This window comes from Cicer arietinum, chromosome 3 (assembly GCF_000331145.2).
Source record: "Cicer arietinum cultivar CDC Frontier isolate Library 1 chromosome 3, Cicar.CDCFrontier_v2.0, whole genome shotgun sequence".
Taxonomy (NCBI): Eukaryota; Viridiplantae; Streptophyta; class Magnoliopsida; order Fabales; family Fabaceae; genus Cicer; species Cicer arietinum.
Window position 1 is genome coordinate 61,343,639 of NC_021162.2, and position 72,089 is coordinate 61,415,727.

The following is a 72,089-nucleotide window of genomic DNA, read 5'->3' on the forward strand; positions in this document are numbered from 1 at the left end:
AATATTGAGAGAAAAGGGGCATACCAATGTCAAAATAAAGAGTGGAGGAGAGAATAGTTCCAAGATAATCCTATGGGGACCTTTGGTTTGGCACAAACTATTCTCCAAACTTGCCAAATACTTTTTAGTATTTATATTTAGCCCAAACCCTATTATTTTTCTTTACTTCTCTCTAGGTTAAAAGAAAGGATGAGAGAATTTGAAGAGTTTTAAAATTGTGATGGGAGGAATGGAACTATTAGGATTGAGGAATGAGAAAGAAAAAAAAAAATCACTCCTTATATTATGGTGTGATTGCATTAAGGATGGTTAACTAACTATGGTTAGTATTTGACTATGGATGGGGTGGTTGAGTTAAGTTTTTTGGATAGATTTTTTAGGAAATCATGAAAACAAATTGGAATATAAATTTGTAAGGAAAAGGGGAAGGGACTCATGGTAGTGATTCATCATCACATCACATGTAAGTATTATTGACAATGATGTATCTCATAAAATCATTTGTGATTTAGGAAATATTGATAAGGTTAATTAATTATAATTTTTTTTTATTTCATTTAAATGTATTAATGTAGAAGATCTATTTTGAGATACAACTTTTAATTCTTAAGATTTTATTGGATTTAGTACACACAATAATCAATTATTTAACTATAAACAATTTTTTTCATATTTAATTACATTTTAAATAAAATTTAAATTATATTATCAATGGAATTGGATTTAACGAAAAGGGCTAAACTTTCACAATATAATGAATTCGAATTCTTGTTTGGAAAAATGTCCTCATTTAGTGTCTGACGCGTCTTGTATAAGATTATCCCTCGTAGTAGAAATATAAGAGAAAAACAAATTATATTATAAATTTAATTTGATTCAAGAGTATTAGTATTCATCTTTTCTCACGGATACATAAGAATCCTCGTTTATATATATTTGATATTTTTCATAGAGGTTTGATTTTTAAAAAAAATAAAAATTTCAGACAATATTATCGCTTTTAATATATTTATCGAATTTGAATTATTGAGAATCCATTAGAATTTTTGGAGGCAAAAGATCTTTTATTTAAATATAAAAGGGGTGTACAAAGGATTGGTTAGATCAGATTTGATGTGTTCTTTACTCAGTCCCAATATTTGATCGGGCTAATAAGGTAGTGCAGTGTAATCCATAATAAGGTAAAATACAAAATAAAATACAAAATTTGTCTTTCATGTATTTTGAAACGTGATAGATAACCCGGAGGGTGACCTGAACCCGATCCTTTTTTACCTTGTTCGAATGTGAAATAACATAGTGAAAGTATGTTAGTTAACAAATAAATTCTCTTAAGTAACCTTAGGAAACATGGTTATACTAAATAAGGACAATCTATTATAATATATTAAAATAACATTTCAAATTATTTCGTTAATAAATTAGTGTTTTGTATGTCACACAATGTTATTTATGCCATCTCATTTTTTCCTAGGTGTCACCTCCTAGAATTGTTTCCTTGACTTTTTCTTCTACGTCTTTTGTTTAGCACACATATTATAATAGTTATGTTTGATCAGTTACAGAGCATTAAATCAGTCTCATTATACAATAATCTTTTTTTGTTTCCTTTGATTTTGATCAGTTACAAAACATTTAATTAGTCTCATTATATTAGAATCTTTTGTTGTTTCCTTTGTTGACTCATAAGTTACCCACTGCAATTTTTTGTTTATTATTTCTCACCCACATATACATTTCATGGAGTGTTCTATAATTTTCTATTGTGGCTAAAAATTGGGGTGCATCATTTTGGTAATAGTTGTATTGTAGCAGATCCATTATTCATTTAAACATCAGCAAGTCATGCACTTTTTTTATGAAAAATATATATAGAACAATCTAGTCTTGCTTAATAGCAATATGACGGCAATGAATGAGATTTGTCCATAGTCATCATCCCCTTAGTTTATAACACTTCATACTTTTACCTTCAATTTATATCAGTATTATACTTTTTAAATAATCAGTAGTTAAATCTTTAAGTCGATTCTTCTCTTCAACATATTTTATAATTCTTTTAAAAAATATATCTTATTTTAGCAGATCCATATTACATTTAAACATCAGTAAGTCATGCACTCTTCTTATGAAAAATATATACAGAATGATTCGACCTTGCTTAAGAGATGCACAACAATTAATGGGAGTTGCTCATGGTCATGGTCCTCTTAGTGTATAGCACTTCGTACTTTTATCCTTAATTTATATCAATGTTTTATTTTTTAAATAATCAGTAGTTAAATATTTCAATCGGTTCTTCTCTTCAACATGTTTTATAATTCCTTTTAAAAAAATATATCTTATAATTGTTTGATGTCATTGTCCGACTTTTTATTTTTAAACGTTTTTGAGATAAGCTATACTAAAAGCAGTTATAATGTTTTCTTTGTTTGTTTCTTATTAAGCCTTTACCAAATTGACAAATGTAAAAAAATTGAACATCTTATTCTAAAACTAAATTTTATTTACATCATGTCCACATGAATTTTCAATATTTATTATGCCTATGTTTTGCCTTCATGCTTTCTCAATTATCACCTCCGATTATCAATGAAAATGTGAGATTCTATAACTTATTCGATGACTTCTTCAACTGGATCAAAGTTTATGTTCAGATTATTTTCTTTCTCCACATAATTTTTTTTCTTCCTATTTCCTTTTTTTTTTATCTATGTCTTTTAGTGTGGTGCTTTTTAACTTTTGGATACAAATCATTTTATTTTCTTTAACTAATATTCTTTTAAATCAATTGAACACTTTCAAATTTTTAAACTACAAAAATTTTCTTATCTAATCTTTAACATTTTCAATTCATTTATTCTTTTAGATTTTTAGGTCAACTATATATAATAGACATAGACAAACACTACAATTTATTTTAGCCAAAAGTTTATAATGTCAATTAATAATAGCAAATTTATTCTACCAACCGTTTGACCATAATCACTAATCCAGTGGCATATCGGAACATGACTTCACACAATTTCGTTCACAATTCACACCAATTGCTTATTTGGACAACCAATAGTATTTATCATATAGAATGTCAATTTTAATCAATATTTTTTTGGTTGTAATGAATGAATAAAAAATAATAAATAAATTTAAAAAGTAGTGAGGACAAGGCAATGTCTCAACAAAAAACAAGAAGAAGAAAATACAATATCTTTAAACAAAATGCTATGATTAAAAAACTAAAAGTATACTCACTCTATTTTTTTTATTATATCATTTATTTACATATTTTTATGATTGAAAAACCAACAATAAAAGGTAATTCATTATATATAAATATATCATAATATTTTAATTATTAAAATGTAACAACCACCATAAATGACGACAAAATATATAAAAATGTAATCATCACAACTTAAAAACCAAAAATCAATTATAAATAGACAATCTAATTAAGTTTAAATCAAATTAAATAAGTAGATATTGAAGTACAAATATTTTAATAAATGTTAGCAATATAGTTGATAAAACATTCAAATACTTTTAAATATTTATTTAGACATTAAAAATAGTCAATATACAACTTTTGTATTTTTTTTATTATTGTGTTGTCTCGTATACTTACCATAACAATTGATCAATCTAATCAAAAAAATTGTGTTTTATTTCTCTTATTAGTTATCAATGCATATATTTACCGTGAACATTATTTTAAAACATTTTAAAGTGTGTAGAAAAAAAGTTAAATTTTTTTTAAAAAAAAATACATAACTAGCATACATTAATAAAAATAGAGTTTACGATCATCAATTATATAATTTATCATTTAAATAATGGTTAATATTTTATGTCAATGGACCATGAATTGTCAGCTAAATGATACAAATTTGATATTGTAAACAGAGTTCAAATCTAACTCAAAACGGTTGCAAAATTGTTAATTTTTTATGATTAAACTTTTACAAAACATTATTTTTATCAGTTTTTTAGAAGTAAAAATATTTATTAATTTCTTTTATCTAATTTATTTTTCTTATAACTATAAAAATTTACAAGATTAATATATATATATATATATATATATATATATAGCCTTCTAATTAAAATTAAAATTAAAACTAAAGCGATGATCATATTGTAATTTGTGAATAAAACGGATTGCAAGTTTCGAGGAGTTTTTACAAGGCGCCATCACGAGATTTATGATATATTTGCGGTTGAGTTTGAGATTTATCATCCATAGACTAGTGATCAACCTAAGTAGATAATTCAGGTATTTATATATATTCAAGGGGTTATGAAATTGGCTTACCTTGGAAGTACGAGACTGATTTGTTTATCACTCTAAGGGATATATTCTACTCACAATTGGGAATTGAATGTGATTTTTTCGCAATAAATATTTAGAGGCATTACATGTTTGGAGCTCGCTTTGTTGGATGCAATAATTGTAAAAGTCAAAATGCATGAAGTTGAATGCGAGCAATAAAGAAGGATGGAGAAATTCAAAGACTTAAGTTGGGTTTACGTTTCCCGTAAAGCTATTTTAAGAAAGCTTTTGGTCTTAAGGTATTTTCTTGAATTGGTATTGGAAGGACAATTGTTGAATACGCGTTACAAAATTTGAGAAAAGAAATAATTTTAGTTATAAATCAAAGTGGTATATGGAAGAAATTGTACTGAGAATGTCTTAGTCCCACTGACCGGCATTGTATTCTCGATTTTCTCGTCTCTCTTTGCCCTAATAGCTCAATTGATAATGAGAATGAATGAATTTTGACTTAATCCCTAGGTTCCGAATTGGATTCTATACGATAGGCAAAATATTGCACCAATGGTGGGAAAGGAAGCAATAAGATCATGATAGAAATTTTATATTTTATTGTTATTTGTGAAGAGAATTTCTAAAATATATTTGAAATTCTCTAATAGATATATTAATGTAGCAAAATTAAATAATTTAATGTATCACTCGATCAAAACCTTTTCAAAAGTTGTTTTCTTTCACCAATTGGTATGAATTTATCTATAAATAGAGACACTTTAGAGGCAGAAAAAGATGATTTTAGTGTTTACATGAATCAAATTTCAGCCAAAAACATTTCCGAGTTATTTTTTATTTTCTCTAATGCACAAGAGTAAATAAAAAAAAACTTTATTTTGTAAGTTATTATTGATTCATAGGCTTGATGTGAATATACAATTCACTTAAAGAATTCTAAAGTATCTTGAAAAGGATTCATCGGTTAACTCGTTTGTATACAATATACATAGATTGGTGGGGACGAATCAAACTTGAAGATTGTTGTATCTTTTATTTTGTGTGTGTGTGTTTATGTTAGATTTAATACGTGGAGTTAGATCACCACATGCACGTCTAAAATAAAAATTGTTGATTCGTACAAAAAATTATTATATGTATAATTGATAATTTGATATTATATATGCATGATAGCATGAAACTAATTGTTTCTTGTTTATCTTGACATTAAAAAATAATTTGGGTATATATTTTAAAATTATTGTAAGCTGACAAATGTTTATGAAAGAAAATAATAGAAGATCTTAATGATTTTATTCATTATTTATTTTCTATTGTGATACTTATTTGGATTTACCATAGAACATTTTAAATATGAAACTTGAATTAACAAATAGAATTCAGGATGCATGTATTAGTTATAATATAACTATGAAGAAATTGTTGGAAAAACCTTAATAACGTTGTGCTCAACAATCCATGTCAATTACATGATGAATAGCCAAAGGCGGAAGCGTACATGTGGGAATTGCCATTGATGAAATCCTGAGATGATGATGATAGAGCCAATGGGTTGGGTGATCTTCCTTAGCAAAACACCCTGAAGACTTTGCTCTCTTGATGGGGATAGAGAGAACCAGAGAATTTTCTCCTTTAGGGTTTTGAAACTGAATAGTCTTGTTGTGTTTGCCTTGGGGACCATTACCCCTATATATAACTATTATTAGTTATATCTCAAATTGCAGTATTTCCAATTCAGCCCCTCATTAAATTAGAAACTGTCTGGTATCTACACTATTAATTTTCATAACTATTATGCTCTTTAGCCATAAACTATTATATATTATTTGACCCCTAGTTTATTGGCTAATTATACAATGACCCTAACACACTTTATTAATTAATTACATATGTGACCCATAAATCTTACAATCTCCCACTGGTCACACATGTATCCTTAGGAGTGTGTTAGACTTTATGACGTCAAAAATGTCATTATAATTACCTTGAGTATAATCCAAATTGTCCCGTCCATTAATCATATCAGCACATGGAACCAAGGAGGCTTTCGTCATAATAGGCATAACTATTTTCAAACACGTTAAAAATATGGATTCCATAATATATATATCAAAATTCCCAAATTCCCAAATTACAAACCCTAATTTTTCAAACACGTTAAAAATATGGATTCCATAATATATATATCAAAATTCCCAAATTCCCAAATTACAAACCCTAATTTTTCAAACACGTTAAAAATATGGATTCCATAATATATATATCAAAATTCCCAAATTCCCAAATTACAAACCCTAATTTTTCAAACACGTTAAAAATATGGATTCCATAATATATATATCAAAATTCCCAAATTCCCAAATTACAAACCCTAATTTTTCAAACACGTTAAAAATATGGATTCCATAATATATATATCAAAATTCCCAAATTCCCAAATTACAAACCCTAATTTTTCAAACACGTTAAAAATATGGATTCCATAATATATATATCAAAATTCCCAAATTCCCAAATTACAAACCCTAATTTTTCAAACACGTTAAAAATATGGATTCCATAATATATATATCAAAATTCCCAAATTCCCAAATTACAAACCCTAATTTTTCAAACACGTTAAAAATATGGATTCCATAATATATATATCAAAATTCCCAAATTCCCAAATTACAAACCCTAATTTTTCAAACACGTTAAAAATATGGATTCCATAATATATATATCAAAATTCCCAAATTCCCAAATTACAAACCCTAATTTTTCAAACACGTTAAAAATATGGATTCCATAATATATATATCAAAATTCCCAAATTCCCAAATTACAAACCCTAATTTTTCAAACACGTTAAAAATATGGATTCCATAATATATATATCAAAATTCCCAAATTCCCAAATTACAAACCCTAATTTTTCAAACACGTTAAAAATATGGATTCCATAATATATATATCAAAATTCCCAAATTCCCAAATTACAAACCCTAATTTTTCAAACACGTTAAAAATATGGATTCCATAATATATATATCAAAATTCCCAAATTCCCAAATTACAAACCCTAATTTTTCAAACACGTTAAAAATATGGATTCCATAATATATATATCAAAATTCCCAAATTCCCAAATTACAAACCCTAATTTTTCAAACACGTTAAAAATATGGATTCCATAATATATATATCAAAATTCCCAAATTCCCAAATTACAAACCCTAATTTTTCAAACACGTTAAAAATATGGATTCCATAATATATATATCAAAATTCCCAAATTCCCAAATTACAAACCCTAATTTTTCAAACACGTTAAAAATATGGATTCCATAATATATATATCAAAATTCCCAAATTCCCAAATTACAAACCCTAATTTTTCAAACACGTTAAAAATATGGATTCCATAATATATATATCAAAATTCCCAAATTCCCAAATTACAAACCCTAATTTTTCAAACACGTTAAAAATATGGATTCCATAATATATATATCAAAATTCCCAAATTCCCAAATTACAAACCCTAATTTTTCAAACACGTTAAAAATATGGATTCCATAATATATATATCAAAATTCCCAAATTCCCAAATTACAAACCCTAATTTTTCAAACACGTTAAAAATATGGATTCCATAATATATATATCAAAATTCCCAAATTCCCAAATTACAAACCCTAATTTTTCAAACACGTTAAAAATATGGATTCCATAATATATATATCAAAATTCCCAAATTCCCAAATTACAAACCCTAATTTTTCAAACACGTTAAAAATATGGATTCCATAATATATATATCAAAATTCCCAAATTCCCAAATTACAAACCCTAATTTTTCAAACACGTTAAAAATATGGATTCCATAATATATATATCAAAATTCCCAAATTCCCAAATTACAAACCCTAATTTTTCAAACACGTTAAAAATATGGATTCCATAATATATATATCAAAATTCCCAAATTCCCAAATTACAAACCCTAATTTTTCAAACACGTTAAAAATATGGATTCCATAATATATATATCAAAATTCCCAAATTCCCAAATTACAAACCCTAATTTTTCAAACACGTTAAAAATATGGATTCCATAATATATATATCAAAATTCCCAAATTCCCAAATTACAAACCCTAATTTTTCAAACACGTTAAAAATATGGATTCCATAATATATATATCAAAATTCCCAAATTCCCAAATTACAAACCCTAATTTTTCAAACACGTTAAAAATATGGATTCCATAATATATATATCAAAATTCCCAAATTCCCAAATTACAAACCCTAATTTTTCAAACACGTTAAAAATATGGATTCCATAATATATATATCAAAATTCCCAAATTCCCAAATTACAAACCCTAATTTTTCAAACACGTTAAAAATATGGATTCCATAATATATATATCAAAATTCCCAAATTCCCAAATTACAAACCCTAATTTTTCAAACACGTTAAAAATATGGATTCCATAATATATATATCAAAATTCCCAAATTCCCAAATTACAAACCCTAATTTTTCAAACACGTTAAAAATATGGATTCCATAATATATATATCAAAATTCCCAAATTCCCAAATTACAAACCCTAATTTTTCAAACACGTTAAAAATATGGATTCCATAATATATATATCAAAATTCCCAAATTCCCAAATTACAAACCCTAATTTTTCAAACACGTTAAAAATATGGATTCCATAATATATATATCAAAATTCCCAAATTCCCAAATTACAAACCCTAATTTTTCAAACACGTTAAAAATATGGATTCCATAATATATATATCAAAATTCCCAAATTCCCAAATTACAAACCCTAATTTTTCAAACACGTTAAAAATATGGATTCCATAATATATATATCAAAATTCCCAAATTCCCAAATTACAAACCCTAATTTTTCAAACACGTTAAAAATATGGATTCCATAATATATATATCAAAATTCCCAAATTCCCAAATTACAAACCCTAATTTTTCAAACACGTTAAAAATATGGATTCCATAATATATATATCAAAATTCCCAAATTCCCAAATTACAAACCCTAATTTTTCAAACACGTTAAAAATATGGATTCCATAATATATATATCAAAATTCCCAAATTCCCAAATTACAAACCCTAATTTTTCAAACACGTTAAAAATATGGATTCCATAATATATATATCAAAATTCCCAAATTCCCAAATTACAAACCCTAATTTTTCAAACACGTTAAAAATATGGATTCCATAATATATATATCAAAATTCCCAAATTCCCAAATTACAAACCCTAATTTTTCAAACACGTTAAAAATATGGATTCCATAATATATATATCAAAATTCCCAAATTCCCAAATTACAAACCCTAATTTTTCAAACACGTTAAAAATATGGATTCCATAATATATATATCAAAATTCCCAAATTCCCAAATTACAAACCCTAATTTTTCAAACACGTTAAAAATATGGATTCCATAATATATATATCAAAATTCCCAAATTCCCAAATTACAAACCCTAATTTTTCAAACACGTTAAAAATATGGATTCCATAATATATATATCAAAATTCCCAAATTCCCAAATTACAAACCCTAATTTTTCAAACACGTTAAAAATATGGATTCCATAATATATATATCAAAATTCCCAAATTCCCAAATTACAAACCCTAATTTTTCAAACACGTTAAAAATATGGATTCCATAATATATATATCAAAATTCCCAAATTCCCAAATTACAAACCCTAATTTTTCAAACACGTTAAAAATATGGATTCCATAATATATATATCAAAATTCCCAAATTCCCAAATTACAAACCCTAATTTTTCAAACACGTTAAAAATATGGATTCCATAATATATATATCAAAATTCCCAAATTCCCAAATTACAAACCCTAATTTTTCAAACACGTTAAAAATATGGATTCCATAATATATATATCAAAATTCCCAAATTCCCAAATTACAAACCCTAATTTTTCAAACACGTTAAAAATATGGATTCCATAATATATATATCAAAATTCCCAAATTCCCAAATTACAAACCCTAATTTTTCAAACACGTTAAAAATATGGATTCCATAATATATATATCAAAATTCCCAAATTCCCAAATTACAAACCCTAATTTTTCAAACACGTTAAAAATATGGATTCCATAATATATATATCAAAATTCCCAAATTCCCAAATTACAAACCCTAATTTTTCAAACACGTTAAAAATATGGATTCCATAATATATATATCAAAATTCCCAAATTCCCAAATTACAAACCCTAATTTTTCAAACACGTTAAAAATATGGATTCCATAATATATATATCAAAATTCCCAAATTCCCAAATTACAAACCCTAATTTTTCAAACACGTTAAAAATATGGATTCCATAATATATATATCAAAATTCCCAAATTCCCAAATTACAAACCCTAATTTTTCAAACACGTTAAAAATATGGATTCCATAATATATATATCAAAATTCCCAAATTCCCAAATTACAAACCCTAATTTTTCAAACACGTTAAAAATATGGATTCCATAATATATATATCAAAATTCCCAAATTCCCAAATTACAAACCCTAATTTTTCAAACACGTTAAAAATATGGATTCCATAATATATATATCAAAATTCCCAAATTCCCAAATTACAAACCCTAATTTTTCAAACACGTTAAAAATATGGATTCCATAATATATATATCAAAATTCCCAAATTCCCAAATTACAAACCCTAATTTTTCAAACACGTTAAAAATATGGATTCCATAATATATATATCAAAATTCCCAAATTCCCAAATTACAAACCCTAATTTTTCAAACACGTTAAAAATATGGATTCCATAATATATATATCAAAATTCCCAAATTCCCAAATTAAAACAAAGACAATAACCGAATTTCATCATGAATTAAACATGGTAGGCTCTGATACCAATTGTTGGAAAAACCTTAATAACGTTGTGCTCAACAATCCATGTCAATTACATGATGAATAGCCAAAGGCGGAAGCGTACCTGTGGGAATTGCCATTGATGAAATCCTGAGATGATGATAGAGCCAATGGGTTGGGTGATCTTCCTTAGCAAAACACCCTGAAGACCTTGCTCTCTTGATGGGGATAGAGAGAACCAGAGAATTTTCTCCTTTAGGGTTTTGAAACTGAATAGTCTTGTTGTGTTTGCCTTGGGGACCATTACCCCTATATATAACTATTATTAGTTATATCCCAAATTGCAGTATTTCCAATTCAGCCCCTCATTAAATTAGAAACTGTCTGGTATCTACACTATTAATTTTCATAACTATTATGCTCTTTAGCCATAAACTATTATATATTATTTGACCCCTAGTTTATTGGCTAATTATACAATGACCCTAACACACTTTATTAATTAATTACATATGTGACCCATAAATCTTACAGAAATTGTTTCTTTAATAGAAATGAAGTGAGATCTTATTTGTTAAGGAGTAGATGACTTACATGTTTGGACTCATCTTATGATATTTGATTATGAGAAGTTTTTAGAAATGAATGTTTTGAAATAAAGATTACATTTCGAAACTTTTGAAAGTTTCGAAATGTAATATAATTTTTAAAAAATAATTATATTTTTTATTTTAAATATTGTATTTATAATGTTAGTATTAATTAAATTTTGGTATATTTTTTTAAATCAGATATGAGTATAGTTGGAGTTTCTACTACAAATACCGACTATAAATTCTACAGATAAATTAACCAAGGTAATCTTAATGATAATTGATTTTATAAAGTTTAGTTTTTAATGTATAGACATATATTAATGTTTTATTAGAAATATATTTTGTAGATATTTTCCTCTCGAGAAGTTGTATTCGAATGAGTAAAAATTATTAGAAGACAAAATGGAATAATAATTGTTACCATTCGATCTTATAAAGCTACCGGAAAGAGAGGAAGAAAAGACAAATTAATTTTGGAATGCGAAAGAGATGGAATATATAAATCAAAATCAACAATAACGTATTCTCACAAGAAAAACTGTTCATCCAAACTCAGATGTATACCGTTGAGTATCAATGAAGGATAAAAAATTAGTAGTCGTTGTGGAACACACAATCACAATTTAGCAGATACTTTAGACGATCATTCATATTTGAGGCGTTTAAATGAATAGGAGAGAAAATTTGTCAATGACATGACAATGTATAAGCTTGCACCAATATTCATTTTGAATGCTTTGAAAGAGAGAAATAAATAGAATCTCACAATTTCAACTCAAATATATAAAGCTAGAAGTACTTATCAATCATCCGTGAGAGGTTTGTACACATAAGTGCAGTATCTCTTGAAGTTAATACATAATAAAAATTATGTGCATTGGACAAGAAGACGAGAGGATTCAGATATTCAGATATTCAGAGAGACATATTTTGGACGCATCGTGATTGTATAAAGTTGTTAAACACGTTTCATTTTGTTTTGATATGTGATAGCACATACAAACAAATAGATATTGGTTACCATTACTTGAAATTGCAGGTGTAACATCTACTGGTTTGACATTTTATGTTGCATTTGCTTACTTGGAACAAGAGCGACAAAATAACTTCATTTGGGCATTTGAAAAGGTAATACAATTATTTGTATTTGAGAATTTAATTTTTAAAGTTATTGTGAATGATAAAGATTTTGCCTTGATGAATGCTATTGGTGTTGTATTTCTTACTTCAATCAATTTTCTATTGAAAAAATTTTTGGGGCAAGATAGAAACAATATGTGAGAAAGACTAGCAAGATCAGGTAATGGACTTATGGATTTTTTTTTTTTTTTTTTGTATTTTCAACTAGTGTGGAAGAGTATGATCATCACTTGCAACAACTTGAACTAGTGTGTGCCGATATTATCCTTTTTATTGATTATATTAAAGATTAATGGTTGACACCTTACAAAGAAAGATTTGTCCTGACTTGAACCAATAGAGTGATGCAATTAGGGAACACACCGTCCAACATGTACTATTAAATTATGATTTGTATGATTTAGTAATTTGTGTGATTTATTTTAATTTGTGTTATTTAATATATTTGTAGAGTTGATTCTGCTCATTGGAGATTGAAAAACATGCTAAGAACTAGTAATGGATACTTGTGTAAAAGTTGGGATGTTGTGAATATGATGTTGAAGAACTAAATGTGTACCATCAAATCTTCTTTTCAGAAAACCATTATTGATGTTGAGCACGAGTATAATGCACCATTTTATCAAAGATTACATCATTGTGTATCAAGGAAGTGTTTAAAAAAAAATTGAAGAGGGTAAAGATTGTAGGTACAGACAAAATAAAATGTGGTTTCTTAATCAGAACAACTCATGGATTACCATGTGCTTGTGAGTTGACAAATTTGCAGATATCTGACAATTTATCCCTTTAGATATCATTCATGTTTTTTGGAGAAAATTAAGCATGAAGCATGAATTGGAGGATGAAGAATCTTTATCAGAATATGACCTTTTAGAATAGTGGGAGGCAATGAAAGCATACATGAAGACACAAGATATTGTTGGTCAAAGGATATTCAGGGCAAATGTGCGTGAACTTATATTTCCACATACAACAACAATGTCTCCACCACCTAATAAAGTGAAAACCAAATGAGCTACTAAAAAGAGAGAAAAATTTGACGTTCCTCGTGATCCTTCATATTGGGAGTATGTCGATGCCTCTCATGGATCTACAAAGCAACCATCTCAAGAATATGCAAATCAATCATCTATGCATTCTGCAAATCAATCATCTCAGTGTTCTGTAAATCAATCATCACAACGTCCGGCAAGGCAATCATCTCAAGAATCTGCAAAGCAACCACCTAAAACACATTTTCCTACTTTCATTCATCAATATATCGAGAATATAATAGATGTTGTGCCTGATGGAAATTGTGGGTATCACACAATTGCATCGTTTTTAGGTTGGAATGAAGAATCTTGGTCTTTAGTTCAAACACGGTTGGGTAAATAAATCAATCTACATCAAGATCTTTATTCCAATGTATTTGATGACAACGTTGAATCAATGCGGAACTCATTGAAGATTTCTAGTTTGGGTTCTCAGGGAAAAGATAAGTGGATGGATATACCAGAGTTGAGTTACGTGATAACAACAAGATATAATGTCATATTGGTGTCGTTGTCACGTAATTTGAACATGACATTCTTTTCACTGATCAAAGCACCATTAAAGGGATCTTCAATTAATTATTTAATAGCAATTGGATTCGTCAATGAAAGTTATTGGGTACAGGTAAAATTTATGATTGATAATATTGTTTAATAATCAATTAATGTTTTAATATTATTTTATTCAGATCAAATTGAAGTCTGATTGTCCTTTGCCACCTACCTCAAAAAAATGGAGAGATTTTTGTAGTGATTGTTCGAAGACATGACAAATAGATTATGCAGGACGTATTAAGCATTGAGAACACATTGATCCATCATTTACCAAATAATCTTGTATTTATTAAATGAAGATTATAATATATGTGTGAAGTTTTCAAACAATTGTATTTCTTTTTTGTTATCGAGTTAAAGTTAAACTTTTAATCATTTACTTATAGCAAAAATAACACAAAATATTAATATTAAAATAGAAATTCATTATCCAAAATATTCATAATACAAAATATATTCAATCGTACATAATAAATATACTAATCGTCTCTCGTAAACATGCAAATTAACTCACTTAATATTTTATGAACTTCACCCACTCGATGTACCATATGTAAGGCCCTACGTAGAAGCTCATATGCGCTACGGTCTCGTGCTGAAGATGAACCAACTTGTACATAAGATGATGGAACACGTAGATTAACATTAGTAGCAATAGGTGGACTGGAAGGTAGAACATTAGTAGGTGGAAGGAGGATCAAATGATATGAAACATTTATGTACCATGCATAGTAGTCCGCAGTGACCTCTCTAGGAAGCGTCACTAGAGGAGATAGCCTCCGTAAGGTTGCTATACATGCTCTCATATTATTCCGCCACTCCCAATCTATACTATTCGACACCTGAGGAACGTCACACGTAATGTACTAAATACGATCAAATTGTCGAAGACTCGCTCCGGTAGATATGAGACTGAAACTGCACCGGAACAAAGGTATCCGAAGAACATCAAAGTTGCTTCAAAAGGATGATTAGCTCGATCATCATCATATGGTGTAAATAATACATTCTCAAGCAATATAGCATCATATGGTAAATTAAAAATACAACTTAATAAATAAATAACACAACTTAATATTTAATATGAATCATATATCTGTAATAGGGTCATGTAACCTCCCAAATGTCTAGTGTCGTGAACAACTCCATCTCTCAGGTTTTTATATAGCAAGCAGTGCCCCATGCATAATCCTGACAATGATCTAAATCAAGGAATAAACTAATGTATTTCGCCTCCACACGAGTTTGTGTCTTGTCGGCGAAAATAGTGATGCCAACTAATTGCAATAGGTACGTTCTAGCAGCACATTCAAACATGTTTGTTTGAATGTGTCGTTTATATAAATCACGCAACCACTGCAATCTATATTGTTCACATTTATTATAATTTATCTCAACAACGACTTCCTATCAGGTTGCTCCCAACAACTCATGTGCAGCTCTCGCAACATTATTAGTTTTCATATTTATTGGTGCAACGAAAAATTGACCACGAGGTGGAATGCGAAGAAGAGTGGTGACGTCGTCCAATGTAATCGTCATCTCTCTAAATGACATGTAAAACGAGCTGGTCTTTCTATTCACCTTTCTATAAAGGCAAATATCAAACCAACATTAGTCATCGTAAGTAAGTTGAAGACAAATGTATCAGCTCAGATTATTGAATCCAACATTGTAAAACATCTGATACCGATACTTCAACAAACTTTTTCAGCTTCAAACCATGTGTGATCACCTTCAACGGGCCACAGTTCTACGAGTAATTAAAAAATATAACAATAAAATCATTTACTAAATTTCATTGAAAAATGTACTAAATATAATATATACTTATTGTTAATTAAAAAATTAATTAATTGAAGTATAACTCTCATTCCCATATCCTCTAAGCCACACGATGTTCATACTGTGTCAACACAAATGTCACCAATGGTCCTATGAGAAATCCAAGCTGCTGAAGTTGCTCTTCGAGTGTGATGTCCAGGCTCATGAACTTGCTATTTTTCAGGCTCCTAAACATGTTGCTCCTCAAATTCCTCTTAATCCTTTTGTTCAGGCTCATGAACATCCTCACCACTAACACCACGTCTACATTGATGCTGACGAGGTGGATAGTTTGCTTCATTTCTTCATCTATGTGATGCTATAGGTGGAACTCTATCCGCTCTATCGCATCTACTACCTCCCCCAACGCTTATGGGAATAGTATTAAATTTCCCCGAATGCTCATCTGGTTATAGGCACTGTAAAATTTAGTTAACATAATAATTATATCAATAAAAAAAATTAAAAAAATAACAAAAAAATTCACAAGTTTCGAATATTTAGAAAGCTTTGAAATTTTCCTATTTCGAAAGTTTCCAATTGTCCAAAAATTTCAAAAATTCGGGAATTCTTCACTTTGAAAGTTTAGAATTTTTCTAGAAATTTGTCATTTCGAAACTTTCGAAAAACCTAGAAATTTGCATTTCGAAACTTTCGAAAAATCTAAAATACTTATGTTTCGAAAGTTTCAGATTGCTTGAAACTTTCAAAAATCTATAAAATTTCTATTTCAAAAGTTTCGAATTGTTCGAAACTTTTGAAAATATGAAAATTTTATGTTTCAGAACTTTGAAATTTTCGAGTGCCACTTACTTTTGATTTTGAAAACTTTGAAAGTTTCAAAGACTAAGGTAATTTTTTCAAAGTCTCGAAAGAGGGGTGAAAAAATGAGAAGTTAAAAAATTTAAAGGTTTTATAGATGGTTAAAAGGGCAAAATAGTATATTCACATTGATTGTAAGGGTGACAAGTTTAGGTTTGGGGGTACAAGTAGAATCTTCAAATTTTAGTTTGAGCTTCATTTTCACGATTAGCTTGGGCCACAGGTTCATGTCAGTCTTGTTGTGGTCTAATTTCTTCAACAAATTTCTGGCTGATATACTAGGTGAACTAGGAGGATTCTAGCATGCACCGTACACCTAAACCTGTTACTCCCTTAAGACACATGAAAATACAATTTTACCCTTTTAAGTATTTATAATAAGTTTCTAAATTGATAGTTATGGAAGTTTCAAATTTTTGAAATAAGGATTACATTTTGAAAATTTGGAAAGTTTCAAAAGTTTCCAAATCTGTAATTTTCTATTTCAGAAGTTTCGAATTGTTTGAAAGTTTCAAGAATTCTGGAAATTGTCATTTCGAAACTTTAGAAACTTTCGAATAGTCTTGAAACACGGGGTGAAAAAATGAGAAGTTAAAATAGTTGAAGGTTTTATAAAAGGCAAAATTATATTTTCACGTTGATTGAAAGGTTGACAGGTTTAGATGTGGGGTGCATGGTAGAATTCTCGTGAACTAGATATAGGTCTACTTTTCCATTTGTCTTAGCCTAATTAATCATTTATATAGTCACAATCATTTTCTAAGAGTTTCAACTGTCCAACAAAGTCATATCACATTTTCTTCACATGATCCAAAACTGCGAAATACCTTTACATATTAATTAGTCACAATTCCAGTTTGACACACTTCCCACATAAGTTTCACAAATTGTCCATCATGTTGGATGTAACGTCCCACATTTTCAATACATTAACTAATGAAATTTTAAACATAAAGATATATATATATATATATATATATATATATATTAAATACATATATATATATATATATATATATATATATATATATATATATATATATATATATATATATATATATATTATAAGATTATCTTAAATGCTCGTTACATAAAAATTCAAGTAATAATTTTTTCAATTGTATTTTAAAAAATAATGAATCAGAATATTCGCAATTACAAAAAGTAAAGTTAATACGTAAAACAAAATAAACTCCTATAGTCAAAACTCTTGACGTTTTACCACCCAAAAATAAATCTTAGTTGGTTATAACTTTGGATGCTTTGGAAAACTCTCCCAACAAGTCTCACATAAGTACAAAAGTATCTCGGAGTATCCAACTGTTTTCTATTGTACTTCCTCGCATTTCTCCTACTAGGTTGGTCTGCGACATTATTCGCTCAAGTAACACTATATGCGACGTCCTGTCAAATGTAAGGGTCATCTCCAAATAACAAACACAGAGCGAATAAACATGCATATATAGTTGTTATAGCAAAAATATAAATAAATCATATACTTCATATAACAGTTAAAATCACAAAGCACCAAAGATACAAATCAACTAAAATGCACAAATCCTATTTGTTAGACGTCAATGCATGATTCCTGAATATCACCTCTCCCGCAAAGGCTTCGTGGGTCCTTCCAAGCAACACCACTAACTCAAAATCCTCGCATGGACCTGTGGGCTCCAATCAATTATGGATGCACCACACAACTTTGAGCTCCAATCAATTATGGATGCACCATCTAACTATGTAGTAAATCATCAATATTATGCGAGATTAACTTATTAACGCCAATATATTTGCACCTTCAAATTAACCACAACATGTCAAACACAACCATTATAACAACGTATCGTATAACATTCCATAATTTGAACATGTCAAGCACAACCATTATAGCAACGTATCATATAATATTTACTTTGAAGATAACACACAAATAGAACCAATACACAACATCACATTACATTTATATCACATATAATTCAAGTAAGAAAACGAATGGAGTGATGCACTTACTATTATGAGTGTCGTTATTAAGGTTTCTACATAGCGGTCTCTGCTCCAAAATGTTATACCTTCACAAATTAATTTACTACTCTATTAGTGTCAAAACTCATTTTATCCTTAATTCATGTTGAAGGTTTGGTATTGGCTTAAGTTTTTAAGACACATAATTTCTTTATATTTTTAAAAGATATCAATTCTCTCAAATTAGCAAGTACACAAACAAACAACAATAGAAAAAGATTGAGTCTATATTTAGTGTCTCATTGCAAATCTAATAAAATAAAATAAAAATATCATTTTTCAAATATTTCTTTTGGACCAAAATTCTAATACAACAAAAAGTATCAAGGATCCCTAAAATTTCCTTAGTTCACTTCCAAAAATTTAACAATAACATTTAACACACTCCAACACAAAATTCATTTTAATTATTACAAAACAAATTAACTCTATCATAAAATTATTTTTATTTTATAAATCAACACAACATCCACCCAATTGTCTAATAAAAATCACAACTTTAACATTCTAAAAATAATAAATATAACAACAATTTTCAGCCCATTTATTATTTCTAGAAACATTGTTATTTTTAACATCAATAAAGTTTCTAAAAATTTCTTCAACACTCAAACTATCACAACATAAAATTTTAACCAAATAAAATTGAGTTTTTAACCAATAACTACTTCTATTGATTAAAACACAATCTGTTCTTTATAACGACTTTTACCAGATGAAAATCAATTTTTGACATAGATAAATATTTTCTTTAATCAAAATAGGTTTTTATATTAATATCATAAGAAAATCAAGATCACTTCTAAGAAAATAAATTGCATATTACAATTTTACTTTTAAAACTAAAGATTTTCCTACACAATAATAATATAATAATAATAATAATAATAATAATAATAATAATAATAATGATAATAATAATAATAATAATAATAATAATAATAATAATAATAATAATAATAATATCAAACACCATTTTCAAAATTATCCATAATCATAAAGCCATTTACTAAAATAATTTTTTTTACTAGTAACAACAATAACAACTTTACCATATAAATCAATTTATTTTTTTTAGAAGATCAAAAATTTTTTTCTACTTAAGAGATGAATCACTAACTACTTTATAGGTTTTCTTGAATTTCTTCTTTTTTTCTTTCTTGCAAAGAGGTTATATTCAAATTGAGAATAACTGACGTCGGTTTTTTTGTTCGCCTATTAAAGAACGTGTTGTTTTCAATCTAAGTCCATTAAGACCCTGCAAATATTCACTATGTAATTTTATTTTTAACGTATTCTTTATTTTCTATTATTATTGTTATTATTATAAACATTTTTTTTTCTTATTTAATAAAATATTTAATCAAATTAAATACATCATATATATATATATATATATATATATATATACTTTTCAAAAATAACAATTGAATAAAACATATAATAATAATAATAACAACCACGTTAAAAATTAAAAAAAAAATAACATAAAAATATCTTTCATACATTACAAAATAAAAAAAAAAAAATATGAGGGTCTTCCATCGGAAGTTCATGTAAATATTCATACTATTAAAACAGAAAAACCAACATCCATTAAATATACAACTCTATTTTCAGCTACAAAAAAGTAAACATTCCGAAACCCCCCCAAACCCAACACCTAGAATAAGAGTTAAGTCATTGAGGATTGCACACATAAACTCAAGCATTGCCTATAACACATTGTTACACTTTATTACACGATTAAGAAGAATTTCTATACATACATAATTACACTTTATTACATGATTAAGAAGAAAGTTCCACTATGGCTTACAAATGAACATTTTTGTCACCTAGTAAAAATACACAAAATTTGCAATGATTTGAATCTTTTGGATTTCTACATGTCACTCATTTCTGATTCTTGTCCAGTCCATTGCTTCATTCTTTCTGATGCTTGCTCCACCTGAAAGTTTTTAGTTGTAAGCATTCAATATCATCAATTTCAAATTCTAGTCAATTTGTTTTATTTGATGAAATATGACTTTGATGATCACTATGAAAAAGCACACAATTCTTACCTCTTTGTTCCAATTTGTTTTATAGATAATATACACCAAGATGCCTGTCTGCAAAACTGTCCCACATATCATTCCAACCCAAATACCCTGAAACAATAAATACTTTCCATCACTAAGGATTGATAAAAGAGTCAAATAAAGTTCAATCACATAAGTTTTTTAAAATTGAGTTCAGTAGTAATATGCACAAGTTTTACATTGTCGTTCAATCATGTCTGATTACGACGATATTTGTTAAAATATCTTAATAAATGATATAACTAAATTTCTTATGATATGAATATGATTGAATGACTATGTAAACGTATAGTTGTTAACTCTATAATTTTACTAGTACAACTAATATGTTTCCCTAGTTGCAATAACCATAAGAACTGTTAGTTTTAGAGAAATTTATCTCTCTAAATCTATTTCATCCTACAACTGATGTATACAACAACTGTATATGATTCAAGTTCTTTACCTGCACTCTGTATCCCCCTTTGTAACCAAGAAAAAATCCAAGGGGAAGTCCCATAAGATAATAACAAAATAGATTAATGTAAGCTACCAAAGCCTGCCATCCTCCTCCTACAGCAACACCTGCAAGAACACAGAAGCTTTCATGATTTCCCTATTGCAAAACAGCGCGCACTCATGCACGCGCGCACATATACTTACACTTTGATTTTCTCTATACCTGATAAAACTGGCTGAACACTATTTAGAATCATGGTTATACCAAGAAGAGATGCTAATTTAGAAACTGCCTTTTGCATATCTTTACTGTCAGTGAAAATGACAGCAAAGTGATCTTTTGTAATTAGAATAATGCCTGCAGATACTATTCCAATGATGAGGGACTCAATAACTGTGACAACAACAGAATACTTTGCAGCTCTTGGGTGTCCTGATCCAAGTTCATTGGAAACTCTTACACTGACAAAACAAAAACAACACCACAATTTATTCTAAGTTGTAAGAAATTTTTTACAGTAAAATGGAAAGAAAAAAAGTATCAATCATAAATGAAAAGTTTACCTGACAGCTGCATTGACCCCTATGAACAATATGCCTTCCCATCCATTCACATTCATGCTGATAAAAGAAAAACAGAACTAAATCAGTACTTTAAGTGTATATAAGAAAATAACAAGTTTGTGTTGTGTGAAAGTATATGTAATCCAAGTTATCCTCCGCACACAACTGTGAAGATTAATCTGTCAAGATAACTAATATTCATTTGAGGGGTTGCTTTCTTCTTACATATATTTTTCGTAAGCACCGGCAAGAGATCAAACCTATGACCAAACGGTTAATTGACTCAAACAACTAATACTTGTGCTACATAAGGTAAAGTAGAGTTGATTATTAGGTGTAATCTTACCATATTGAAAGTGATCCAACAGCAATAATTGGATTATCCAAGTGTCCAGTGAGAACAATCAAGGTCATAAAATACCATACCTCCAAACAAAGCATAATAGCTGAAGCAAAAGACAATTTCATAAACCCCCAAAGATCCTTAAAAGCTAACCATGACAAACCCCTCCAACCTTCTTTACACCAACCAACAACATAAACCATTTGAGCCAAAGCAATTCCCCAAGCTGATATATCATAAGCTGCAGCAGCACCAGCTGTACCCCAACCAAGCACTTTAATAAAAAGTATAAGAATCATGATATGAATAATGAGGAATACGAAACCCAACCATGCCAAAATTCCAACTTTGCTTTGTGCTTGCAAGAATTTTTGGGCAGGGAAATTTATGGCTAATGAAAATAACTGAGGGATGGATTGAACAGTGAATACTCCAGCAAGTTCTGCTATGTCACGTTCTTGTCCAAGGAGTATTAAGATTGGTGTTGAATAAATGTAAATTGGCATGATGAGAAAACATGCACCGAATAAGATTAGGATTGAACGTTGCATGTAAACACCAAGCATTTCTACTTGTCCTGCACCATATGCTTGTCCACATAATGTCTCTAGTGCACTAGCCATGCCAAGCTGCAAGTTTTTATACAAAAGTTTAAGGCCTCATTTTCAAACTTTGAGCATAGAATTTAAGGACTTAAAACGAAAGTGTATATTTGTAGAGACTAAAAACACAAAAATATTTTTAGAAGGACTAACAGCAAAAAAAAACGTATATTTACAAAGACCAGACATATATTTAAACCATATTCTTAAATACTATTATATTATACTCCGACTGACTTAAGCATTCATTGTCCTTTGCTGGTATCTCCCTCTCTGGCGTGCAGGACACCATCAAGGCGTCGGAGCCCTCATGTGCCACCCTAAAACATATTTTATTGGCCTATATTTGGAAAATATGGAAGGCTTTTATAGTTACCTTTAAAAAAGAACATCCGGTAGTAATTAACAAGTGGAAGTCACATATTTATGTGAGGGGTTGTTTGAAAGGTAAACACTGCATGCCATTAAAAAAATCAATGAAAATAACCATGCAAGAAAGAACAGCGCTATAGCACTAACACATTTTATTGAAGATGTGTCTACGTTCAATTAATTTAATTTTTAAAATTAATATCGTTGTAAGCATGTTGGTGTCAGTGTCATGTTCGATGTTTGTATCTGAGCATAAAAAGTACATGAGAAATGAACCAAAAAGACAAAAGAAACTAACCATGAATCCAAAAGAGAAGTTTGAAACAACAGATAGAGAGATAGAAACTGATGTGAGTTCCAAATCACCAAGATGTCCAACAAATATATTTGTAAAGGTATTAATTGCATAATTGCATAGTATACCAAAACAAATAGGGCTTGCAATAGACCAAAGTTTTGAAGATTCAACAATGACAACATTTTTAACATCTTGAAAGTTATTTATTCCTGAGTAATCACCAACATTGGTCTCAATGAGACCTTCAGGAGCATGATGAAGCTCTGTTGTATCCATACAAGATGAAACAGCTTGAAACACTGGTACCTCTTCCTTTGATATCTGTTCATTAGGTGATGTCTCAGCAGAGGGTAAGTCATTGCTCACCTCTGCTATGTGTTCTTCATTTTCTCTACCTATTTTTGCAGTTTTCTACGAACCTTTTAGTGAAATCAAATACATGCATGCAAAAGTTGAAGTTTCATGCAAAAGTGAAAAAGAGGGTTGAAAAGAAGAAGAAGAAGAAGAAGAAGAAGAAGAAGAAGAAGAAGAAGAAGAAGAAGAAGAAGAAGAAGAAGGGTGTTTTTGTTTTTATAAATTAGCTTCAACCGTTTATTTCTTTGGTGAGAGAAGAGATTGAAGGATTTTTAATTAACTTTTTCTTTTTTCTTTTCTTTCTATAATGTAGGATAGCCTTATAGAGTGAAATCATTTAAGCCAAGAAAAGTTATGACTAAGTCTCCTCCATTATTACCTCACCAAACCGTTGTTAAATCTATTTCTTTGTAACACCATTGCTTAGTGCATAGTCTCTTAACACCAAGATTCCTGCAGCAGGAAATATAACAAGGAAAAAAAAAATTAAAAATAAATAAATTAGAGGATAAAATCATATTGTCTAAGAAACAATATTATCATTGCATAAATAAGTATTTAAACATATAAATTAATCTCAGCCATTGATTTAAAACGACCACTATTTATTAATGTGTCACATATTTAATGTTTGGAGTCCAAATATCGCCGCATACACACATATGTTTGAATTTTGGAATATAGAAAATGAGAGAGGGTGGGTGCTAATAGCAACTCCGTAGAAATTATTGAACAATAAATTACAGCAAAATTGTTGAATGAGTAAGCTGTACTCTGACGATGGAGTACATTAGAAGCATAGATAGTATAGTGGACATGTGTTTTTTCCGATGAATTTCAGTATTTGTTTACTTTTCAAACAAGATTATGTTCCTATGTAGACTTCTATTATAGTTTTATCAAATTTCTAACCAAATTTTTATACTTCATTTTTTTATTCAAAATCTCTCTATTAATCTCAAGGACAAAACCATTTAAATATATTAAAATTTATTTTATAAAAGAAATCCATGCACCGGTTTTTTAATTTGGGAGTACAATTCAACAATGAGAATTTCATCTATCTAACTTAAACATCATTGTCCCTATGGCACTACCACTGATTGACACGTGTCATTGCTACCACTTGCAAACAAATATATTTTATACAAAAGACAATAGGTAATATATAAGAATTTAATTTATATACAAAGTAAATTTAAAAAAATTTACATTGCCAATCAATCACAATTATCAGATTATTAATGTTTAACTTTTATAATAATTATTTATAAAATAACTCGTATGATTAGCCGCGATTTGATTAAATAGAATGTGCATGAATATTAAACTAAATATATAATTATAAATAAAAATATAATACACAATAAACTATGGACTATTCGAAAACAATTTGGCAGATAGAAATCAGAACTAGCTACTAGTTTGATGAACTTCTATTATATTCTTTGAATGCCTAAGATATATACATACTTAAAGCAAACATGATTTACAAATCCAGTATGCTCCCCCAACTCCCCAAATAAAAAGAAAAGACAATAACATACAAAAGAAATAAAAATTGATAAAAAATAATTTGGAAAAAAAATATGAAAACAACAAATCAACACAAGGAAAGGTGCAAAAAGCCATCTCTGAACATGAATTGTGGCATCAAGAGATAGAACTGCTGCATTCTTCAACTATAATAATAGCCAAATTCCAAATAAAGGAATTGCATTCAGACACAAGCTATATATGGTATAGTATTCTGTCAAATTTTCATTCTTCTTCTTAGAGATGGTGAATGATTGAGCCTACTAAAATAATGATTTTTTCATTGTATCGCGAATAGAATATGAATCTGCAGCTACCAACATCTAACCAGGTTATCATAAGTTCAACTTCTTCATCTATCTTCCATATATATAGCAAGCTTTGATTTTAAACAGATCAAACTAATTCATTGTCTGGTCAAAATATCATCTCCTGTAATAACAAAGGAAAACAAAAACATTTCAATAAAGCTCAACATTGTCAATTTATAAGATAAACATGTGTTAGAACAACAACCCTGGTTCAAAAATAAATAAATAAATGGCAACAAAAAATGCAAACAAAGAACACAAGATTTTGATCACATAGTATGACAATTGTGCCTATGTTCCGATTGCAGAGTGGCTACCATGATTTTCTATTATTTAAGCTTAGGGTTACAAATTACTACTTGTTTTTAAATACTACAATTCAGTTTACAAGATTACTCTTAAACCATATTGTAGAGGAAAAAAGATAATGGTGAGTTAGCTAGGACAAAAGGGTAGGGGGAACCAAATTTTTTCTTCCCTCTTCAATTGTTTCAAACCCTATTCTCTATATTTTGTGAACAACCCTCATAAGACATAAGAGTGACGTAAGCATGATTATGGTATTAAGGAAAACAAGTCTAAGGCACTCCTTTGTAAGTTAAAATGGAATTGATGCAAAAGCCAAACCTGATCACATATAGGACAGGAGTCACTTCTTTCCATCCACTCAAGAATGCAAGATAAGTGAAAATGGTGTTCACATTTTGTCAGATTTTTAGGATTCTCATCATCATATTCTGCATTGAAAATGAAAAATCTCAAATGATTGGTTTCAATATACTAACAGAGAGAGCTTACTCCTCTTTGTGCAATAATAGGCTGAAACACGGAAAATCTAACACTTAAGAAACTATACCTTCAAGACAAATTGGACAAACATCCTCTTCTTCTGTCACAAATACTTGAGTTCCATTTGATTTTAATAGTTCTCCCTTCTTTGGAGATAAAGGTGTAGATTTGGCTTGAGCTTTACAATTTGATTCTTCAATATCATCGCGTGTAATTGAAGTTTCAAAACTACTAACACTAACTGTTTCTCGGCCAGACTCGGAATCTGTTGACGCAGAACCTCCTAAGACAATGTCATAAGGCAAAGGCGCAGGAGGAGACCGGAACGTATCCGGTATGGATGCTTCAAGGTTCATTCCAACGAGAAATCCAGCAGCGAGCGATGCAGTGGTGCCACCATTAGAGGTTAAAGACTCGCGCTCTTCAAAAGTTGGTGGACACTGAAACCGAAGTTTTTCAGGTTTTAAATTATAAGCACTTAACAGATTAAGATAAACCATAATCTAAAACAATAAACTAGTAACCAGACCAAATTATTTTTCTAGAAGTACTTATTATTAATTAAAGTGACATTAATGACCATTTCCATTTGACAACAACCTTCTGGAGGATTTGAACTCCATCCCTTGAGGTTATAAGTCAAACGTTTACCACTGAACTAACACATAATGGACTAAAGTACTTAAATTTGAAGAGAACAATGAAAAGGTGATGATGATGGAAATGAAAATCATGGGGTGAGATTACTAGACAGATTGGTAAAGAGAGGATATAAAACTACTTACATAATAATAAACTGGTGTTCCTTGCAAATGATGTTTTCTGGCAGAACAACAGCAACCTCCCATTTTCCACCAGTTCTTTCTTTTTGTTACTTAATCAAAACTATCATTGATACTTTTATTCCTTTTTTCTATTTGTCTTCAAACGGGAATCATATCAGAAGCCACCAGATTTTAGTGGTTCAGTCTGCTACCGCACAAGCCTAAAAATAACATTGATGATTAATTCACAATTCATATAAGAAACAAACTTAAGAATTTCAAAAAGCCACAATGACATCAAAAGAAACATTAAAATATGAAACCAAACACAAAGTATATAATTAGAGGGTAATTGAGTAGGAAAGCCCTACATTTTAAAAAATGAAATAACTTGATTTGGAGTAAATAACTTCAAAAATCTACATATTTTTGGAGCCAGCTCTTCTAAGCGAGCAACTAACTTTAGAGTTAAAGTGAATATGCACATGCATAACAAATCATCAATAGTGAAATATCATTCCTTGATTTTTTTTTCACTTTACTAACTACAAAATTTAGAGGAGTTAAATCTCATATTTTTATATTAGAGAAAAAAATCAGAAAAAAAATTACATTCATTCCTTGGTAAATTTGGGTTTGAGAAACTTCACCATTCACTGCTTTGAAAGTTACCTTGATTTAATTATTAACATTCTTTCTATAGTTAAAATAAGGGGGAAAAAATATCACTCATCATTAATTCAAAACAGTGTTATTTATGTCTTCAAAATCATAATCAAATTAGTCAACCAGAGGATTTCATTCAAATTATCAATAAGAACATACCAAAGGCACATAGCTTATAGATTTTAACAGTTGCAATAGAAAAAACAAAAACATATCTATGATGAATTTATGTATTTCAACAACAAAAATCATTAACAACCCAGTTACATATTACTAGAATAAGCATATAAATTTCAACAAAAACTGAAACTTTACAAACAGAAAACAATCAACAAAACCAACAACATCAAAAAACAATAACCCTTTTGAGATAACAAGAATTGGGTGAAGTGGAAAAAATCAACTGAATCAAATTGAGAGCACAAAACCCTATCTGCAAGGCCCAAAAGGGTGGCTAAAAACACAAGTGGGTTAGCAGTTACAATTCATGAAAACTGATACAGCTAAGAGGAGAAAAAAAAAAGTTACCTTTATTGAAGCAAGAGAAGAGATGAAGAGAAAGGTGGGAAATTGTTGGTTTGTTGTGGAATTTTGATGCTTGAAGGTGGCTATGGTTATGGCTATGACTAATGACTTTCTATCTTTATATAAATTTAATAATATAATACTATATAATAATATAAACTTTTCATTATTCACATTTTAGTTCAATGTTAAAGTATTTTTTTTCCCAATGTTTTTAATAATTAGAGTTCGACTACAATATACGTAAAGTTTAACAAACAATCATATCAATTAAGATTTAAATTCAATACATATTTAATTAATATAGAAATAAGCATTAAATTATATTTTTAAAATATAAAAAATGTGTTTTTTAAATATAATAAATGTATATTTCAAAATTAATATCTAGGATTACTGTTTTCTTGTTTTTTTTTGGTACAATAGAGTACGGCTTTTTATTATATTCAAAAATAAAATTACAATTTTCTATATTATAAAACAAAATAAGACAGCTTTTTATTAAGGTAATTTTATTAAAATTAATTTTACTAACTTTTTATAAGTTTCTTTTGTTATTTTTACATACATTAAGAAATAAAGAAAAATAGGTAACATGTTTTTTTACCAAAGTTTATAAAAGTAAGTGTTTATTTTATATATAATAACTATTGCTAAAATATCTTTTTGATATATTCAACTCTTAACTTTTGATCATTTGTATGATCCTAATCATAACACTATTTGGAAAAGAAACGTATTTAATAATTTAAAATAAATGTTATGCTTATAAACAAATTCTTCAAAATAGAGAGTATTTAATGATATGATATTTATTATGTTCATTTATTTACTTCCTCAATCTTATAATAACTATTACTTTTATACACAAAAAATCTTTAAAAAGAAAAACAGTTATTTTTAGTTTCAAATACAATTTTTTCAATTTCTTTTGGCAAAATGTTCATACCTTTAGTATTAATTTATTTTAGGGAATTAAATGGGTGTTGTTTAGGGAAAAATGTATAGGTGTTTAGTTGAAGGAGATGATAAGAATGCATTAATTTTCAGATAATAATGATTCAATAATAATGTTTTAAAATGCTATGTTTCCTTGGAGGACGTGGGGTTATGTTTTATTTTGTCTTCTTCCAACGTGTATCAAAATAATAAAGTATGAAAATGACCTTATTGAACTAGGCTTTTCTTGTGACTTTATTTTAACCAATTTATTATGTTTAACTTAAAAAGTATCAATTGATCATACGTGTAATGTAAAGCTTTTAGGAATTTTAGGACTCATCTTTCATTTTTGTTCTCCATTACGTAACACTTTAATCTTATTATCGTGACTTTCATACCTCATGCTTTGTGAAAAATATTCTTTCCATTATATTTTAGGTTCTCCACTAAGGTGAATTGGTAGGTAATAATAGACTAATTAATGGTGCGTGTTCTTTTTGCTGCTTTTGTTTTACCCATTTTCCTTACATATGCAACTGAATAAATTACCACATAACCCGAAAGTTAACTCAAAATGTTTATATTATAGCTTAAGCCTTTGGGCCAAAAGCTGCTGAATTTAAGAGATAAAAGACAAAAGAATCAAATATGGGATTAATATTACAAAAAATCAAATTCTTCTGTTTGATACCATTATACTATAAAAGACATATTAAAAGATAAAATGACACTTATGCTTATAAAAAGATAAAATAAAAATACACTTATTTTTTAATAAAATGATCTTATCTTATTAATTAAGAATTTAATTTAGATTGAGTTTTTACACCGTTAATTTATCATAATAATTAATCATTCACATAATTAGTCATAATATATTGATTGTATAAAAGAATTTATATTGTCGGTATATGAAAATTAAATTCATTAAAAAATATTAAAATATTTTAAAAAAAAAAAAAAAAAACTAAAGTACTCTCGGTACACATATTAACCCCTTGAAAGTTTTAAGGTACTTTAAAGGGGCTAAAAATATGTTTACCACCACATATAAATGAAATTCTCGTTTTTTTAAGTTAAAAAATTATTAAAATGAAAAAGAAAACAATGGGGGACATAAATATAACGATAAAAAGTGTTAAAAAAAACTCTAAAATCATATAGTTCTCTGCTTCTTATGAGGAAATTATATATTATAGTTTTATTTTTTTTTTCTTGTCTTAGAAATCACTTCCACAACTTCACAGATAGAAGACTAGTGTGCTTTGCTAGGATCTCTATCCTTAAACAGTCTTAAACCCTTCAATATCTTCAAACCATGAGATGTAAATTATCGTTAGTAACAATAATTTTGGATAAGTCCTACTCGATATCATAGTCTTTGAATGTAAATTAACTTCTGAAACATAAGAAATTTGATGGTTTTGAACATTGTTCTACTTTAACATTTCATCACTTCAAGAACTAACTATACACATATCTAGATATTGATGATCCTTTTGTAGATGTTATGTGGCAACTGCATTAGATAAGTTGGAATCCAAAATCTCATTAATTACATCTTTAGGACTTCGTATAGCATGGAACTCAGATTCTTAAGATGTCTCTCAAATGATTTTTCATTCCTCTAAATCAATTAAATTCGAGTCAAAAGTTTCTTCACAATTTTTAACAATTTTTCCCCTAATATAAAGTAGATTCTTGAACAACAATTGTACCATCTAGTTCAACGTTGGAGATATGATCACAAAAGGGGGAGGTAACAACACGATAAATATTGTTACCCTAAATATATTTGTTTGTACTTTCAGTTTCAACGTTATCCAGAACAATATTTTAAAGAACATACTTTTTAATAAACTTTTTTGATGCAATATCTTCAACAAAATGAATTATTCCATTGTCAATATAATATTTTCAACATTTATCTATAAAATCCTCGTTAATTGCAAGAATATTTTTCAACATTCATCTTTAAAAAAAAAATATTTTGTGGTGTTTGTTCATATTGACTATAGGTGGTCTTTGACATAACAAATACAACTATGTATTGACGAGAGAGTGTTGAATTTGGTAATAGCCTACATAACCTCTTATTTAAAATATGATATCGACTAAACGAGTCTGTTGTATTTGAGAACACCACACTTAAACGGAAAACAAACAACGCCACATCATAATGACAAACAAACCAAACGCCGCAATTAGACGACAAAATCAAAGATAAAATACGAAGAATAAAACTAAAACTACGTAGAAAATCACTTATATAAATAAAATAAGAGAATAACATAACTTGCAGAGGTATTTCAAAAAATTACCATAAATTAACTTTTTAATAGATGTAGAAGAAGAGAAAAACCTTTGTTATTTATGATATAGTATTAGTGAATTTCAATTTTGCTTTGCCATTGTCAAAAAAATGATTTTCCAAAACTATTGTTTTCTGCATTTATGTTACATTTCACTATTTTTCTTATCATCATGTTTTTTATTTTTATTTTTTATGAAAGCATTATTTTTCTTTCTTGTCGCTTAATCTTTCTCTTATATCTCAAGTTGTACCATTACACTATTGGAAGTGTGAAAAAATTTATAAATAAATTCAAAGTCAAATAATTTCTCAGCTACTTTTTATTTGTTTAAGGTGTATTTCAAAAAGTGGGGTCAACGTAACCTTATGTCGACAACAATGATAATATATTTAAATAAAGCAATTAAGACAAAATATTAGAAAGATAATATCAACAGAAAAATCAGATGACCTACTCAGCACAAATTATCAACTAGAAGTCCTCTTGTTTCTAATATAATTTAAACAAATCCATAGTTAAATTTATCATCACATAGTTAACTTAACAGTCAGTAAATCATCACCAATATATATATATTATTTGCTCCTATGTGCTAAAATAAGATCTCACACAAACTCGAAATTGCAATGCGGACAAAATACCTCCGATCAAACACTCTAAACATAGTTTGAATCCTAATTGGGACAATTAATGGTCACACTTTACTAATCTCTTCGGCCAAATTCCAAATTACCAATTTTTCCCTTGAAAACTAGAGAATTAAGACAAAACAACAGACTAGACATAATAAACTCCTTCATTGTTAATATTGTTACTATATAAAATAGCCATCATAAGTAAGTTTATAAAGAAGCTGCTGAAGTAGATAAGATCCATTATGGAGAGCAGCATTTATCACAAATGTCTCTGTAATATTATGATACAGTTCAAAGGCAAGTCTTCTTCTAAACTATAATTACATGAGACAAGCCTCTTTATCCCATGACCAAAAATTATGTATCCCTACTTTTATTCTTTATTCTGGAAACACTTGTGAGTAAAATATTCTATAAAGAATAATAATAGCATAAAAATAATTTACATGAGACTGTTTTGCTTGATCACTGTTATTGGTCTCAAAATTGACTCCTAGGGTGACTTCTGATCCAAGTAGCCAGGATGTTCGAATTTCCATTGTGAATGTTTGTTTCGGGTCCAAAAGTTCGTTTGTCTCAAAGGTACTCCATAGATATTTTGAAACTATATGTACCGTTGAGACTAATAATACCGGCAGTCGCACATTTTTGTACCACCTTTACACGAACTCGCCTTAACCACAATTTAAAAAACGACCCTTCTCCCTTTTTACACCAACCTATTCTATATAAGTTATTCCATTTTCTAACCACCTCTTGGAAGTGAATCTTGATGGGTCAGTTCATAGTTTCCATTTGCAGGTAGCTGATTCTCACTATCCAAAATATTATTTGCTTTTGAACAAATGAAGAAAAAAGAAGATGTGTATATTGTAATGTGCCAAAAGCTGTGAAAAAACATTTCAAAAGAAAGCAAACATAAGAGATAGAGAAGGTAAAAAGATTGAGGAAAATAATAATAGCAATATTGAAATACCTATGCCAAAACCAGTAAGTTTCACTGGTTTCAAGTGTCCAGCATAATATTGCCATTGCCAGTGCAGAAAAACCAGCTAAGGCAAAAGGCCAGTAGTACCGTCTTAGAAGTGTCGCAATAAGATTACATAGCCAACGCTTTATCACTTGCAAGCTGCAGGTAAAATTCATGCTAATAAGTTACATTAAGGAACAACCCCTTCAGCGATATACACAAGTCCATCTTCAAGAACATTTTTGTTTAACAAATAAGCACAAAACTGCGATCAGGCCACAAATTCAGCATTTGACAATTAGACTTGAAGACACCTAATCTCTATAACACCGACACTTTTTATTGAAGGCGTATCCGGTGTTCAACATATGTAACTGTTAAGCACAAAACATGTGATTGTAGCCAATTAACTCATTTTCTCAAATGATTATTGTTGTCAATGTCATATTTGTGTTTGTGTTTGTGTCAATGCTTTATGGCACGTAACAAGATTAACCCAAATGAGATTGAAGGTAGTAATGGATAGAGTGAGATCCATCCGGTAGCATAAGGATAGAGTAAGACAACACCATGATCAGCCACAAAACTTATGTGGGTCGGAGGGGGTACAGGTTGATTGACAACTGTTAGAATTCAAAGTATTATTTAATATTCTTTGACTGGATAACTTCCTAGGTTCATTGGTAGAACTCCTAGTCAAATACAAATTCCTAGGATTCGAATGTAATTATTGTAACCTCGTTATAAATAGAAGATGCCTGATCTTGTTTGAGACACACAAGAAACATATAAATCACATATTTTACATGGTATCAGAGCAAGAAAAAGAACAAAGAAGTGACAACCGGTGTAAAGCACAACTGTGTTTGAAAGAAAAAAAAATCACTGGAAATACACAGTGAAGGCAGTGTTTTTGAGGCAACTGTAGCGTTGTGGCTGGTTGCTAGAGAGGCAGCCGGAGTTGATGGCGACAGATGATTGTATGAAGCCAAAAAATTGAAAGACTGAAAAAGGTGGTGCTGCCGGCGACATTTGCCGCCGCCGGCAGCGGTAGTGAAGCACAAAGACGGGTCACAAAATCAAAACCTAAATCGTGGCTAGGTGCTTTTTTCGTCGCCAACTAACATTGCACACGCTCAAACAAAAATCAAACGGAGGTTTCATTTCAGCTTCCTGACTCGGACTTTTCTCCTATTATCATCTTCTTCCACCATTACCGATTAACTTCAAACTCTCTTCATCCATTTCTCACTTCCATTCTTCCCAAATCCCAAAGTCTTTTCCTTTTTTCATTAATCCATGTAAGTTATACAGCTAATATATCCCCTTCTTTTTCTTTATTCTATTTTCCTTCTATTTGTACCCCTTTTCAGGGTAGGATAAAAAACCCCAAAAAAGTAGTTTTTTTATTATAATATTTTTAATTAACCCCAAAAATAGAAAATAGTTGAGAAAGACAAAAGATCAAACAAAAAAGAGGTATAGTGAAAACTAGGTTTTATGTTGTTTAATGTGTGCTAAAGATGGAAACTTTGAATGGTAATTCAGAACAATATGCATGTTTCTTCTAATTCATCATCATCATCTTTTGGAGGTGTTAATAGTGATGATAACAATGGTAGTATAACATGCTATCAATAGTGGTTCATATTAGGGCTGCCCTTATTTTTCCAGCTGTGCCACAACCCTTCCTTTCCTTTTTTTTTTTTTTTTTTTTTCTTAAAAATTTTTTTTTCAAGCTGCGCCCCCCACCCCCCTTTAAACACAAATACAAGTGTCCCTCCATACAATCTCTCTCTTCATTTCATTTTTTTTTTTTTTTTTCTTTTCCCCATTTTTTCTCTCTTCTTTCCTTTTTTTTTTTTTTTTTTCCTCTTCAAAATTCTGTGTTCCAGCTGTGCCACCCACCACCACAGACCACCGCGCAATCCTACGGCGAGCACCGTGACATTTTTTGCGCTGCCAAACTCATACGGACGCGCCACCTCCTTATTTGGGCGTGAGACCCACACGCCTCCACCAACCCCGTGTGACACCTCTGGCCACCAACTTTTCAACGCCAGCCTTCGCTTAGGACCTTACGGCACATTCCGAGGTCCTTTTTCAATTTTCGGTGATTTTTCAGCAACCATTCTTCTCTTTCCCCTAACGTTGATCGTCATGTCCGGCGGATCTGCTGCTGCCTCCTCTTCCGTTTTCAGTTTCACTATGCTTCCTCTGATCTCTTGCGAAAAATTGGTCGGTGCTGCCATTTAGCAGGATGGGCAGCTGCTGTTGAACTTTGGTTTCAAGGACAAGGTCGTAAAGACCATTTGCTCAAACAGTCCAAGGATGTCGTTGCCAAGGATCAAGACAATTGGAAACAGATTGATGTCTCTCTATCCAGTGTTCTTCGGTTTTCAATCGATATCAAACTTCAATCTCAATTTCCCTCGTTTAAAACATGTTATGATGTTTGGGCAAAGGCAAAGAAGACATACTCCAATGACGTTAATCATTTATACACCATAGTCTTTAATCTTATTTTCATGAAGAAACAAGAAATGGATATGCAAAGCTACATAGGTAAGCTTGATAGTTTGATTGCTGACATTGATGCACTTATGCCCCTTTACTGACAGTGTTGAAACACATGTTGAACAATGTGGAGAATTCTTTATGGTTCTGGCCCTTGCGGGTCTTACACCAGATCTTGACTCAGTTCGCAACCAAATTCTCTGTTTGCGAACAACTCTTGCGTCTTTTGGACCCTTCAGCTCCTACTCCAGCCCTTGCTTCTCTCAATATGCCAATTGAATCTACTGCACTCGTCTCTAACTCTTACCAACGAGGTGGTAGAGGAGGAGGACGTGGACATAATCGGGGTCGAACTCGATGCAAATATTGCAACCGGGGTCGAACTTGATGCACTAGGCAAAGGATTATTTTATGAAGACAAGGGTAACACCGAAGTTGTTGGCTACTTTGATGCTGATTGAACAGGGTCACCATCAGATAGAAGATCCACTTCTAGGTATTGTGTCCTTGTTGGAGGTAATTTGATATCGTGGCAGAGCAAGAAGCAAAACGTAGTCGCAAGATCGAGTGCAGAAGCAGAATATCGTGCTATGGCTGCAACGACTTGTGAACTTACATGGTTAAAACAGTTACTCAAGCAACTAAAGTTAGGAGATGTCAACGTAATGAAACTAATTTTTGGTAACCAAGCTGCACTTCATCTTGCTTCCAATCCGGCCTTCCGTGAGAGAACAAAGCACATAGAGATCGACTATCATTTTGTAAGAGACAAAGTTCTTTCCGGAGAAATCACAATTAATTTTGTTGGCTCAAATGATCAATTGGTTGACATATTCACTAAGTCACTTAGGAGTCCTCAATTTGATTCTATATGTAACAAGCTTGATGCATATGATATGTATACTCCAGCTTGAAGAGGAGTGTTAGAATTCAAAGTATGATTTAATATTCTTTGATTGTACAACTTCCTAGGTTCATTGGTAGAACTCCTAGTCAAATACAAGTTTCTAGTATTTGAATGTAATTATTGTAACCTCATTATAAATAGAAGATGTATGATCTTGTTTGAGACACACAAGAAACACATAAATCACATATTTTACAACAACAATTTCCAAACATGAATAAGCAGTGAATGCATGTAGAATACAAAATATGAAAATAAAATATAGTCCAATAGATTGCTACCATGCTGTATGTGAACAAATATAAAAAAAAATGTATTCAACACAAATTTACTATTCATGTACAAAGAACTTACCTGTGTGAGAAATCAAGTGAGAATCTAACTGAAAAGGAAAGTGACCTATACTTCGTTGACAACTCTACAACCCATCCAATAAGGAGACCAAGAGCACCAATCACTATCACCAGAACAACATTGGAAGACCTGCATAATTCACCGTCAATAAATATGAAAAACGACTAGAACATTTTTTCATGGTGTGCGAGTATACGCGCGAATGCATACTCGTGTGTGAATATTCAGTCTATTATTTAATATACCTGGTTGCATCTGTTATAGCCATTAGAGCAGTAAGGATAGCAACAGCTGTGTGGATCGCCCTCTTCAATACTTCATCAATGGTAGCAAGATAAAGAAAAGTGCTAATCCCAGCCATGAAAGAGAGCCAGAAGTCCATGAACTGAAATAATTTATACATAGCCATTGTAAATTATCAAAAGCAAAAGTAAAACTATTTTGTATTATGTTGTGTGTTAAATCACATTATCCTTAATGATGTCAGATTTTAGCCTCCCATCTAAGCACGTATACATTCTACCTATTATCGATGCTCAAGGATTGTGCTTTCACAGCATAATCCAAGCTTCTAAGAACAGAAATTCCATTACAAATTATTATTGAAACTTGTATTAGCTACACCAATTATATAACATTTAGTTCCAAAATCTTTTCTTTTAATATATTTTCAGAAAGAGCTCAAACCTGTAAGACACTATAGTTCAATGCACACCAGGCACCAACGTCGCAAGTGTGATATATTCCACTAGCGATTCCACTGGATGTGAACAAAACCCATTCTGCTAATGCCTGCACAATAAAGGATATTATGAAATTTGTAGAAAAAACTATAATGAGATAATAAGAGTTACCAAAAGTAACAAAAGTAAAGAGAAAGAACCACCTTTTGGCGAAGAGCCCAATACGCAGGAAGTATGGCTGCAGCATTGGATATAATGAGAAACAATGATTGCCGTATGTGCCCTGCACAACTTTGCCTAATAAATAAGTTACACAACAAGAACAATAAAAGGTGTAAAAAATACAAGAATAATAAAATTGATGCTTTATATAAGTTACTATTAAACACTACAATGCAATAAAAGCACCAACTTCATCAATCTCAAAAAATGAACAAGCACCTTGATGTGTTACAATTTCAACGCTACAGTCAAAGCCTCCATGGTTTCGATCACAAGAGCAGAAGCTGAAGACAACAAAGTAAACATTTAAAATGGTGAATTCCTTAATACATTGAGGAACAAATGGAAAACATAATTCCAATGGAATGTAAACATAATTGATAAATTAAGATTAAGCAAAGGGTTTAAAGAAAAACCTGTATGATGTCAAGCCACTTGCATCAAAAGAAAATTTACAGTCCCCGTGAGAGGAACAGCGTTTTGGACATCGTTCAAGCGAAAGAGACATGATAGTTGGCGCTTTAGAAGGATCGCTGCTGGTATTAAGATGTCTAAGACCAAAAGCCCAAGTTCCTTCTCTAGCATACATAATATAGAAATTGATCTTGTAATCACTTGAATCATATACTATGAAAAACATAGATGGATCGCTTCTACTTGTCTTGTTAGCATAATAATAGTCCCAACTCCTGAGAGATGGTAATCCACCAAATCTAGCGTAAACTTCATAATTGATCTTCACATCTGAGGATAGCTGTACATGAATATTTCCTCCGGCTGCACCTCGAGGAATGTCCAAAAGTAAGTAAGTCCAAATGTTACCAGTTTCTCCGTTGTACGACGTGTTACTCAGAAGTGGTTCAAGAGGGAAATTCGCAGGATTGTGAGATGCTTCAGCACCAACCGGTAAATAATATGATTCAAAGGGATTTGGACCTCTCCGTACAAATGTCTAAAACCATTCTCATCTTGTCAATAATTTATTCAGATTTGTAAATATCGTTCTAGCATCAAGGATTATCACACTCATAATTGAAGAACTCGTTAGCATAATAATGTTATAAAGTTCTTAAGATGATAAAACAAAAAGAAAATATAGGCAGAATTTCTTTTTCAAAGAATACTACCTGAAGCATGTAGATATCCATAGTACAATTTGGTCCAGCCTTTCCAATTGGGCATTGAAGCACGTGAGATTCCACTGAATAGCAAACCCTTACATTGCTATCCTGCATCTTTTTAAGATTGATCGGTACGATAGTAATGTACCAACGACCAATTAATGGTGAACGAATAACCAGCGGCCCTTTATTTAAATCACTAGAGTAATCATATGAAGTCACTGAAGGCACTGTACTGTGGCGAACAAAACACATTAAACTAACATCATTTGCACCAGACATTTTGTTTGAAGGTGTAACGTTGAATTTGACATCACTTGCCATAACGGTAAATTCTTCTGCCACGTTTATTATATCCAATGTGAAGAAGTTCGATACACCTTCGTGAGCACAGAAAGTTTCCATAATACTTTTGCAGGTCACTGAATTTTCCAACATTGGCTTGTTCGCCGTAGCTTCCAAAGCATTATTATTGACATCAGATGTTGTGCATGAAAATGGATAAATTGGACTGTTACAGAAATTTCCACTCATCATCGAGTTTGTGCATGCTTCCACAGTTATATTGGCAACGAAGGAGTATGCTGGACCTCGGGTAATCTGCGAAAGTTGAAATACTATTACTTATAAACTACATACCATTTCAAGAAATAGCAGTCTACTCTTTTGGCAATTAATCAACTTTCTAAGTCTTCAAAATTCAACTAATTCTACTAGCTTTAAATGAAAGTGGGTTAGTATGTAGAAATGATGTGTTAACTTGATATACTCAACAATTTCTATATTTAATTATGCACAGTGATGCGAAATAGATAGTAACTTCACCAACATAAAAGCTGCGGTTCTAGCATAGGAATGCATTAAAAGACAGAACACAGGATAATAAATTGTTATAATAAGTGATGGAGAAAATTCGGAATTCATTTGGGTCAATATAATATTTACATAATAAAACTTACCATCTTTGATTGGGTCCTTCTAGGTCCAATGCCATTGAAAAGACCAATGTACCAAACACCTGGAGATATCTGAACTATAATTTGTTATGTTTGCCGTCTAATAAATTACGAAAGAACAAAAGAAAAATCACTTGTATCTAGCCGTTCCCCAAGCAACATAGGTGTTAGATATATAAAACTAATCATGTGACCTAACAGCTTAAGCTTTTAGGGCGGTTATGTCATTATAAGCACAAGGAGACATCGAGCTAGATGAAACGATACCAATACAAACAAATGAAAAATAATGATTCAAGTGAAACAAAAGACCTAAAACAATACCTGATTATTTGTCAGTTTCATTGTGATATTTTTCTGCATAGGAAAGCATTGCTCCACATCTAAAACATTTATCCCTGAAGAAAATGGGGAACATAAAGCAACCATTATAGGAAACTGAAAACAAAAAGTTAGGAAACAAATCTCGTCTCTTCTTTCTTTTCGAGAAGGGAGACAGATAATATTCTACTATTTGTCCAATTATTGTGGTATTGGCATCAATATTCAAAAAAATAAAAGAAAACAGTTATAAAATATTATAAAGTATGACTATAGCTGTTCGCATAGTATCCAACATAAAAAATACATGTCCGACACAGGTATACAATGACGTGGCTACTATTTTATAGCGTATGTGCTTCCTTAGTCTCCTACCTAAGATGGCCGAATCTTTCAAAGATGTGTTTAAGGCGTCTGGCAGTGGAGGACTTCCATCTCTAAAGCATATTATTGGCAGTGTGCTCATTGGAACCCTTTCAATTCTAGAGACATCCTGAAAACAACGTATATATGAAGTATGAACAAAAATTGAAAATAAAGAACAGAAAGATAATATCATACATCATGGAATTTTAATGTAGCACAATTGTCAATCAGTAGTGACAATTTTACTTGTTACATAAAGGAAAAAAAATTTAAAAGGACGGGTAAACATTTTTTTCTCTGAGAAGTAGAGAACTATATCATTTGCATTTATAGCGTATGAAGTATGAAGCATTTAAAAGCAATAGATATCAAATAGAAGAACATGATATATTAAATCCAAGGCAACAACCATCAACAATATCTACAAAGAAGATTGGTATATACTTACAAGATCTACATCTGAGTTGAGTGCTATAGACATCGCAGAAAACCATGGCGGCAAGTCAACTGAAGCAATAGAAATATTAAGAGACAAGTAAGATTGTTTCCATCTGATTTTTTGTACACAAAGCTGATTATTATCCCTTTCTTGTTTATATAAGGATTCTAATCATATATTAGTTAAATGTAAGAAATTAACACATGAAAAATAAGAGAACAAATAACAAAAACCAATCAAATAAGATTGCATCCTATGACTATGTTATGATTACAAGGCTTCAGTGATAACTATTGGCACATAACCTATTTATCCATCTCTGAAATTTCTATCAGAATAAATAATTAACAAAAAACACAGAACTCCTAATGTCACAAAATAAAGTTCATCATTTCAAATAATAATCACAACGATAACAATAACAGCATTATACTGTAGAGTCAACAATATACACAGACCAATTTTGTAATCCTCATAGAGTCAACAACCCACTAAAATTAACACTAACATAAACAATATAATGAGTAAAAAGAAAAGGGTGAGTGGTAATTGAGTAAGAAACCTCTGATATAGCGCAAATCAAAGGGTCTGAGCGTAGTTTCAGGGTAGCTGAAGCTTGAAACAATAAAGGTTTGAACTTTACTACTGGATTCGCCATTTGCAGTGAATAGAAAAAAGGAAGAAGAAAAGAGAAGCAGGAGAGTGAGAATCAAATTGAAAAAAGACATGTTTTTTACTAAACACTTCTCACTCAGATCATAGCGATGATGGAAACGCAGATGCTGGTTATTACTTAGATTATTTAATTAATGTATTTATCACTGAGAATGTGAGGAATATTTATTTGAGTCATTATAAATACTATTTAACAAAACCCACCAAATCTATGTTTCTGCTGAGTGTTGACTCATTTTGTGTTGACTTTATCTGATGTAGTAAACACTTGGAACAATTTTTATATTCAATATTTTATTCTACCATTCATCTTTTATTTACTAATTACTTTTTTAAATTATATTCTATAATCATTATTATATATTATATGTATCACTTTTAATTTATTAATATGTTTTATTTTTAGTTTAGTTTGTGTCTTAGTTTTATGATTTTTAAGAGAAATTAGTATTGATAATTTGGAATTTGAAAGATAAGTAAGTAAAATCAAATAAATAATTATTTTTGTTAAAATTCTAATTCGAGTAATTTTAATTATTTCATTTTTAACCAAAATTTATTGATCACATGAATTCAAAATAAATACGTTAATCTTTAAGAGTAATTTAGTAAAATTATGATTTTTTTTCATTCATAATTTTATTTAAAGATTGTTAAAAGTAGATTGTGCATTAAAAAATGGACAAACAATAAAAGACATTATGTAAAGTAATTAATGATAGTATATGTGTTACTTTATTATTGAAAAAGAATATCTGTGTTACATCTTTTGTTAAAAAATTATTTGTTACTTTAGAATACTTGTGGAGATGTTGGGATCATTCCATCTTTGTGTGCTTCCTTGTTTGATTGTCATAAGGTGATAATGACTTTCTTGATTATCTATCATATTATTCCTATTTAGGTATATTGAGTGTAGCATATAAGTTTTTTAATAATTTATTAACACAAATCAAATTTAAAAAGTTAACAAAAATGTTTTAAATTATAAAAGATATTTTATAATTTAATACTCCTTTTATTCCACAATAATTGTCACAATTGTTTATTTCACACAAATTAAATAAAATTATGTTATTTTTGTACATAAATAGTTAATTATGTCTAATCGAGGATTAATAGATATATCATGTGTCAAAAATTATTAATCATCAACATAATTACGTTAATCATAAATTTGAACACGGTTTATCATAATTTTAGATATTCAACCACATATAAATTTAAACACTTTAAAATTATGATTAATTACGTTTAAATTTATTATTAATGAAATTATTTTGATGGTTAAAGAATTTTGATATCAAATATATTTATTAGTTATCTACTGAACACAATTAACTATATTTAAACTGCATTAATTATTTAATAAATTATCTCAAAAATTAGTCTAATTTTATATGTTCCAATAAAAAAATAATAATAATTTTGTCTGTTTCATATTTTACATGTAACTAATTTGATGGAGAATAAATTTTGAAATTTCCATATCCATGTATATATTTGGAATGTTATTTTTCATTCACATAAAAGTAATTTTAATTTTAAGATTTAATATACAATAATTAATCAATTTGAATTACATACATAGAATTTTGGAAATAATTAGTTAGTTTAAAAGATTGTACGTTGTGATCAAAAAAGAAAAAGATTGCACCTTAAACTCTGCACTTTCTGCTCTAAAATCTATCATAGCTAAACTATATGATTGCATGCCACCATTTTATTAAACACAACCATATAAAAAGTAGTACTCAATAGTACAAAATAAACTCCAGTACTAATGAGACACTGAAAACTTGTGCTAAAATGTTGCTGCCAACTAAATAAATATGTGATATATAAATAAATAAAAAATAATTATCTTCTTTTTCTTTTAGTTACATTTAAATAAGATACGTGAATTTAGTGAACGTGAATAAAAATTATATATATATATATATATATATATATATATATATATATATATATATATGTGTGTGTGTGTGTGAAATATCAGCATGAAGCCTTTCAGATACCACCATGTTGTGATTTTCACTGTCCCCTTGTTCATCATCATCATCAAGAAATACCCCTTGAGTCTGCATTTGAGATAATTGCTGGAAGCTTTCAAATAAGCTAAAAGCTAGTCTAAATTAGGCATAATATCTATGTATCACTCACATTTTAGATTGAATGCTTCAAGAAACCAAATATATGAATGCTAGGAAGAAATTAATAATAATATTATGATTTAATGTATTGTTTACCCGAGAAAAATTCGATGACCATCTAAGATGGTGTTAGGATCAGGGAATTTACAAATGCAAGCACCAGTGGTGTTGCACAACCCAGTTTTGCATCGATCATCTTCACATTCTAAGGAATACACTTTGAATGATCCCAAAAGCAATAAAATTGCAACAAAATGATATATTCTTGTTGTAATTGACATGTTCTATTTTTTATGATACAATTTACAATGTTTAAAATCACTTGAAAGAGTAACTTAAGATTCAAGTAAAGATTAGAAAAAGTGTGATGGGTTGGTATTGAGTTCAAACTTGAAAAAGAAGTTAAATAAGTGAGAGGGTATTTTGAGTTTAGTTTACCATATTAACCTTCAGAGTGTCCTTAATTCTTGAAGAATAATTTTAGAACTTGGAATTTTCAAGGTCAATAACGGAATTTAATTATGTCAAATAAGTTTGCATGTGGTGTTTATTTATTATGAAATCAAACGAGGTAGCAAGTGTTGTACTTTATTACATGGAGTCTGATCCAAGGAATTACTAGTATTAATCTTTTTTTCTCTCTTAGTGTACATTTTGCAATAAGATTTTCTTGAGCTTTCCTTCGATATGTTAAATATTTTCCGAAGGCCTTGTTTTAGAGCCCAAAATTTCATACTACTGCATATCTACTTAGAGCAACTCCAATACTAAATTTTTAAGAAATCTATTTTAAGATTGTATAATTACTCAAAAACTTTACATTGTCATTATTACGGAAAAAATTACTCAAAAACTTTACATTGTGATTATTAAGGGAAAAATTACTCAAACTTAATTTTCTATTATAGTTATGAGTAAAATCAGTTGATCTAACTAAACTCGAGTTATCTGAATGAGCCAATTTAATACGCGAACATGTTATAGTAGGTTGTATGTTATACGGGTTTACAAATGTGGATTTATATGTGCTTGAGTGGTTAAGTGCGGGTGAGAAAAAAATAAATCACGATTATCCGAACATCATCACTTCACTTAACACTCTAAGTATAAAAATCTAATTTTTTTTAGGTGAAGTTGTAAGTCTCATTTAGTTATTACACCACCGCCATGATAAATAAGTTATTTGATAAAAACTTACTCAAGTATTGACAAAAATATTAAAATTTTTATATATTTCTTTAAATGAATTTGAAAATAAAATGAAAAAAAAATTAAAGAAAATGAACATATCAATAAAAACTAAAAAAGTTCACCAGCTAAACAATTCACCTACAATCTCGCAGTAACCAAAATCTACTTAAATCGATGCAACAATCGGTAAGAATTTGACATGTTAATTGCATTCTTTATTTTGAGTTGTTTTACAAAATTGAGTTTAAATATATCCGAGGAATATACTCAACCTAATTTATTAAGCAGGGAATATTGAAGCCGTGATTAGATGAACTAATATGTTAGTTGCCTAAATTGTATGAATTGATGTGATGTGGTTTTGCTTTTGCATAATTATAAAATAGAAAACTATGTAAGTAGTGAATCCACGGAAATTTTTGTAACAAAGTTTGTAAATAGGGTATGAGGGAGTACTCCCTCTAAACTCATAATGAGTAGAAATAATCAATTGCACGCTACTTAATAATGTTACTTAACTTCATCTATTTTTTTGACTTAATAAAAAATATAATAATTATAATTATAGTTACAAAACTATCATTAATTGAACTGTCCAAAAAAAAAAAGCGTTAACTAAAGGATACTTTTGCAATGGTAATATTAAACATAAAACAGTTACTTAAAATGTACTCATATTTAAATTCATAGAACACAATTTATTTATATTTTATGTTTGAGTCGATGGACAATATAAACTTGTTGAGAAAATAGATTTGCATTGTCGGTGTAAATAAATTTATAGTGACAGTAAATATAAATATTTAATTTTATTATTTCACTAAAAACTTATAATCGTCATCAATAATAATTACTCAATAAATGATATATGATTGGTTGTTAAGGGTGAGGAATAAGTTAGATCGTCTCTGGACTTATGGTTTGGTCTACTTATGGTCTGACCTATTTAATAATATATATATATATATATATATTTTATTATTTATTAATAATATTATTTCCTATTTTAAAGTTTATTAATTAGGCAATCAATCAGTAGTCTTTTCATATTAAGTAGTCATTTAATATTTGGTAGCCATTTAATTAGACAATCACTCTAGTCGTTTCATATTTATTTGAGAGGTAATAATGGGTGTGTTTGTTTCAGTAAAAAATCTATTATTTGAAACCAAAAATAATTTTTTTAGAGTTTAAATGGTGTTTGTTTCAGATTTTTTAACAATGATTTTGTTAGAAAAATCACTTTTTGTTTAATATATATAGATATGTACATTGGTATTGGTATGTGGAGAGTATCATGTGGTATGAATAAAGCATCATGTAAATTGGTATGGATAAAGCATGTAGCTTGATATGTATATAGGAACTAATTATGAATTCATTTTGTTTTTTTGTTTTCTTGGAAGTTTGTTGCAGTGCATACTTGTTAGTTATTATTTTATTATATTTGATTATAATTTTATTAATTTCCCTTTTATATAAAGGCATAGTTTAGCCTATTTAAAAAAAATGTAAAATATAACATTTAAATGTTTTAATGTGAATAAGGTATTTAAATAGACTTTAAGGTCATGATAGACTTTTAAAAAGGTCAAGTCAGACTGAAAAAAAGTCCATGATAGGCTGTAGGACATTCTTTGGTCCAAAAACTTAATCGTAGGTTAGATTCAGACCTTTCAAAGTCTGATCTGGCCTATTTCTACCCCTATTGATTGTTAATGTATAACTTTTTATATTGACCATGTATAATCATTAAATTCATGAACCAAATAGGCTAAGATATATACTACTCTCTTTTGCTATTCAACTAGAACAACTTTCATTTATCTTTTTTATTTTATTTTAGAAGAGATGATAAATTATATCATAATTAACTAAAACAACTGTGAGGTCTATATTTAAAACAAAGACAATACGTTTAACCTAATAATATGTCATTTACAAGTTGAACTGGGACTTAAATACTCTATTTATCTTCATTTAATTTTCATGAAAATAATTTCATAAGAACATTAATTGAATTGTCGAAAAAATAACATCGATGGAAGGATAATTTTGCAGTGCTAATATTAGTATTAAAAATAATAGTTAATTAAAATTTACTACTCATATTTGAATCCATAAACATAATTTATTTATTTTTATGATTTTTTTTCACAAGTATTTATTTCTTATGATTGAATCTAGGGATCACCCGATTATTTTGCTGACCATGTTCTATTAATGGATTTGTCAAAAAGATAAATGTTCGATTAATTGAAATACGGGGCCAACATAAACCCAATTGGCCCATAAGGCATATACTACTCTCTTATTTTCTACACCACACCTTCTTCCACCAACTATTAGATTAATCTCTAACAACACACAAACTTCATAAGTCAAACCTTTAAATAATGTTTTACTTTACCAACGGATATATGCTAATGTACAATCTTAATTCTTAAATATAATAAATTATTAATTATAATAATAGCTTCAAATGTACTTGTTGAGATGAGATGGTAGTATATGTTTGAATGTGAAAGCAAATATACTTCGATAAAAGACAATAACAATAGTTTTTATACAACTAGTATACGTTACATAGCTATCTAGTTGACTGAAAGGCCAAGGCCAGCACTCTGCAGGCTTAAAGTCATATTTATTGAGACATATTACCTACCTTCTAGAATAATTAACAAACTTTTTTAACACATTTTTCGTATCATCAATGACATTAATGTTTCACTTATTTGTTACTTATACAATTACTATATTTTAATGAATTATTAAATTGCTTGAAGAAAAACTATAATTAAAGGTGTATATAGAAATGGATGTGGATTTCCTCCCGTTGGATAATTTAATGTCACATTCATGGTGTCAAATAATTTGATATGGTAAAACAAAAAATGTTAACTTTTATATGGCACAATATGTTTCTCGTCCTCTTCTTTCATGACAAAAAAGACTTCTTCGTGATTCATTTGTCGTCCGCATAAAATGCTTCTTTTTCTTTCTTTGTAAACCGCCATAAAATGTTAAGTGACCCATATTTATGTATATTTGAGGTTAAAAGAACAATATCACAAAACCAAGACTTAGGCGCGCTATGATGAGAAAACAGAGACTTACAAAAGTTCATGTTGTATGTTCATATTGGCTTTTTTATGATATGTGTCTGTTAAGATTTTAAAAATATTATTAATTTAATAATTTATTCTTTATTTTGAAATTATAGATAAATTAATAAAGATTAGAGATTAAATAGTTAAGTTATTAAACTAATGATATCTTAAAGTTTTATCAATGATGTCATAAAAAAAAGTTATTGGGAGCATGCGCATGACTTTTTCTAAAAAAATAAAGACTAAAATTGATAACACAAAATTTAGAAGGACTGAAGTTCAAAATAATTTTTTAGAGAGACTAAATATATAAATTGATATGTTTAGAGGAACTAAAAATATATTTAACCTTATAAAATAACATATGATAAATATCTATTATCGATACATATAAAAAATACGGGCAATGATAAATATAAAAAACAGAAGATAAATATTTATCAGTGATAAATATAATAAAGCACAAGACAAATATCTACATATATATATATATATATATATATATATATATATATATATTATATGTCATTGATAAATATAAGTATTTTGACAGTAAATTGTATCTTTTACGAACTTTTATGATAGTAAGTTGTATTTTTCATGGACTATTTTGACCATTCAAAAATTAATTTTAATTTTTTTGCTAAGTCAAAGACAAAAATGACATCTTAGTTTCAGAGAGTAAAATTTTGGTTTACCAAAAAAACTATACACAAGTTACATCTCAAATTAAGAAAGTGGATTCGTCTAAATGCACGAGTCTTTTACTAGCGTTGACTAAAAAATAAATCAGATAGCATTTTTCCAAAGAGAAAAATAAACTCGCTTTCATCAAAATAGATCATTAACAATACATCAATAATATCCATTTGACCTAAATACATTTTTGTTCGTATTTGTGACCAAATGAAAAACATCAACAAAAATATAGAGAGTAACTGTAAATTATTACCAAAACAAATTGTTTTGTAACGAACTCATAACGAAAAAGTACAAGCCCAACATAAAAATGAGTGACTTTAGCCAAACCCGATCCAATCAAATGACATCCCAAAATATTTTTGAAGTTAGGTTAAGCCATTTCTTAAGATAGAATCTGAAGCACTAGTTTACAATAACTCATTTGGATCTCCAGTTGTGGCCACTACTAGATGGATACAGAAAGAATCTAGTGATCGACAAACACAATAACTCACTTACACATTTACTATGAGCCACTTATTGGCAATGGTATTGTGGTTACGACTACCATATGACATTTACAATTCCTCAATGACAAGAACATGTGTTTTTATATCATAGAGTGATCAGAATACATTAGATCATTATTCTAATGAAATCTTCTAAAAAATCTAAAAGCATTTGGTATATAAATAGGATTATGAGATGATAAAAATACACAAATTCTAACCTTAAAAAACAGCTCATTATTTGACAAATTTCTGTTTGACCTTCGGAATGGATGCGCAAATACACTATTACCGATTGCTGATGAGAAAAACCAAAAGCTTCTACTAATGGTCGTTTCCGGAGTCAAGTTCTTATAGTTAGTATTCCTTGCATTGAATAAATACGGTAAGTAAGTATCATTAACTCCATAAAATAGAGGAATTAGTCCATTTTACTAACCATCAATCTTCATCAGTACTCAAATCTACTTCCATGTACCTAGAGACTGTATTTGAGACGATAGAATCTATCGTCCAACATATTTTCTTAACTAAAAATGTTATTAATTGATTTTAAGGTAAATGAATATTTAAGATGATCATAAATAAATAAAAATGAAATTGTATTTTTACATTTAAAATTTTGTTAGTTAATGTCTCGAAAAAACGAGACGTTGCAAAATTAATCACCACTAAATATCTATGGATTTAATTCACACAATCTATCCACATCCTCGCTCATAATTTCTGAACCCAAAAAAGATGAACCAAAAAACCAATAAAGCTAAATAAAACGTACACGTTAATTTCAGGGAAAAAAAACGTACACGTTAATCCACATCTTTAATTTTTTGTTATTAAATAAATTTGAAATAAAGAAATGGTACTTTATAGAATATTTTCAGACTCACTTATATTTATATTTGTTTCATTCTGACGAGACTAATACCATCCTTTTATCTCTAGATCAAATTATAGGATTTCCAAGTCTTTAATTTCTCTTACTATCATGGAAACATTTATTATATTTTTGGTTTAATAATTTATATACAAAGTCACATACCAGCCCAAAAACATGTATATAAAAGGAAAAAAACTCCCAGAAAAATATGAGGAGAAAAAAAAAAGTCAAAAAGGTAAAAAAAAAAAAACTCAGTATGAAGCGGTAGCAATGTAGTCATCACGCGCGTTGAGAAAAAAGAGAAACATCATCTTCAGATTCAGAAGCAGCCCACAGCCGTTGATTATAATATTCCATTTTATGATCAGGCACGAAGTGGGTCCTACAAAGTGGGCACAGCTTCTGATCATGATCAATCCAACGGTCCACACACGTCCGGTGGAATATATGTCTGCAGTTCGCCATACACCTGATCTCTTCCTCTCCGGCAAACTCGTTCAGACACACCGCACACCCCGACGGCGGCGAATCTCCAGCAATTTTGCTGAAACTTACGACTGGGAGGAATTCACAGATGAGGATTGCCGAGAGGGTGGGACGGTGGGAGTTTGATTCCGGTAGGGTAGCGGCGGAGAAATCGGTGTCGAGGAGGTCGGAGAGATGGAGAAGAGAAATGAAGGAGAGAGCTAGGGATCTTAGAAAAGCGAGGAGAGAAAGAATGTAGAGGAAGACTTTGGGGACGGATACTTCAGGGTACCCTACGGGGAATCCCATTTTCGAAGGAGCTTCCTTGATTCCTTTGAATTTTAGAGAGAGAAGTTAGAGAGAGAGAGATGAATGAAGTTTTCGAGTTTTCGATAATTGAAGGTGTGGTGGGTGGTTATATATATATTGGTGAACAAATCAGGTGATCTGGTTAAGAGGCCGGTGGAACAAAAAGTTGCATCGTAAAGGTAATTAAATAATGGAAATCCTAAATAAAATGTGCAATAAAAGGAAAACTAATGTATTCAACTTTTTTAAATTTTAAAGAACAATCAAGGAAATAAAAAATTATAGAGAAAGATATTAAAGACGTATTTGGTTGGAGAAGTTTGAAACGGAAAGAAAGAAATGAAAAATATTTAAATTTTTGTATTTTGTTCAAATTTTAAGAAAAGAGAAGAGGGATCAAGAAGAGAAAAACAAATATTGGGACGAATGGAGGAGAATGAAAGATAAATATAGCTATAAAGTCATTGAAAGAAACATAAAACTTTAAAAATCTATTTATCTTCCTATTCCACTTCATTTGAATTAATCATGTCTTTACTTTATCTCCTTTAGTCTCCCTTTCATTAAAATTTCTTCTATCCTCTCCCTTTGGTTAAACCAAATAGGCTCTAAACATTCGAACGTGGTGAGTGTGAATTAAAAGAAGAAGAATTGATTATGAGTAATGAATGAGTGGTGACAAATTACAACACGTATTAAATATGGTGTAATATTTTTAATCACTTTTTGGACTCATATCTATAATCAATTTAATTAGTATAACATTATATAAATTTTAAAGTTTGTTAAAGATTATAAAAAAAATGACATTAATATTATATAATTTAAAGATTATTTATTAAACATAAACTCTTTTATATCTATTTATTGTAATGAAAATAACTTTTTTAAAATAAATTAGTTATTAAAAATAATTTTTATGATAGTATAATTTAAATAACTTTAGAATTAATTGTCGAAATGGGTATACATACATATTTTCATATGATTTAGATATTAATACATGTTTTAAGATTGTACGATAAAGAACTATATATAGAAATAATATATTAAATGTGATGCATATTCTATAAAAGTTTTAAAGGCACAAATTTATCAAGACAAGATATATTGCCACAATTTTTTTATATTTGAACTCTATCTAATGTTAGTATAGTAGTGATTGTCTAATTGATTGTTCTTTACCATCATAAAATAATCATGAGTTATGTCGATTTCGTGTTACGCATGAGTGTCAATATGTTGAAGTTTTATAGATTTCTCATCTTAATTTAAATGATTCGACTCTAAAGATTACTCCTACTAATAGTGGTGATTTTATTTCTATTTCCCTTTATTATTTTACAACGGTCTACTTGATCTTCATGTTGATTTAGCAATCGTTCTTTGTAAATATAAATGATTTACTTCTAATCATTGTACTATTTATAATTTTGAGTTATCACCACTTGTTTTCTTCATACTATGTCTTCATTTCTACAATGTATCTCCTATATATATTTTTAATACTATTCAAAAATAATTATCCGGTCCAAAATGACGATAAACAATGATTGGTGAGACAAATGATTCATGAAAAACTTCCAACTCCTCTTGAAAAATTTACAATGGAACACTATTAGTAGCTCTTTTCCCGTAAATGGATTCTAACGAACAAATGGATCATTCAAAAGATCAACTGGTAACAAAAGAGTACACTCAAATTAATGGTACAAACAATAATTTTACATTCTTTAGAGACTTTTGGTTGCAAAAATGAGATATGTATTCTCTTGTTCTTGTATATGACAACTATAAAACATCGACTCTTATATCAATTTGATATTAAAATACCATCTTGCATAGAGACTTAGCAGATTAAATTTATGTAGAGAAACCTCCTAGATTTGATGATTTGGGAGAGTTTGGTTTTGTTTGCTAATTAATAGAGAAATTGTTTGTATGGTTTAAAGCAATCACCTCGTGTTAGGTTGGAAAATTAATAAAAGTTATAAAGTGGTTTTACATAATTTATTGTGAGACACGTTATTGTGTTTTTCATACGTTATTCTTTGAACAAACTCATTTATCTAATTGTGGTGTATGTAGATGATAGTGTTATTATAGGTGATGATCAACAATGCATTAAAGACCCGAAGCATAACTAATTCAATCACTTTTAAACCACAAATTTATATCTATTGAGTTATTGTCTTGGGTTTGAAGTAGCTCTATAATAGGCATATATTATCATGTCTCAAAGAATATATCTTGGATATCTTAGAAAAAATGATGATTGATTGTAAATTAGTTATGCTCCAATAAACCTCATATGTGAATCTTCCATCAAATCAATAAGATATTATCCTAATTGAGACATATGCAATAGGCTAGAGAAGAAAATGAGTTATTTCACTAAACTTACTATGTGATAGTCATTAGAATGCAATGGTTCATATCTCGATGTATATCAAAGGATCGTAAAGAAAATGTCATATATTTTTAGACAAAACAATCAATACCAATATTATTGGATATTTATGCAGATTAGGTGGGTGTTGTGAACAAATAAAATATCTTATTTATTCAGATAGAAATCATACCAATATTGTCAATTTTGATTTTTGTTTAATAAGCAAAATTGTATTAAAATGAGTACATACTCAAAACTCATTACAAATAAAAATAGTTAATACAAACACGTAGATTATTCTCCAATTTAAAAAAAACGAGAGACTTACTAAAAAATTTCTTACATGATAACTAAATCTAAGATAAACTTTTGATGTGATCAACTATCTCTAAAAGATGACACATTTTCACATTAAAAATGTATCATTTATCTCTAATCAAATACACCAAGCTATTGTCATTTGTCAACCACACTAGATGAGATATCTTTTTACTCGACTTGATTTCACTTTACAAATTAAAGAAAATTGAATAGTACTATTGATTTTAATTTATTTAAATATTTTTGAGTATAATTAATTTTACTTTAAGAAATATTTATTTTGAACCTTTTACTTTCCATTTAATTTATTCAAGAGAGTTTTATATAAATATTTTCAAATTTAAACGATTTTACATTCAATTTGCTTTTAATTGGAATAAATTTAACAAATCTAATTTTTTTCACCAAAGACATACTAAATTAACATTATCGATGGATAAGGACAATAATTAGATTTGGTTTATTAAAGTGCGTGTCGCTTAGTTCATCTTTCACAAAACTTGTGCGTCACTAAAATATTCATTCACAACTCCAACGTGCTCAATTAAGGAAGGAGTATGGAAACATAGACAACTTAATAAATGCTCATAGTTGACCGTAATTTGTGTACTTAGGTGGTTATTAACAACTATATAAAATAAAAAATAAATTTTTTAATTAAAAATATGACTTTTATAATATGTAACTTGTAAGTAAGAATTGTACAATGTTTAAGATTTTTTTTTTATATTTAGATTTTTAACAAATATCACAAAAATACTTATTAATATTTTATTTTATTTATTTATTAATTAATATATTCATATTTTTAAACTAATTTTTGTTTATATTATTGGACTAGTATATAAAGAGCACGAGGGTTACATAGGTGATTATAAAGAACATAGACAATTCACGTCTTATGCATAATGTAAATATATTAAAGTTGTCCTATATAAATGCTCACATTGAGAAAAACTATATTAATATTAATATTAATATTTTATGTTCATATATTTTAAGCCTAGCTGCTAATAATTGAAAAGAAGGTATACACATATATAGTTCGAGACAAAACCATGTTTAATTAGATCGATTCCCTTGTGTGTGTTTTTTTTACTCAAGATTCCCTCGTGTTCAAAGCAGCATGAAGTGTGAAAGATATTAATCAACCTAATTTTAAATATAAAGAAGGGGGGTTTTGGAATTAAAATAAGGGAGAGAGAGAGAGAGAGAAATGTTTGTTGATTGTGAAATTTAAAATATGGGAGAACTAAAGAAAAAAAAAGAGTTTTTGAAAGAAAAAAAATAAAGAAATATTTTTGGGACACATATGTTGACACATACATCAGGTATATTTATAGGATTTTGAGTTTTAGATTTGTTTTGATAAGAGATAATTTGTTTTAGAATAATTTATTAGTTTATAACTTATAATTTTTTTTGTAACAGTTCTATTCTTATTACAGTAACTAAAGTTAATTTTATCTTTTATAATTTATATATTATAATTTAAAATAAATAAATAAATTAATAAATAAATAAAAATATATATTAGATAAATTATATATTATGAATTATCAACTAATTTTTATTAAATAAAATCTTAAATTATTCTTTCTCTCACCTCGGGACTAATGTCCACATCCAATAATATACTGTGCTAAAAATTGTGTCTACATAACACAACTTTTTTTCTCTTGTGTTTAGTATTAGTAATTTGAGAATTTAAAAAGAAATTATCTGTAAGTTTCAGGTTGAGAAAAACTCATAAGGAATTATTTTGACAAGAGATAGTAAAAGTAATACAATGAACTCTATATATAGAGCAAATAGCCCAAAACCAAAAAGAGACATGATTTTCACTTCGATTTTGAACTTGTTTGAAAATGATGAGTTTGACCGTATGGAAAGAAAAATATAATAAGGAGGATTAACCTTACAATATAAAGAACACGAGCGGTATATATGTGATTATAAAGAACATAAACAATTCACGATATGTTTGACAAATCATAAAAGGTTGTTTATAGCTTACAAACTACAAGATTTATTTGATAAGACGATATATAATAAAATTCTCCAATTTGAGTGTTTAAATGGATATAGCATGTATATATAATTTATTTAATAATTTTTTTATTGCAGTCCTTGCACAATTCCCTTCAATCCAACTCCTCAAGGTTTTAAAAACCACAAAAGTTAAAAAGATAGAAGGTGCTTTGATAGTCAAAAGGTAAGCACCAATTTTTTTTACTCTACAATGGAGTGTCTATTTGGCATGATGCTTATTAAGGAAAACACTTCTTATTGTATATCTCTAATAATAATTTTGAACTTATAACATATAACATTTTTTATTAAACTACTTCAAATAGCTTTCAAGCTAATAGCTTATCATTTTTTCTATCAATTAATTTAAAATTCAAAATAATTTTAATAAATAATATTTTAAAGTAAATAATTTAAAATAAATTATTTGTTACAATTTAAAATAAATAAACTAACTAACTGTATAAAAAACATATCAGATTAATACTTAAATAATTATTTATTATAATTTAAAATAATTTAAACTAAATAATTTAAAATTATTTATTTATTACAATTTAAAATAAATAAATTAGTTAAATAAAAAAAACAGATTATAAACTTTAGATTAATAAAAAAATTAATTATTAGTTTAAAACATTTTTAAGCATTAATTGATATAAAATTTGTTTTTAATTAAGAATATCAGTTATAATCTCTCAACTAATTTTTATCAAACAAAACCTGAAATTGTTCTCTCTCTCTCTCCTCAATCTTTTGTTCTCTTACCTAAAGATTGATGTCTACACTGAATAATATAGAGTGGAGAGATAGGATGTCAATTTTTTTTTTGTCTAAATAATGCAAGTGGAAAAAAATAATATAAGAATACTGTTTTCGTTGTGTTTAGAGGGGTATATATCTTTTTCATTTCTCAACATGTAAACATTCATCATGTCTTCCTATTCTACAAAAATTATAAAGTGGGGTAACAATGTGACCGTAAGGAGTTATATTTTCCCTAGGCTGAAAATGGGGACAGTAGGACACTATTAGAGGTGTAAATATTTTGGTTTGGTTCGGTTTGATTTAATTTTAAAAAAGAATCTAAATTTTGATTTAAGTCAAAGTAGTTTCCACACAAATAAATCCAAAGACATCAAAACATATTTATTGTTGTGCAATTTTTAATTTTGTGATCAATTTACCTATTTAATTTAAATTGGTTTGAATTTTAACACCCCTGTTGTAACATTGGTATCTTATGATCAAGAAAACCAAAAAGAGACAATGATTTTCCCTTAGATGTACCCCTGATTTTGAAATATATGGCCTACCTTGTGAAAATGACATTTATATAGTGGGTTGAACACTATTTGACCATATGCAATGAAAATATAGATAAGGGGGGATTAACCTTTACAATCAATCATAGATTGATATATAAAGAAATAAGGGTCCAACCGTCCAAGTAAACAGTGTAGGGGATGTCCATTTCAAACGACAAAAGAATCTAAAAGCACAAGAAAAATATGGACCATTAGTGACGCCAACATGATCAAACCGTAGCTGAAATTTTTCCGTATGAGTTGTGTTTTTGTGGTGCTTTCTTTTGTCATGTCATTTTTCATAATTTACCTTTTTTTTTTGTTTGGCACATGCCTAACTTACGTTTTCTTCTTTCCTTTTTATGTACATACGAAGCTATAATATTTTCTTATGTATCGTACTAGTACTAGTATAGTATGTAAATTCTGCTATACGGAGAGAAAATAATATTTATAATTTGTTGTATTTTGTTATTGAGCATAAAAGGCATTTATTAGTAAATCATATACTTCTCCAACTAAAATCATGACATGTACGTGACATTATTAAGGATCAATTATGTTTTTGTCTTGTAATTCTTTTTATATATATGAAATAAAATTTATGGTGAATGAATGATGTTTTTTGTCTAATATAAATAACAATTAAAAATAAATTTATATTTATATTTTTTCAATAATATTAATAGAGTTTAAATCTGCAACCTATTATATTTAAAAGTTTTCATTGTTATACAAATTAAAAGTTTTGATTATCATGTCAACGTTATGCGACATTTGTTAACGGAATATATTTTTGTCAAACAAAAAGTTACTAGGTCACATATATACCTAATAATGTTTGAGCAACATTATAGTTCAAACAATTTATTTACGTCTTCAAGTTCACGTAAATTGTACCGATCTATTTTAATAAAATGTATATTAGGACAATTTTAATGGAATTAAAATTATAAAATATTTTTGTAAAGATTAAAATTAAAATTTACTTAATATTTAGAGAGCAAAAATAATTTTTTATTTTATTTTATTTGAAGGAGCAAATAGTTCCAAAACATATTTAACCCTACTATCAAATTTTGTATAGGCTTATTGAAAGAAAAATATATCAAATAAAAAACATTTGAGTGATTAGAGGAATACATATTACACGATAATACATAAAATTTTCTCCAGCATAGCATATGGGTGGGTTAGGAATACATCAGCAATTGATGAAAAAGAAAGTACCTTAAATATGGGTGCACCATAATACAAGAATCATATGAAGATTAATTCACAACTTACATTTGAGGTTTGATTGAATTCTAAGTTTTGTCATTGCCAAGCTATGCAGAGACACTAATGGCCCCACGGTAGGCAGCACCATATTACATGGCTAAGATTTCTCTATAAAGCTATAACTTTTTTCAATAGTGCCAATTCTTACATACATTGACATGAAGTTTAACTGAAAATTAATGTAGATTATTGGTGAGACATATGGCTCTCAATGATATGACGACATTTGCTTTAAATAAACCAAGTTGGTTTTGTTTTTCTTTCTTGTGATCAATTTAATGTTAGTTTGGTCACAAGGAATAATAATTGATTTATTTTGCTAAGCTTAACTTGTACCCTTTATATCTAATTTACCACTTCAAAATATTTCTCAAATGACAAATTCTATTTTTAAGTGATTAGGTCGAAGAATAAATTCCGTCATTCAACTATGAATTTTTTTTAACTATTTTAAAGAATATTAAGTAAAATAAAATATAGATCAAAAGTAAAATAAGTTTTTAATTGATTGATTGAGGTGTGTAGAATAATATTTGTAAATAAAAATGTGAGAGTGGAGGTTCTATCATCCATAAACGTAACTAAAATTGTTTCATAATTGTCGTTACTCGACTAAATTTATGTGATTGTTTGTACCTAGCATTTCCACGTTCTATGGTTGCCCCCACGGCTCTATTGTTTCTGCGCAGAAATGGAAGCAAAGTAGAAAAAAGACAAACAAATTTAAAGACATAAATGTCCTATAAATGGGATGGTTGTTTACAAAAATATAACAAAAGTTATCTTCTTTATATAATATTGGATTATTAAATATGATATATTAAATACACTTTTTTTTTCTTTAATAAAGGTAAAATTTACCATCTCTTTTAATAAAAAAAATACACATATTTTCTCTTTTGCTTATTTATACTTTCATTCCTTCAATTTTATTTTCTTTTGTGATCTAAACAAAACATTAAAGTTTCATTCTTACTCGTTTGAACAAAAATAACTTATAACATTATTGGAATTTTGTGATTATCATAATTGTGTAAGTTTTATGAACTATATTTAAATCACATATCTTAATCAATATAAGGCTTCAGATTAAAACTTTGTTCCCTTCCCTTTCCCTCCTTCCCTTCGTCATTCTCGAAATTCTACTGCTCCGTTGCGTAACTACTCACTCCCACTTTTTTTAATCCCTATATATAAATATCTATTTGTTTTGTCGTTATTATTTTGTTAGTTAATCCCTTGTAATGTAATATAGTGATATATAGACTATTATATGGATTATAATTCTTTATATTTTAGAAACTAAAATCAATATGATCTTCTTATTATATGAACTAATTTCAAAACGAACAAATCAAATATATATAAAAATCTCTAAACTAATTATCTTATGTCTATGTCTATGATATGTATGACACATCTTTTTTAAAGACATTTTTATCACAATACTATTTTATTATTCATTGATACTCTATTACCTATTGAACTTTTTTTTTTTGTTTTTTTGTTTTTTTGCATATTTTTTTTATAAAGTTATTCACTTTAATAAAGTCACATATCCATTAAATTAAGAATTTTAAATTATAATATGTTAACTCAACAAAAAACATGAAGCTATTTTATACTAAAAAAATAAAGTTGCCACTATATAGATAATTTTATAATATAAATTATTACTATAAAATTATATACGAGATAAATATTAATCACTAAAAATTAGTAATTTTTAATATTATTAACATATAAATTAAAATAATTATATATAACTATAATTTTCATGTCGACGTAAAAGTTTTTACACTATTTTTTAGAAGTTGTGCACTAAAAAAGTCGATGAAGCTTATACTTCATATACAAAACAAATTTTATCACTAATTAATTAATTAATTTTTTGTTTATCTTCTAAAGAACTAGAATAATAATAATATATTAATTATAATTTATAAAAATTATACACAAGATAAATATTTATATATCTGTCAAATTAATTATATATATATATATATATATATATATATATATATATATATTTTAAGTAAGATCAATTATAATACACAGATAATAAATTTTTCAAACATTAATTTTTTCACGTTATTTCTTTAGAAATAAGTTATTAAAGAAACAGTTGAAACATATAATTCATGTACAAGATAAATATTTGTCACTAATTAATTATTTTAATTTTATTTTATTGATAATTTCAAAATAAAAATGAGAATAATTAAACTATACTAATTATAATTTATTAACTCATACACTAAATAAATATTTGTATATATCTACCTAACTAGTTAAAATTATTATTTTTTTAATTAATATCATCAACATCAAAACGAGAACAAATATAATACACTAAAAGAGTAGTTATAACATAAAATTCATACACATGATATTATTATATATTTTTGTTAGGTCGAACAATCATGGTTACCCGTATGCGAACCCAAAATTTGTGTATGAGTTTTCATATTGTGTTTGCCACTCCATCTATAAACTCAAAAAATAGTATTTTTATATATATATATCTTCAAAAAATGAGAATAATTATAATACCCTAATACAATTTATTATAAAAATCATATATAAGATAAATGTTTATATATTTATCAAAATAGAAAGATATGGTGATTTTTTTAATGTCGTCGAGGTAAAAATAAGAATAATTATATCATACTAACAATTATTTTTTACACTTCAAATTTTTACATTATTTTTCTAAAAACTAAGTACTAAAAAATCCATTGAAGCGTACAACTTGTACACGATACAAATGTTTGTATAACTACTTAATTAGTTAAAATTAATATTTTTTAATACAATCGATATAAAAAGATAATAATTATAATACACTAACAATAATTTTTAACACTTTAATTTTTTCATGTAATATGTATTTATAGAAACATGTCTCTAAAAAATCCGTAAGAGCCTACCGTTCATTTACGAACGATTATTTGTGAATTTGTTAATGATATATATATATATATATATATATATATATATATATATATATATATATATATATATTTATCATTAATAATTATAAAATATATATGAGACACATATTTGCCACTTATAAATATAAAAAAAAAACGATAAATATTTAATATTGATAAATATACAAAATCATATAATAAATATTTATAACTGATAAATATAAAAAAATATGGGACAAATATTAATCAATGATACATTAAAAATACATATTTTTCACTATAAATATATAAAAAGCACGAGATAAATATTTATCTCTTATAAATATAAAAAATACCGAATAAAAATTTATCAATAATTAATTTAAAAGGATATGAAACAAATATATGTTATTGATACATAAAAAAATGCATGACACATATTTATCTTTGATAAATATAAGAAAAAAATAGAATAAATATTTATTATTTTTAAATATAAAATAAACATGGAAAAAATATTTGTTATTATTAGATAAAAAATATGGGACACATATTTATCACTAATAAATATAAAACAAAAGTTGATTTTTTTTTCATTGATACATTAAAACATAACGGGATAAATATTTTTTACCCATAAATATAAATTAAAAAAAAACAAGGGACAAATATTTATCATCCTAAAATATATAAAAAGGGTCAAATATTAGGTCGATGATAAATATTAAAAAAACACAAAATAAATATAAAATTATATGAGATAAATATTTGTCACTAATATACAAAAAAATATGAGACAAATATTTGTCATCGTTAAATATAAAAAGTATGGGTAAAATATTTTTCATTGATACATAAACAAATGCAAGACATAAACATGTCATGGATCAATTTAAATGTTTTTTTTCTTCATAAAACAACTATTTATCATTTATACAAGATAAATATTTATCTCTAATAAATATAACAAAAATATGTGACAAATATTTGATATTTTTTTTTATATTTTCTAAATAAAAATAAGAATAGTTATAATATATTAATTATAATTTATTATTAAAACTATAGTTTCTTTTTAATTATAAGAACAATTTTAATACACTAACTAAAAAAAAATACAATTATGTCACGAATTACTAAATTAAATCATAGCTTAACTGATAAAAATCAAAATTGTTAAATTATATATAATATATCGGATTCATATCTAAAACTTCACATAATTTCTCGTGGTATTTATCATTTTGTTTATAAATAAAAAAAAATAAATTTAAAAATAAAATCAATTGCTATTGATTTAACGAGATTTTATATAATATTATAGATCGAAAATTATATGTAATTGTCAATGGATGGTCCAATGTATGAAGCCAATATGTTGAATCTTGTCTCTCATTCTCACTTCCCTTATCAAACTCATGCGCATCCACGTGCTCCACCTCGTAGATTTCTTTTTATCCATCAATAATTGGGTTGATTTTTTCTTTTTTTAATAGAAAATAATTGGATTGCTTGTTCTTTGACTCTTGATTTGGATCATGTAAAAGTGCATGATTCTTTTGGCGGTTCTCGTGATTTGATTAGTCTTTGTCTTAACCATAACGTTTTATCCCTTTGCTACTAGTGATTTTTAGCATTATTATGATGTGGACGTGTATTAATATCATTCTGTAAAGTTTTTTTTACAAGACTCGGACCTAACTAGTAAAAGAAAATGTTGGAATTGTGTTACGGGCCAAGACAATGAAGAAGCCCAACCAGTAAACCAAGAGGAAGTAATGAGAATTATACATAGATAATTGAATTTTGTACCCCCACAATTGAATTTGTACTCTTGGTTTGTAATTTTTATCTCTTAATTTATTAAAATATCCTTAAGTGAATAATAAAAACTAAAACAAATTCGAATATTTTGATCATATTTTCACATTCCAAAATTTCTAAAAAAGTAATTTTTTTTCTTCTGAATTTTCCTAACCAGAAATATAATCAAAGAAACAAGTCAAATCATAAAGAGTAAATGTCATGAATCAAGCAAGTTCAAACAAGTCTGAACATTCTCTAGCTTGACTGCTAAAAAATGTTGAACGATCTTGAGATATACAAAATGTCCAGATTGATTAGGAAAACATCCAGAATTATAAAAAACTAAACCTTCAGATTGATTATCAATCTCCAGGATGTTCAATACTAAGTCTCCAGATTGATCATCCATCTCGAGATTGATCATCCATCTCCAGAATTTTCAATAAACATTTTGCAGCAGTTCATCATCATTCTCCAAGCTGTTTTGACAGAATCAGAATTCCAGATCAAATCAATGGCATCAACAAATATATTTGAAGTATAAAAGATCATTAAACACAAGAAAAATCTTATCAAGAACGAAGAAATCAGTCCAATCAAACAAAACTAATAAATGTTCAAAGACTGAAATATTTTTAATTATATAAATTGATTTTTGGTCAAAACTGACAAAACATTACCAACAACTCTTTTTGTCCATCATTAAACGTCCTAAAAACCTATAAAAGGAAGACCAATGCTAAAGGAAAACGTAGAACTTCAAGTGCTACGAAAATCCATTACTTACTTACAATCATACTTGAATTTCTCTCACTCACATACATTGAATCAGTTCTGATTTTTTCTATTCTATTTCTAGAATCATTTTCGTGTATTTCTGTGTCAAAGAACCAGAACACAAACAACTGTTGAGCCTTCTCAAATTATGACAAAACATTTTAAATCATATCATTGTAAACTCAAGGCTATAGGCTATAGTGTGAAGTATAGTTTTAAGTAAGCTTGTAGGAAATCCTTTTATGATTAAAAGGTGAATTGTAAAATCATATCTAAAGATTGATAGGTGATTTAATTGAACTTCTTTCTGGGTGGAAATGATTTGATTTTGTAACAGATCAAGGTTGATCTAAAATATGGTGTGTCAAACCAAAATTGTTCTCCGTTTTAGTACTTAATGAAAATATCACAGTTGTGAGAACTGAACATAACCTGAGTTGATGAACTAGAATATATCCTTTTGTAGTGTCTCTTCCCTCATCTATTTACTTTCAATTTGTATGATTATCTAGTTAAATATATCAATTAAATTGTTGATTTTAACTAACAAATCACTCTCCGTTTTCTGTTTTCACAACCAAGATTAATCTTGAGTTATTTTCTTAAGTTTTTAAGAGAATATTTTCAATAAGAACCCCAACCCTAACCCCAACCCTAACCCTAACCCTAAACCCTAACCCTAACCCTAAACCCTAAACCCTAACCTTAACCCTAACCCTAACCCTAAACCCTAAACCCTAACCCTAAACCCTAATCCTAACCCTAAACCCTAACCTTAACCCTAACCCTAAACCCTAATCATAACCCTAACCCTAACCCTAACCCTAAACCCTAAACCCTAACCCTAACCCTAAACCTAAACCCTAACCCTAACCCTAAACCTAAACCCTAACCCTAACCCTAACCCTAAACCCTAACTCTAACCCTAACCCTAAACCCTAACTCCCTAAACCCTAAACCCTAACCCTAACCCTAAACCCTAAACCCTAACCCTAAACCCTAACCATAAACCCTAAACCCTAACCCTTAAACCCTAACCCCTAACCCTAAACCCTAATCCTAAACATTAACCTAAACCCTAACCCTAATCATAACCCTAACCCTAAACAAAAACCTAAACCCTAACCCCGAACCTTAAACCCAAAAACCTAAACCCTAACCCGAACCTTAAACCCAAAATTATAAACCCTAACCCTAAATACTCACTCTAAACCCTGAACACTAACCCTAAACCCCAAAATCTAAACCCTAACCTATACCTAAACCCTCATCCTAAACCCTAAATCCTATCCCAAACCCTAAACCCTAAATCCTACACCATAAACCCCATACCCTAACCTTGAACCATAACCTTAAACCCTAAACTACAAAGCTTAACACCTTAACCATTATCTAAACCTTAACAACCTAAACCCTAACACTTTAACCTTGACACCCTAACACCTCAACCCTAAAATCTAACCTTAACACCTTAAACACAAAACCCAAAAATCCTAAACACAAAACCACAAAACCCAAACACCCTAAACCTAAATCCTAACCCACTAAACCCTAACACCTTAACACCAAAACCATGAAATTTGAAACCCGAAACCCTAAATCTTAACAAAATTTTCACCCGAGGTTTATGTGTGTATTTCTTAAATGTTAAACCTTAAACCTTATCCTAACTCTAAACTGTAACTCTAACCCTAAATCCTAAACCCTAAACCATATCCTAACTTTAAACCCTAATTCTAACCATAAAACCCTAAACCCTAGGCTCTAACCCTCAACCCTGAACGATAACCTTAAACCCTAAATACTACACACTAACATCCTAAACCCTAACACCATAACACCCTAAATCTTAACTCCTTAACATATCAACCTTAAAACCCTAAATCTTAACCCCTCAAAACCCTAACCGCTTAAACCCAAACACCTTAAATGTTATCACCCTAAACAATAACACCCTATCACCCTAACCCTACCATCCAAAACCTTCTTTTAAGGATCACAAACGCAAAAGTTTCACAAGAGGTTTATGTGTATATCTCTTGAATGCTAAACCTTAGACCTTATCCTAACTCTAAACCCTAAAACCCTAAACCCAATACCCTAACCCTTAACCATAACCTTAAACCCTAAACTCCAAACCCTAACCACCTAAGCCATTAACTCCAAACCCTAACACCCTAACCATTTAAACCTTAACAACCTAAAACCTAACCTTAACACCCTAAACACAAAACCCAAAATCCTAAACACAAAACCCAAAATCCTAAACACAAAACCACGAAACCCAAACACCCTAAACCCCTAACCCTCATAAATCCTAACACCATAAAACCCTAACACCAAAACCACGAAACCATAAACCTTAAACCCTAACACCATCAAACCAAAAGCACTAACCCTAAACCTGACCATAACACCCTAACACCTTAACAACTTAACACCCTAGCCCAAAACCCTAATCGTAAACCCTAATACCCAAAAGTTTAACCCTAAACCCTAAATAATGCACACTAACATCCTAAACCATAACACCCTAAAACCTTAAATCCTAATACCCTAACATATCAACCTTATAACCCGAAATATTAACCCCCCGAAAACCTAAAACCTAACACCCTAACCCTTAACCCCTTAAACCCAAACACCCTAAATCCTATCAACCTAACCCTACAACCCTAAACCCTTAATCTTAAATCCTAAATCATAAAGCCTAAACCCACTAAAATCTAACACCCTAAACCCTGTTTTAAAGCATCACACACCCAAAACTTTCACATATGGTTTTGTATGTATCCCTTGAACACTAAACTCTAAACCCTATTCTAACTTTAAACCCTAATTCTAACCATAAAACCCTAAACCCTAGACCCTAACCCTCAACCCTGAACCATAACCTTAAACTTTAAACCCTAAATACTACACACTAAGATCCTAAACCCTAACGCCATAACACCCTTAAACCCTAAATCATAACTCCCTAAAATATCAACCTTAAAACCCTAAATCATAACCCCTCAAAACCCTAACTGCTTAAACCCAAACACCTTAAATCATATCACCCTAAACAATAACACCCTATCACCCTAACCCTACCACCCAAAACCTTATTTTAAAGGATCACACACACAAAATTTTCACAAGAGATTTATGTGTATATCTCTTGAATGCTAAACCTTAGACCTTATCCTAACTCAAAATCCTAAATCTTAAACTCTTAAACCCTAAACCCAATACCCTAACCATTAACCCTGAACCTTAACCTTAAACTCCAAACCCTAACCACCTAAGCCATAAACTCCAAACCCTAACACCTTAACCATCTAAACCTTAACAACCTAAACCCTAACATTCAACCCTAACATTCAACCCTAACACCCTAACACCTCAACCCTAAAACCAAATCTTAACACCCTAAACACAAAACCCAAAATACTAAACACAAAACCATGAAACCCAAACACCCTAAACCTTAATCCTACACCCTAATACCCTAACCCCTTAACACCATAACACCCTAAATCATAAACCCCAAAACCCTAAACCATAACCCTAAATCTTATACCATAACACCCTAAAATCTAAATCCTAAATCCTAACACTTCAACCCTAAAACCCTAAATCCTACCTCCCCCATTGAAAACCTAAAACCTAACACCCTAACCCCTTAAACCCTAACACACAAAACCCTATCGCCCTAAACCATAACACCCTATAAATCTAACCCTACTAAACCTAAACCCTAACACCCTAAATCCTAACACCCTAACACATAAATCCTAACACCTCAACTGTAAACCCTATTCCCACAAAATCTAACACCCTAAACCCCAAAACCCTTAAATTCTAAATCGTAACCATAACTCCCTAAACCCTAGCACTTGAACACCCTAAACCCTAACACCTCAACCCTAAATCCTAACCCCACAAAAACAAAACCATAACACCCTAAACCATAACACCATATCACCCTAAATCCTAAACTCTAGCACCCTAACACCTAAACCCTAAATTCTAACCCACCAAAACAAAACCCTAACACCTTAAATCCTAACCTGTTAAACCCTAACACCCTAAACCACAACACCCTATCACCATAATCCTACCACCTTATATCCTAAACCCTAAAACAATAAACCCTAACACCCTAACACCTAAACCGTTACATCCTAAACCTTGCTTCCTAAACCCCAATACCCTAAACCATAATACCATAGCATCCTAACCTTAACACTTATTTTGCCTTAACCATTTCTTATTATTTTTAATTGTTTTGGTTTTTTAAACTCTGACACCCTTAACCATAACACCCTATCACCCTAACCCTACCACCTTAAACCTTAAAACAAAAAACCCTAACACCCTAAACTGTACACCCTAACACCTTAAAGCCTAACACCTTAAACACTATTTTAAAGCATCACACACGTAAAATTTTCACATGAGGTTTATGTGTCTATCTCTTGAACACTAAACCCTACCACCCTAACCTTAACCCTAAATCCTAAAACCATTAACCATATACCCTAGCCCTAAAACCTAAACCCTAACACCCTAACCCCTTAAACCCTAAGAACCTAAACTCTAACACCTCAACCATAACACCCTAACAACTCAACCATAAAACCTAACCTTAACACCCTAAATCCAAAATCCTAAACCCTAAACCTAAAACCTTAACACCTTAAACCATAACAACCTAAACCTTAACCTTAATTGTAAACCCTAAACCCTAAACCCTAACCCTAAACTTTAAACCCTAACCCTAAATCCTGCTTTTTGAATCCTACACCATAACATCCTAAACACTAACACCCTAAACCCTAACACCTTAACAACTCGACCTTAAAACCCTAAATTCTAACCCATAAAACCAAACACCCTAAACCCTAACCCCTTAAGCCCTAACACCCTATCACCCAAACCCTACCACGCTAAACCCTAACACCCTAAACCGTACACCCTAAATCCTAACACCCTAACACCTAAGTCGTTACACCCTAAACCTTAACCTCCTAAACCCAACACCCTAAAACCTATCACGCTAAATCATAACACCATATCATCCTAACCCTAACACCCATTTCGCCTCAACCATTTGTTATTATATTAATTGTTTTGGTCTTTTTGCATTGAAAATTTTATTACCACCTCTTCTGATGTTGTGTGCTCCTACAAAAAATGCTTTGCTTCTCAATATTTACTTGTTCACATACTTCACTTCTTCGCCACTCTTCTCCTTTGTGCTATTCTTTAATTTTGTAGTTTTTTTCTTTGCACCTTTCTTCATACTTGTGCCCTGTTTTTTACCCATTCACTCCCACTCTTTTATTTCAAAAAAAGTGTGAGCTTAAAGGGTTAAACAATAAAACAATTAAATTGGATTGTGATAATTTAATCTAAGAAATATTTATTTAAATAATTTAATTAAAAGTTCCATTATGGCAGTAAAGCAGAAATGAGCACTATATATATAAACCTCAAGAGATACACTCATAAACCTCATGTGATAATTGGGCGTGCGCGATGCTTTAAAATAAGGTAGTTTTCCAATAGAGCACACATCCTCCACTTTCAATTGATTTTTTTACCATCACAAAGTTCGCTAACTAAGTCACCTATGTAATCACTTTGATGAAAAATGTTGTTGACATTGTTATTCTTACCTCCTAAACAATAAAACCTAACACCCTAACCCTAAACCAGAAATCCTAAATTCTAAACCCTAACACCCTAAAACTTAAACCCTAAACCCTGAAACCTAACACCCTAAACCCTTCTCCAAACCCTACACCCTAAAGCATAACCCCCCAACCCTAAAATCTTAAACCATAACCCCCTAAATCCTAACACCTTAAACCCTATCACCCTAAACCATAAAACATATCACCCTAACCCTAACACCCATTTCACCTCAACCATTTATTATTCTTTTAATTGTTTTTGTGGACTTTGGGTGCGTTCAAAATATATCTCTCACAACGTTGGAGTCTTCACGAGTCCAACTCCAACAAGGATACTTCTCAGCTTCAAGTAACTTCAACATATATTGCATATCAGTTCTGAGTCCTTTCAAATTCTTTCTTTATGTGGTTCGTCGCTTATAAATTTGAGTAATATTAGTCATGTTCTCCTTATACCGATCTTTCAAACATGACAAAATGTGTCTCGGTGCAATGTGATACTTTATCAGCTCGTCAACATGTTTATTATCTTCTTTTTTGAGCGTCCCACAAATGCATTATTCTCAAAAGTAGCCACAAACTCATGGTTGTGAAGTCTACACATTAAACTAATAATATATCCCTCACTATTCTTCAATAGCCTCGATCTAAGTTTAAACAGACAACCACACATTTTAGTTGAAGTCCATGAGTTACTTTTACTTGACTTATATTTTCTATCTCATCACTACCGAAAATTAATTTTGACTTTCTTCATCTCTTTCTGGTCTCTATGTCAAATCAAGTAATGATAACATCTACTCAATTTTGTCGCTCAATCTCTCTCGCCCATGATATGACAGCTTCTTGTGACTCAAAAATTTGATCAGCTGTGAATGCTTCAGTCAAATATATATAATAATGTGTTTTCCATTCCTACAAAAAAAAGTTTTAAATAAATCCATAATAAAAAAAAATTACGTATCCTAAATTTCAAATTTTGGAAATTCCGGTAGAAGAAAATTAACTCTCAAAAATTTCAAGGCATAAAATTTATGGTAGTATAAATAGTGTACTGGAAATTTTGTTGGTGAAATTTCCGGTACACAATTTATACTGCTAGAAATTGTGTCTTGAAATTTCCAAAACACAAATTACACTATCGAAAATTTTGAAAATACAATTTTCGATAGTGTTAATTTGTGTACCTGAATTTTTAGGGAAACAATTTAACTATGGAGGTACAAAATCCAATTTAACTAACTAAGACACGGGCCAAATAAAACAAGATGAGACCTAATTGGATAAAAGATTATGGATATTTGTTTTTGTAGCTTCTTCTTTTATCTCTTATGTTCTCATTAACCTCCAAAATACAATTTCAAATTGAATAATTTAGAGGTATATTTTTTGATAAAATACACATATGAATTGGCCAATATAAATAACATTGTATGGTAAGAAAATAAATTTTCTTAAAAAAAGATTACGAGCATCTTAGATGTAGAGAAGAAAATATTTGGTGTAGTTCAATTTTAAAAAAAGAAAAAAGAATTTGTAGTAATAAAAATTAATTAATTCGGTTTTGTTTGGTCTATGCAATATATTCTCATAAAATTTGAATTAAGTGATGAAGAATGAGTTGATTTGATTTGGTTTGGTTCAATTGAGTTGACAATTTTAAAATTTTAAGAAAACTTATTTTTAAAAATCTAAAATAATATCTTTTTTTAAACACTAGAGATTTTTTAGACTATCAAAATAATTAATAAGCTAAAATGAGAAAATAAGCTAAAATGAGAAAAGATGATTTAAAAAATATACAGATAAAATTTATTTTTTAAAATAATACTATTAATATTAATATAATGTGAAATAAAAAAATATATATAATTGTTTGTTTCAATTACTAAGTGATTGATTTTGAATTACATAATATGTTTCACAATAGCTTACGTTGTATACACAAACCATCAATATGTACTTCATTCAATCTTTCAATCTAAACAACAACATTAGTAATTTTAATGGTA

At 29.0% G+C, this 72,089-nt stretch overlaps 4 protein-coding genes across 7 annotated transcripts; all 4 read right to left on the bottom strand.

Annotated features, from left to right (window-relative positions):
* Positions 1 to 20,868: 20,868 nt before the first annotated feature.
* LOC101513768 (protein DETOXIFICATION 34) lies at positions 20,869 to 24,812 on the bottom strand. Its single transcript, XM_004492709.4, has 7 exons — positions 23,901 to 24,812; positions 22,632 to 23,257; positions 22,286 to 22,342; positions 21,945 to 22,183; positions 21,729 to 21,847; positions 21,266 to 21,352; positions 20,869 to 21,150 (listed from the first exon to the last, which is right to left on the bottom strand). The coding sequence occupies exons 1-7, from the start codon at positions 24,174 to 24,176 to the stop codon at positions 21,085 to 21,087; spliced, it is 1,470 nt and encodes a 489-aa protein (XP_004492766.1). The 5' UTR covers positions 24,177 to 24,812; the 3' UTR covers positions 20,869 to 21,084.
* An 834-nt stretch (positions 24,813 to 25,646) lies between these two features.
* Positions 25,647 to 29,004, bottom strand: LOC101514109 (probable E3 ubiquitin-protein ligase RHB1A). 2 transcript variants are annotated; one of them, XM_004492711.4, is made up of 5 exons: positions 28,849 to 29,004; positions 27,676 to 27,875; positions 26,958 to 27,330; positions 26,729 to 26,838; positions 25,647 to 26,222 (listed from the first exon to the last, which is right to left on the bottom strand). In XM_004492711.4, the coding sequence occupies exons 2-5, from the start codon at positions 27,736 to 27,738 to the stop codon at positions 26,208 to 26,210; spliced, it is 561 nt and encodes a 186-aa protein (XP_004492768.2). In that variant the 5' UTR covers positions 27,739 to 27,875; positions 28,849 to 29,004; the 3' UTR covers positions 25,647 to 26,207. The 2 variants fall into 2 exon arrangements, with proteins under 2 accessions (XP_004492768.2, XP_073222877.1); XM_073366776.1 differs by lacking the exon at positions 28,849 to 29,004 and adding an exon at positions 28,682 to 28,814.
* Positions 29,005 to 32,880: 3,876 nt separating this feature from the next.
* Positions 32,881 to 42,427, bottom strand: LOC101514866 (uncharacterized). Of its 3 annotated transcripts, XM_004492713.4 has the most exons (14): positions 42,156 to 42,427; positions 41,603 to 41,661; positions 41,164 to 41,281; positions 40,792 to 40,865; positions 40,471 to 40,539; positions 39,518 to 40,111; positions 38,807 to 39,342; positions 38,610 to 38,674; positions 38,372 to 38,451; positions 38,173 to 38,277; positions 37,731 to 37,870; positions 37,486 to 37,614; positions 33,714 to 33,866; positions 32,881 to 33,624 (listed from the first exon to the last, which is right to left on the bottom strand). In XM_004492713.4, exons 1-14 carry the CDS (start codon positions 42,319 to 42,321, stop codon positions 33,483 to 33,485), a joined length of 2,430 nt encoding a protein of 809 aa, XP_004492770.1. In that variant the 5' UTR covers positions 42,322 to 42,427; the 3' UTR covers positions 32,881 to 33,482. The 3 variants fall into 3 exon arrangements, with proteins under 3 accessions (XP_004492770.1, XP_004492771.1, XP_012569145.1); XM_004492714.4 differs by lacking the exon at positions 40,471 to 40,539; XM_012713691.3 differs by lacking the exons at positions 41,164 to 41,281; positions 41,603 to 41,661; positions 42,156 to 42,427 and having other exon boundaries at positions 40,471 to 40,529; positions 40,792 to 40,867.
* Positions 42,428 to 50,881: 8,454 nt separating this feature from the next.
* LOC101515406 (brassinosteroid-responsive RING protein 1-like) lies at positions 50,882 to 52,099 on the bottom strand. Its single transcript, XM_004492715.4, has one exon. It carries the CDS (start codon positions 51,564 to 51,566, stop codon positions 51,072 to 51,074), a length of 495 nt encoding a protein of 164 aa, XP_004492772.1. The 5' UTR covers positions 51,567 to 52,099; the 3' UTR covers positions 50,882 to 51,071.
* Between the last annotated feature and the right edge of the window lie 19,990 nt (positions 52,100 to 72,089).

What these genes read in the sequence shown, in the direction of transcription:
- LOC101515406 (XM_004492715.4), bottom strand. Translation starts at nt 51,566, where the DNA reads ATGGGATTCCCCGTAGGGTACCCTGAAGTATCCGTCCCCAAAGTCTTC.
- LOC101513768 (XM_004492709.4), bottom strand. Translation starts at nt 24,176, where the DNA reads ATGGATACAACAGAGCTTCATCATGCTCCTGAAGGTCTCATTGAGACC. An exon ending in ACTTCTCTTTTGGATTCATG is followed by an intron (nt 23,258 to 23,900) that starts GTTAGTTTCTTT and finishes AAAAACTTGCAG; the next exon opens with CTTGGCATGGCTAGTGCACT. An exon ending in AAACAAATTGGAACAAAGAG is followed by an intron (nt 21,151 to 21,265) that starts GTAAGAATTGTG and finishes AAAAACTTTCAG; the next exon opens with GTGGAGCAAGCATCAGAAAG.
- LOC101514866 (XM_004492713.4), bottom strand. Translation starts at nt 42,321, where the DNA reads ATGTCTTTTTTCAATTTGATTCTCACTCTCCTGCTTCTCTTTTCTTCT. An exon ending in GAAGGACCCAATCAAAGATG is followed by an intron (nt 40,112 to 40,470) that starts GTAAGTTTTATT and finishes CAACTTTCGCAG; the next exon opens with ATTACCCGAGGTCCAGCATA. An exon ending in ATTGGGCTCTTCGCCAAAAG is followed by an intron (nt 38,278 to 38,371) that starts GTGGTTCTTTCT and finishes TTTATTGTGCAG; the next exon opens with GCATTAGCAGAATGGGTTTT.
- LOC101514109 (XM_004492711.4), bottom strand. Translation starts at nt 27,738, where the DNA reads ATGGGAGGTTGCTGTTGTTCTGCCAGAAAACATCATTTGCAAGGAACA. An exon ending in GAACACCAGTTTATTATTAT is followed by an intron (nt 27,331 to 27,675) that starts GTAAGTAGTTTT and finishes CTTCGGTTTCAG; the next exon opens with TGTCCACCAACTTTTGAAGA. An exon ending in TTGTCCAATTTGTCTTGAAG is followed by an intron (nt 26,839 to 26,957) that starts GTATAGTTTCTT and finishes TTTTCAATGCAG; the next exon opens with AATATGATGATGAGAATCCT.